At 42.2% G+C, this 63,557-nt stretch overlaps 3 protein-coding genes and 1 pseudogene across 5 annotated transcripts; 2 read left to right on the forward strand and 2 right to left on the reverse strand.

Moving 5' to 3' along the window:
- Window positions 1-2,545: 2,545 nt before the first annotated feature.
- Window positions 2,546-6,401, reverse strand: LOC140617952 (probable cystatin-15). Its single transcript, XM_072799790.1, has 3 exons — window positions 6,117-6,401; window positions 3,442-3,552; window positions 2,546-2,742 (listed from the first exon to the last, which is right to left on the reverse strand). Exons 1-3 carry the CDS (start codon window positions 6,345-6,347, stop codon window positions 2,662-2,664), a joined length of 423 nt encoding a protein of 140 aa, XP_072655891.1. The 5' UTR covers window positions 6,348-6,401; the 3' UTR covers window positions 2,546-2,661.
- A 29,884-nt stretch (window positions 6,402-36,285) lies between these two features.
- LOC140618857 (nuclear transport factor 2 pseudogene) lies at window positions 36,286-39,051 on the forward strand (annotated as a pseudogene).
- Window positions 39,052-39,782: 731 nt separating this feature from the next.
- Window positions 39,783-42,445, forward strand: CST11 (cystatin 11). 2 transcript variants are annotated; one of them, XM_072799744.1, is made up of 3 exons: window positions 39,783-40,048; window positions 40,633-40,737; window positions 42,362-42,445. In XM_072799744.1, exons 1-3 carry the CDS (start codon window positions 39,824-39,826, stop codon window positions 42,443-42,445), a joined length of 414 nt encoding a protein of 137 aa, XP_072655845.1. In that variant the 5' UTR covers window positions 39,783-39,823. The 2 variants fall into 2 exon arrangements, with proteins under 2 accessions (XP_072655845.1, XP_072655846.1); XM_072799745.1 differs by lacking the exon at window positions 40,633-40,737.
- Window positions 42,446-55,675: 13,230 nt separating this feature from the next.
- CSTL1 (cystatin like 1) lies at window positions 55,676-60,544 on the reverse strand. 2 transcript variants are annotated; one of them, XM_072799748.1, is made up of 4 exons: window positions 60,394-60,544; window positions 59,679-59,922; window positions 56,572-56,685; window positions 55,676-55,793 (listed from the first exon to the last, which is right to left on the reverse strand). In XM_072799748.1, exons 2-4 carry the CDS (start codon window positions 59,895-59,897, stop codon window positions 55,710-55,712), a joined length of 417 nt encoding a protein of 138 aa, XP_072655849.1. In that variant the 5' UTR covers window positions 59,898-59,922; window positions 60,394-60,544; the 3' UTR covers window positions 55,676-55,709. The 2 variants fall into 2 exon arrangements, with proteins under 2 accessions (XP_072655849.1, XP_072655848.1); XM_072799747.1 differs by having other exon boundaries at window positions 59,679-59,928.
- Between the last annotated feature and the right edge of the window lie 3,013 nt (window positions 60,545-63,557).

A 63,557-nucleotide genomic window follows, 5' to 3' on the forward strand; every position in this document is an offset into this window, starting at 1 on the left:
ACAGTTCCCCCCTTTCTCTTTTACCTCCTCCCTTTCCCCTTTGATGCTTCCCTGAAGACCCCAGTGTTGAGATTCTGGTTAAGTCCCTATTTCAGGAGGGGTCTCATAAATATATTCCAGGGAGCTCTATTCCTCAAAGCCAGAAGTCCTATAAAACATTCTGGGTTTTGTAGAAATCAAGAATTTCTGAAATGTGTGTCAATGTTTCTATGTGTGTACTTGATTTGCAACTTCCAAGTATATTTTTGCTCCCTTCTAATTTGGGACAATGAGTACTGGGCTGGATCTGGAGATGTCTCTCCAGGACATGATGACATAGGACGGGTTGCCCCTGTGGCTGACTCACCTTGATGATGCTGTTTCATTCAAGAGCTATTAATGTGGGCTCATCAACAGCAATAGTGGCAGGCACAACATTTACCCACCCTATCAAAGACTCCTGCATAAACCATGACCCGTGAACATCAATTCCATGAATGGGGCCATGTTTTTAATTCCCTATTCTATCAGAGCAGGAATCAGAGAAAAGACATAGGTCACATACAAAATACCCTAACTGCAATTCACACATTTCTAAATATTGCAGTTCCTTAGAGAACTATTTCCCAACTGTGTCCACAGTGCTAATTACCTGGGGACCTTATGTCTTTTGATGTCAGGTCACAGAGATTCTTCTATAATAGAAAGGGGGGTATGGCTTGGTTTTTAGATTTGTAGAATGAAACCAAGGTGGTTTTCATGTCGATTGAGATAAGACATGACAGAGAGAGTGAGAAAGAACAGAACACCAGGCCTCCTAAGATGAAGCCACACAGCCCAAACATAATGACTCAACCCCTTAGTACATGAGTGCTCTAAAGCCAGGGTGGGTAATAGGTCAGCTCTACTGACCACATAGACTTACCCTTGAAAGATTGTATATGCCCCTATCAAAGTGTGGGAGATCTTAAAAACTACACAGACTGTTCAAAAAGCCAAAGCTGAACCAGGCCACTATTTTTGTGTTATGCCCCAGTCATCTTGGGAAATCATATTACATCATTGCTTATGAACACTTCATGAAAAAAGGATTGTCCAGGAAACAGATAGACTTTCCACTAGGAACAACTAAATCAGAATTCTTAGAAACCAAGAGGAAGGAAGAAAGATGCCTCAGCCCCTCCATGCTGAAAGATTCCTTCAAGTGGCATTGCCACAGTGTGTCTATCCCAGTCACACTTCCAGGTGCCCCCACACCCTCCTTCACTCTGCTCCTCCAGGGCTGCTGCCCATGAGTATCCTAGAAGACAGGGCTGCTTATCAGGCTGGGTGTCTGTCACCACAGTGCCCATCCCAGGATTAGTGATTGGTGTTGACAGACATGAAGGCCACACTGGGCTGAGAAAGAGGGTACAGGCATCATCAAGGAGCAGGTGGGACAAGGTGACTGGAGCTACCATTTTCTGAGCTATCCTCAGAGGCCCTGGGATTACCCTCCATGTGTCAAGAGGCTCATGTGCAGATGCCCTGGTGGGTGTCCACAGAGGGCAGAGCCCTTAGTCAACTTTACTTACCCACCTTCAATCCCTGTGACTATATATGACCCCTCTTTAGAAGGACCACCCCATTGTGAACCTGGCTCCAGAGTTGGAAGAAAGAAGCCTGGGCAGCCACAGTGGCTTAGTGGTTTGGCACCACCTTCGACCCAGGGCATGATCCTGGGGACCCAGGATCGAGTCCCATGTTGGGCTTCCTGCATGGACCCTGCTTCTCCCTCTGCCTGTGTCTCTGCTTCTCTCTCTCTCTCTCTCTCTCTCTCTCTGTGTGTGTGTGTGTGTGTGTGTCTTTCATGAATAAATAAATAAAATATTTTAAAAAAACAGGAAAGAAGCAGCAGGTGGCTATTCCCCAGCAAAATTGTCTGCATTCCTTTTGAGTGGAATAGATGAGAGGCATGGAGACATTGGAGGATGGATGAATAAAGGAATGCATACATGGAAGAATGGAGGGATGGAATGCTGAGTGAAATAAGTCAATCGGAGAAGGACAAACATTTTTGGTCTCATTCATTTGGGGAATATAAATAATAGTGAAAGGGAATAGAAGGGAAGGGAGAAGAAATGGGTAGGAAATATCATAAAGGGAGACAGAACATGAAGACTCCTAACTCCTAACTCTGGGAAACGAACTAGGGGTGGTGGAAGGGGAGGAGGGCGGGGGGTGGGGCTGAATGTCTAACGGGCACTAAGACGGGATGAGCACTGGGTGTTATTCTGTATGTTGGCAAACTGAACACCAATAAAAAATAAATTTATTATTAACAAAAAAAAGAATGGAGGGATGGATGAATAAATACATCAACCAACCAGTGGGGACCCTGCAAGAACCACTAGGGCAGCCTCCCTTGAGATGGGGATTCTGACTGACCCAACACTCTGCACCTATAGCCAAGGTAAGAGCAATAATGATGGTCAATTCTCCACCCCTTGTCATGGGGGGAAGCAGCATTTATAAAATATAATATAAAAGATGTGGGATAGTGCAAAACAGACAGAGACCCAGAAAGTGCTCTGAGATACCTTTAATTCCCCTGATACTGAACAGACCGGGGACTATAGACTGACTGTTGCTCTCTAGAGGGAAAGGAACTCCTGCCTGAGGAGCCAGGGGCTGCTACTCTGCCTATTTCTGCACACAGGTACTGTTCAGGAGGGAGAACTGGGAAAACCATGGTCTGACATCCACAATAAAGGTGCAGTCCACCTGAAAAGGAAAAAAGCAATCATGAGATTAGAACAGTTTAACACATGGAGAGCACTTAGCACGAAGGACTGAGAAGGAGTTCAAGGTGCATGAAAAACTACAAATGATGTAAAGCAAAAAGAAACAGTGGCCTAGGGCAGGATTTGAGGAGCTCAAGCCTCCACCAGAATGACAGGCAGGAGTTGCTGAACGTACATATGTGGTACAGAGGCTCCTGAGAGGGTGTCTGGTGGGACCATAGCTTGCCCTCCAGGGGTCCTGCCAGTACCCATAACACTGCCTGGATGCCCCTGCCCCCATGAGCTCTGAGGGAGCTTGCAGACTGCCCACTGAGGGTCCAGCTGCTGCAAACCCATCTGGAAGGGAGGCTGCCCCTCAGGCTAGAATTCCCCACTGAGGGCATCGTCCTGACTCAGGTTCATGCCCAGGGTCCAATTCCCCTAGATAAGATCATCTTATAGATAATGACACAAGAAGGTCCTTACACAGGCCAGCTGTGAGCACAGCACTCAGCTGGCTGCTCTCCTGGGAGCAGCTCTGTTGGCCTAGAATAACGACATTCTCCCTCAGTGGGGAACCCTGGGACCTGGAAGGAGAGAAGCCAGGACTGTCTCTCTGTCCCATTATCATCCCTGACAACTTCCCTAAGCCTCTTCCCATCAACCCTCCTTTATATGAATGCTCATCAGATTCTCAAACCTTTTTCTCTCGTGGGCCTTCTTGCAAGGGGCAGTTGTCCAGATCTTCATCCTGTTTTGCACAAATGGTTTGTCCCAACTCCAATTCCATTAAATATATCATGGTAAACTTCTGTTAAGAAAAATTGTAGGAACTTCAGTAAAATACTTTGCATTAATAAGAAAAACAGAGAACCAAAAGGAAAACAGGCAACAACTGTGAATGTATGTATGTAAATGAATAAGGACATTTGTACGATGTCTCTTATTTTTCTTATTTTTAAATTGATTTATAATAAATAGAGACTTAAGAGTCTCTATTTTTTTTTTCAAAAAAAGATATTCCTAAATGCACCTGAAGCATGTAGTAGGGTCTTCCCTGTGGCGCTGCTCCTGATGACCTGTACCTGCTAGTCACATCCACACATGAATACACAGGAGATAAGGAGGTAAGAGGCTCATAGGACCAAAGGAGTCTTCTCAGGCTACAGCAACACTGATGGCACCACTGATTTCTCAGTCATAGCCTGGGCAGCATTGGCCAGACACAAGGTGAACACGCCAGTGAGTCTTCCTCTGGAGGGCAGGGTAACACGGGTGTGGTAATCTACTGATTAGCCATTGGAGCTGGCCATTCCTTCCAGGGCAACATCTAGATAGGAGTGTAGGGGGGTTTGGGGGCTGGGAATGCTTGCCTCTTCATGTGGGAGCTGACTACCCAAAAGGGCTCTTCTTGCTAAAGCTCATTTGGATATTTATAGGGCAGTTGCTGTTCCACATCTTTGTTAAGCTTCTATCAGAGGTTATTAAAAGTTACTATTTCATCTCGTTAAATAGAAGTGCCTGAAAACTCAAGAACTCAAACATAGAAATGTTACCAGAAATCACCATAGGGAGGAACCTGTCTCTCACTGGACTGACCTGGAATTATCTAGAAGGTTGACTTCATTTGGGGCTCAATTCCTGAAACAGACACATGATACCCACTCATGCCCCAATGCACACCAACAACACACTCTCAAACACACATGTGCACATGGAGTCATGCACCCCCCAGCCTCACTTGCATGGTCACTGGACCAGGACACGGTGGCTGGGAGCACAGGCATACTACCCATGCCCAAGGAGCTCCTGTGGCCTCCAGGTGTCCAGGTCTGGCTGCCATTCAAGGAAGAGGCAGAGAGTCAGAAAATGGGAGAAACTGAGGGAAGCCCGGGGGTGCTGTGCAAGGAAGGGCCCACACCCAGTGTCCTCAAGAGTGTGGTGCAGATGTGAGACCCTCCCTACCAGGGCCCACCAGGCATGCTGCCTGGCTCAGGGTTGTTCATGCAGGGACCAGAATCTTGGCATGGACAGAATGAGGTCTGGATAGCAGTTTGTATTCTGTTCAAAGAAAGTACAATGTGATAAGAATAAACAACAGTGGGAAAGATTTGCCCAACAGAGGCTAAGGACTCCCACATTTTCATCAGGCCCAACTTCTTCCCTACTCTTAAGGCTCTATACCCCACAGTCTTCTTCTGCATAGGCTGTTTCTGGAATCCTAAATGCAATGTGTCTTGCCCAGATCTGTTCATGTCTCCTCCAACCTTGCTATGTTGTCTTTTCAATTGATAGAGTCACTGCACACCCATGTGTTCTGGGAAAACACTAGGGGTCCATCCCATGTCTGTACACCCTCACACCAGTACACCCCCATCAACCTTCAGCAGATGCAGAAGCCAGCCAGCCACTTCTTCCCAGTGACCAGGATACTATCCCCCTGCATCCTAGTCTCAGCCTGACATGGGCTTTTGAGCCCTGAATGACTTCCTTCCATGGATCTTCATATCTCTAAGGATAACATCTCAGATTTTCACCTGGGGCCCTAAAGGTGTCTCCAGCCCCACCTCCCCCTGCACTCCTTCCTCTCTGCATCTCCTTTTCTGTAACTCCCATCCACAGAACTTCAGGTTGTCTGCACAGATACACTTTGCTTGTCCCCATCCAGGGTTCTCTCTGGAGCTGCCTGCCCTTCTCATCCCCAACCTCCATGTGACTGGGTTTTTCCAGGAGTACCCACCATTGAGATGCCTTCTCTGACCAACCCCAGGCTCTCGGCCTCCCCTTGTCCCTGGGCCCCCACACCTACCTCTTTTCCCCAGCCTTCCACTATTCCACTCATGAACTCCAGGGCTGTCGACCTGTCCTCACCAGCATCACAGCCCAACAAGAACATGTCCCAATCTGTCTTCTCTACTGCCTCCTGCTCAGCCCTGGATCCACAGTGCTTCATGAAGCTTAACTGAGCATCACAGATCAGCCTTTGTGATGCCTTTCCTTCTTGGGCTTGTGTTTACCAGCTACCCCTTCTCTTAGTCCTTCTCATTTCTCATCTGTCCCTGCTGCTCTGGCTTGTCCCAGCTACCTCACTGGTGGCTGTTCTTCCCTCCCTCACTATGCAGCTGGATCTCTGCCTTCCATGCTTGCTTTCTGCTCAACTTCTTTCCATCTCTCCTCTGTTATTCAGGAGCCTTGCTCATGAAGGAAACAAATCAGAAACTTGAAGCATTTCTAATGAAATCTTATAACTTTTTAAATAATATTTACAAAATTAAAACATCCATTGATCTTTCTTGCACATCATGGACCCACCCACCCCCAAGTGTGGTCTCAGGGCAAACATGGAGCCACATGGAGTGAGGACACACTACTCACCTTGTGCTGGCTTCGCCGCACCCACAGCAGCTTATATGCATACTCATCTGGGTAGACTTGGTTGAAATGAAATACTGCAAACTCAACACACAGGGTGAAGTAATTTGATCTCCTACTAATGTCCACAAAGCTGGGACTGCAAACATGAGGCATCAGCACAATGAGCCCCAGAAGCAGGGATGCCTTCAGGAGCATGCTGTCTGGTGTCAGCCCTGGAGGCCAGCAACACATGGGTGGCAGGGTGACAGCTGGTGCGGGGACACCCTCCAAAGCTCTGCATCCCACACAGCCCTATCTCAAGGAGTCCCTGGGATGTTGGCCAATGCTCTGTCTAGCTCCTCCCTTTCACTGCCTGCCTTGTCCCTCCTATCATCCCTAACAGAAGGCAGAGCAAAGATTTACAATTTCCACCCCTTTGTTCCACATGCCTTGGACCCAGGGACATGCAATGCAATATGTTCTGTTTCCAGGGCTGCTTCCCCCTACCCCAGCACAGCCCTAATAGGCTCCAAAAAGAGGTCCTGAACCCATCTCCCTTGTTCTCACAGCCATGTATCCTACAGCTGCCAAGTCACAGGAACTCTTAGGAACACCAGTGGGCCCTGAGTCCTGGGGAGTTGAGGTAAAAACCAGGTCTACCTATGACGATGGCTGCAGCCCACAAACTCTGGGAGCATCAGGAAGGCACAGGAAAGAGCCATCATTGGAACTGCATTATCATCCTTTGTACCACCACTGGCACCTGTTGACCTACCTGTCATGAGGACTCGCTGTGCTTGGCAGTGGGGAGAGAAGTTTCTAATGTCCTAGGGTGGGTGGAGAAAATGCCCAGGACAAAGTGGGTATCAGCCCAGGGCAGGGCTCTGACAGAATGGGCATGGATGACAGCCATGTGCATGAGAGGGGTCAGGGACTGGGAAAGAAAGGTGTTTCCCAGCCCTAACCAACATGCATTTCCATGCACCACTACCACTTTGTCTTTTTAAAGATTCTTTGTTTGTTTGTTTATTCCTAAGAGACAGACAGAGAGAGAGAAAGAGAGACAGAGACATAGGCAGAGGGAGAAGAAGTATCCACACAGGAAGCTTGATGCAGGACTCGATCCTGGGACCCCAAGATCACACCCTGAGCCAAAGACAGACACTCAACCGCTGAGACACCCAGGCATCCCAGATCTACCACTTTGAAATCCCATGGCTTTTGCCATCTCATTGCGTTAGGCTTTTTTGGAAGGAACTACAGTACCTGTGAGTGTCCCCACCTAGCCTCTGTATGAGGCAACGGAAGTGAGTGGACCAAGAATGTATGATGCTGCCCAGGTACATGAGGGGACACTCTGAAAAGGAAGGATTTTCCTTATTCCTTCCTGGAATAAACAGACACCTGCACATTGATGAAAAGGTGTAGGGCCAGGGCCACAGCTGTTCAGACAGGCCATAAGTACAGGCCGGGGCTACCCCAGAAAGAGATGGGAGTATGGCCAGATGTCAGATACCCTAGTGACCATCTTCACTGTTACATATCAGTAAATAGCTGGTGACATGGGTTTCTAAGAACAATCATGATGAGGACTACACAAATTGTCTACAAGTGCATCTGATCCTGAGTGTTTCCTCTCCCGAGGAGCTCAGGTCCCCACATGGCTGATTATTCCTCCCCCCTCCCAGCAGCAAGATGACAAGAGTGGTCACTGTCATCTTTCAGGACCTGTAGGATCTATAACAAGGCCTCTTTTTTACTACTGACATGGGTTGTGACTGCCTCACTTCTAGATTGTGTTGTCAGGGGTCACCGATTTTGGGATGCCTGCCAATGAACCAGCTGTTGGATTTCTTGACTCTCTCTATGAATCTGTTTCTTCTTTCCTTTGTTTATGCTTTTTTTAAACATAATTTCCTTCCATTTTTGACAGAGACTGTGATTATCGGTTATCCTCATGACCACTCTCTACTGGTGCCTGTATGGACTGTCACTTCCTTAAAGCTGAAACTCATTCAAATTGGCAAAGAAGAAGTCAGACTCTCACTCTTTGCAGATGACATGATACTCTATTGGAAAACCCAAAAAACTTCACCCTAAAATTGATAGAACTCATACAGGAATTTGGCAACGTGGCAGGATAGAACAATCAATGCACACAAATCAATTGCATTTTGATACACTAACAATGAGACAGAAGAAAGAGAAATTAAGGAATTGATCCCATTTACAACTCCATCAAAAAACCAGAAGAAGATACCTAGGAATAAACTCAACCAAAGAGGTAAAGGATCTGTACACTAAAAACTACAGAACACTTAGGAAAGAAATTGAGAGGGAATCCCTGAGTGGCTCAGCGGTTTGGTACTGGCCTTTGGCCTAGGGTGTGATCCTGGAGTCCCGGGATCGAGTCCCACATTGGGCTTTCTGCATGGAGTCTGCTTCTCCCTCTGCCTCTCTCTCTCTCTCTGTCTCTCTCTGTCTCTCATGAATAAATAAATAAAATCTGTTTTTAAGAAAAGGAAAGAAATTTAGAAGGACACAAGATAGAAAAACATTCCATACTCATGGATTGGGAGAATAAATATCGTGACAGTGTCTATGCTACCCAGAGCAATCTACACACTCAATGAAATCCCTGTCAAAAAACCGTCAACATTTTTCACTGAGCTGGAACAAATAATCCTAAAATTTGTATGCAACCAGAAAAGACCTTGAATAGCCAGAGGAATATTCAAAAAGAAAACCAAATCTGGAGACATCACAATGTCGGATTTCAAGCTGTACTACAAAGCTGTGGTCATCGAGACAGTATGGTACTGGCACAAAAACAGACACATAGATTAAATGGAACAGAAGAGAGAACCCAAAAATAGATCCTCAACTCTATGGTCAACTAATCTTCAATAAAGCAGGAAAGAATATCCAATGGAAAAAAGACAGTCTCTTCAACAAATGGTGATGGACAGCCACATGCAGAAGCCACATGCAGAAGAATGAGACTAGACCATTCTCTTACACCAGACACAAAGATAAACTCAAAATGGATGAAAGAACTAAATGTGAAACAGGAATCCATCAAAATCCTAGAGGAGAACACAGGCAGCAACATTTTTGACCTGAGCCTCAGCAACTTCTTGCAAGACATGCCTCTAAAGGCAAAAGAAACAAAAGCAAAAATGAACTATTGGGACTTCATCAAGATAAAGAGCTTCTGCACAGCAAAGAAAACAGTCCACAAAACTAAAAGGAAACCTATGGAATGGGAGAAGATATTTACAAGTGACATGCCAGATAAAGGGCTAGTATCCAATACCTGTAAAGAACTTATTAAACTCAATACCCCAAAAAACAAACAATCCAGTCAAGAAATGGTCAGAAGACATGAACAGACATTTCTCCAAAGAAAACCTATGCATGGCCAACAAGCACATGAGGAAATATTCCATGTCACTTGCCATCAAGGAAATACAAATCAAAACCACAATGAGATACCACCTCGCACCAGTGAGAATGGTGAAAATTAACAAGACAGGAAACAAAAGGTGTTGGAGAGGATGTGGAGAAGGGGGAACACTCTTGCACTGCTGGTGGGAATTTGAAATGGTGCAGCCATTCTGGAAAACTGTATGGAGGTTCCTCAAAGAGTTAAAAATAGAACTACCCTATGACCCAGCAATTGCACTACTGGGAATTTACCACAAAGATACAGATGTAGTGAAATGAAGGGGCACCCGCACCCCAATGTCCATAGCAGCAATGTCCACAGTAGCCAAACTGTAGAAGGAGCCATGATGTCCTTCAATAGATGAATGGATAAAGAAGATATGGTGTATATATACAATGGAATATTATTCAGCCATCAGAGAGGATGAATACTTACCACTTACATCAACGTGGATGGAACTGGAGAGTGTTATGCTGAGTGAAATAAGTCAATTGGAGAAGGAAAATCATCATATGGCTTCACTCATATGTAAATATAAGAAATAGTGCAGAGGGCCATAAGGGAATGGAGGGAAAACTGAATGGGAAAAAATCACAGAGGAAGACAAACCATGAGAGACTCTTAACTCTGGAAAACAAACTGAGGGTTGGTGGAGGGGAGGTGGGTGTGTGGGGGATGGGGTAACTGAATGATGGGTATTAAGGAGGGCACGTGATGTGATGAGCACTAGGTGTTATACTCAACTGATGAATAATTGAACACTACATCTGAAACTAATGTACTATATGTTGACTAATTTAATTTTAAATTTAAAAAGAATTTAAAAACATCTTTGCAAAAAAAAAAAAGCTGAAACTCAGCAGCACGATGTATACTTTCACATTGTAAGTTTTAATCACTTCCTTTGGTCATAAACCCTAACCTGAATTGAGATTACTTGTGTTATATTAAGGTGTGTTTCTGACTCAAAAACCATTTTTCTCCTTAATTTCAATCTAAACATCACGGCCAGAGATCTTGTTCCATATGATATCAGTTCTTTCAAATTCATTGAGATTCTTTATGGATCAGAATATGTTCAGTTTGGATCAATATTCTATATGTTCCATAGTTGATGGTGAATATTCTTTTTTTTAAGTTCAATTTGTCAACATATAGTATAATACCTACCGCTCATCACATCACGAATATTCTATATAATTGTTATTAATTTATTAAAATAACACTTAAGTGGAGCACAGGGTGATGCATGATAAATCTCAGTTCAACAAAGGACTGTGGGGGAAACTGAAATAGAGAAGCTATCACTCATAGGTCCTGAGGGAAGTACTCAGCAACTAAAGGGGCCACAGGATCTGCTTGCTGGGTGAAGTGCTTTGGGGTTCTTGAGATAGAGCCAGATTGGCCAACTCAACCCCAAAGAGCAGGATTCTGGTAAACCTCACGAGGGTCTTATCTAAGGGCACATAAGAGGAAGGTCCTGGAAAGAAGAGGAGATTGTTGCTCACCAGGGTTGCAGGGTAAGTCACATTGGGTGCTTCTGTTTGTGACTCTAAAAGATGCTACACATGCTTGTGCTTATATGAGAGGCTAGTGTCAATTTTAGGACCCTGGAGGCCTCCTGACCATACAAAGTAGATACCAAGGCAGCTACTATGGAGTAGCTTAGCTAAAATCCCAACAATAATCAAATATTGAGAGTGGAGGCAAGATGGCAGAAGAGTAGGGGTCCTCAACTCATCTGGTCCCACAAACTTACCTAGATAACTTTAAAAACATCCTGAACACCTACAAATTCAACCTGAGATGAATGATGAGAACAGCTGGAACACTACAGAGAGAAAAGTTTCCGCTTCTGACAAGGTAGGAAGGTAAAAAAAAAAAAAAAAAAAAAAATCAAGTGGGGGAGGGGAACCAGGATGAGCCATGAGAAAGCGGAGCTTCAAAAGCCCAGCCCTGGACTAACGGGAACTTTAAAAATCTGCACCTGAGTTTTTCCTGATGGAAAAGTGCTTAGCAGGGAAATAGTGCAGAATTGCCGGAGGGGCAGTGAAGCCTCAAGATTCCTGCAGACACTATAAGAGGAGGGGCTCCAAGGGGAAAGCTCACTTGAAACCATGGTCTTGATCTCAGTAAAGGGCTGGAGTGCCACACTCCTCCGGGGCATTCGGGAGAGGCGAGCTGGTTACGTGCACTGGCTCCCGAGCTCCCTTTACCCTAGAGCCCGGCAACAGACGGAGGTGGCTGTACACCATTCCCTTCAGGAAAGGCAGTCCCTGGGAGTGAGGGTCCAGTGGCACAGGGCCCTGCATCCGAGAGCAACAAAGGAGACAAAGCCAACTATCCTCCATTCCCCCTGGGACAGGTGGAAGCAGGGAGGGCACAAGACAGTGAGAACTCTCCTGTTACTGGGCGCCCCCAACCTGTGCAGATCAGCGCACCCATGCCTGCCCCCAGGAGCATCTAGGCCAGTGCGTACAGGGAGACTATGTTTAGTTACAGACAGGGAGCTAGATTCCAGAGCTGGAAATCTGGCCGCTGCTATTTTTTTCTCTCTTCTTTTCACCTTGCACCGGGGAGAGGTGGGGCCTCTAGGAAACAAAGGCTTCACAGGATAAACAGCTCACACTGAGCCCAGCACCTGGCAGAGGGCGGGGCATCTGCCCCAAGCACAGACACCCTCAGGTCAGCAGACCCCTCCCCCAGAGGAACTGCTGGAAGAACAAGGAGAAAGCAAGTTTACTCAACAAGCAACACTGGAAAGCTCCAGGAAAAGGGAAAATAGTATATAGAACCAGATAGAGTATTTTCTTTCTTTTTTGTTTTTAATACAACTTGTTTTTATATCAGGTTAAAACTTTCCAATATTTCTTCTCTTTCCCCACCTTCACTATGATATTTTATCAACTCTTCATTTTTAAGCTTTTTCTTTTTTGATTTTCATATTTCTACAATTACATGTCTTAGATATATTTTTCACTTCTGGATTCCTTTCAACAAATTCAATTTAATTTTGGTAGATAGACAATATATGAGTTTTTGTTTTTTGTTTTTTTTTTCTGTCTTATTTTGTTTTACAGTGGTAGAAATTACTGCCTTCTAACAAACGACCGAAAAATATACCCAGAACCATGTGGAACACCGTGTTGGTTAATTCGAAGAGACTATACTCTCCCTTCCTTCCCATTTTGTCCCCTTCTTTTATCTTGTTTATATTTTTGTGGTTGATGTTGAGACTTATATAAGTATTGCTGGTTTATATAAATTTGGGATTAAGCATCTTTCAACATGCAGAACAAAATACACTCAACCAAGAGGATTACCCTCTAGGTTCCCTCAGGGAAACTATATTCTCCCTCCACCACCACTTCCTCACCACCACCATCACTCTTTTCTTTTCTTTTCTTTTCTTTTCTTTTCTTTTCTTTTCTTTTCTTTTTTCTTTTCTTTTCTTTTCTTTTCTTTCTCTTCTTTCCTTTCCTTTCCTTTCCTTTCCTTTCCTTTCCTTTCCTTTCCTTTCTTTTCTTTTTCTTCTTCTTTGTTTTTGGTTTTTTATTTTTACTATTTTGCTTTAAATTTTGTTTTTCATTTTAGTGGTCCTTTTGTTTTATTTTGTTCTGTTCTTATTTTTCTTTTATTTTCTGGTCTCTGACCTCTTCAGAATCATCTAGGGTGTATCTCAACTAAGTCCTGGTTTATTTTTTAAAAGATTATGTTTATTTATTCATGAGAGACACAGAGAGGGAGGCAGAGACACAGGCAGAGGAAGAAGTAAGCTCCGTGCAGAAAGCCCAACTGGGACTCGATCCCAGATCCCAGGATCACGCTCTGAGCAGAAGGCAGACACCTAATCACTGAGCCACCCAGGTGTCCCCATGGTTGATATTTTTGACATAGCTCATTCATACAGCCACTCTGCATGGGACAAAATGACTAGAAGGAAGAATTCACCACAAAATAAAGAACTAGAAGCAATACTCTCGGCCACAAAGTTACTGAATGGGGATTTAAATACAATGTCAGAAATTCAATTCAATAGTACAATTATAAAATTACTGGTGGCTCTGGGAAAAAAGCATAAAGGACTATAGAGATTCTCTTACTGAAAAATTGAGATCTAATCAGCTGAAATTAAATTTTTTTTAACTGAGATGCAATCCAGTAAAGTCCTTGTGGGCTCTTGTTTTCCTCTTTTTTCCTTGGTTTCCTTCCTTTCCATCAACTTGTCTTCTATGTCACCCACTCTCTTTTCCACCTGATTAACCCTAACAGTTTCTAACTGTTATCCAGTTTGGATCACATCTCAGTAAAAATATTTTTTGTTTCTTTTTTTTATAATAAATTTATTTTTTATTTTATAATAAATGTATTTTTTATTGGTGTTCAATTTGCCAACATACAGAATAACACCCAGTGCTCATCCCGTCAAGTGCCCCTCTCAGTGCCCATTACCCATTCACCCCCACCCCCCACCCTCCTCCCCTTCCACCACCCCTAGTTCGTTTCCCAGAGTTAGGAGTCTTTATGTTCTGTCTCCCTTTCTGATATTTCCCACACATTTCTTCTCCCTTCCCTTATATTCCCTTTCACTATTATTTATATTCCCCAAATGAATGAGAACACAAAATGTTTGTCTCTTCTCTGATTGACTTATTTCACTCAGCCTAATACCCTCCAGTTCCATCATTTTTTAATTTTAGCCTGGACCACATGGATTTCACTGATATATACAAAACCTTCCCTCAGAACGCAACTGAATACACATTCCTCTCAAGCGCACTTGGAACTTTCTCCAGAATAGACCACATACTGGGTCACAAATCAGGTCTCAACCAATACCAAAAGATTGGGCTTGTCCCCTGCATATTTTCAGACTACAATGCTTTGAAACCAGAACTCAATCACAACAAGAAAATTGGAAGAAACTCAAACACGTGGAGGTTAATGAGCATCCTGCTAAAAGATGAGTGGGTCAACCAGGAAATTAGAGAAGAATTAAAAAGATTCATGAAAACTCATGAAAATGAAAAGAGAACTGTTCAAAATCTTTAGGATACAGCAAAAGCAGTCCTAAGAGGGAAATACATCGCAATACAAGCATCCCTCAAAAAATTGGGAAAAACTCAAATACATAAGCTAACCTCTCACCTATTCAAGATTTTTTTTATTATTCCATTTCTTCCTCTCAATGGCTTTATTTTTAAAAAGATTTATTTATTCATGAGAGACACAGACTGAGAGAAAGAGGCAGAGACACAGGCAGAGAGAGAAGCAGGTTTTTTGCAGGGAGCCCAATGCAGAACTTGATCCCAGATCTTAGGATCACGACCTGAGCCGAAGGCAGGCGCCCAACTGCTGAGTCACCCAGGCATCCTTCAATGGCTTTATTTACTCCTAGTTTACTCTTCTTTTAGTGGTACCTTTAGCAATTGTGACAAGCATCATTGAGTTATTTGTATCTATTGTAAATTAGTACTTTTACCATTTCAGGGATGGTGGAAAGACCTTAAAACATTATTACTCTTAACTCCCTGCCTGCCTTGTGTGTTATTGTTGTCATGTGTTTAAATTCTATAAATAAAAGCCCATCAAAAAATATAATTGTCTTAAATAAATTGGATTTTTAAACAACATATTTACCTTCTGCTCTGCATCAATATTTCAACATTCTTTTCACTAGGATTGCTTCCAATCCCCTGAAGAACTCTTAAGGATTTGTTTTTGGTTGGGTCTTGATAACACATCTTTTAGTTAATTTGTTCTTTTTTTTCTTCAAAAAGTGTCTTCTCACTAAACAAATATACTTCCATGGGAGCCTGTGTCCTAGAGGTTCAGCCAATTTCCAACCCCCCCTTCCCTCTCTATGTCCTTCAAGCATGGCTAATATATGAATTTTAAGACTATAAATTATCCTCTGTGCCCAGATTTAGCTGCATCTCAGAAGTCTTACTATGCCATATGCTCATTATCTTTCAATTCAAACTATTTTCTAATCTCCTATATGGTTTCATCTCTAATTCTTGGCTTATTTAGAAATATACTACGAAATTTACTGGCATCTAGAGTTTTTCGAATTAAGTTTTTATTGCAATTGTCTACTGTGAACAGAAAACATAACCTTCTTGATCTTTAAAATTTTTTGAGATTCCTTTCTTTTTTTGATGGTATGAGAATGTTTCTATTTTACCTTAATTTTTGAAGAAACATTTTGCTAGCTATAGAATTCTAGGTAGTTCTTTCATTTCAGTTCTTTAAAGATTTGAAGTGGCACTTCTTAAAGTTGGTATATTTTCATTTGACTTTTACAGGCAGGATGCGGCCATTCATGGTCTCAGCTGAAATCCTGGGATATTTGCTACAGCTCTTTTTCTCGGTAGGTGCTGAACTCCACATTTTGTCTCCCATTTGAGGCAAAGAAACACCTCTTCTCCAGGGCACTGAAAATCACATTGGGGTGCAGGTGTCTCAGTTTTTCACTGCATCTGTATCGTTGGAGTAAATACCCAGTAGTGCAAGTGCTAGGTCATAGGGTTGCTCTATGTTTAACACCCCATTGTTTATAGCAGCAATGTCCACAATAGCTAAACTGTGCAAGGAGCCCTGGTGTCCATAGAAAGATGAATGGATAAAGCCCAATCTTTTGGTATCGGTTGAGACTTGATTTGTGACCCAGTATGTGGTCTATTCTGGAGAAAGTTCCATGTGTGCTTGAGAAGAATGTGTATTTAGTTGTGTTCAGAGGGAAAGTTTTGTATATATCTGTGAAATCCATCTGGTCCAGTGTACCATTTAAAGCCTTTGTTTCTTTGGTGATGTTGTGTTTAGAAGACCTGTCATTTGCACAAAATGCCATGTTGAAGTCTCCTACTATTATTGCATTATCTTTACTTTGGTTATTAATTTATTGATATACTTGGCAGTTTACGCATTAGGGGCATAAATATTCATGATTGTTAGATCTTCTTGTTGGATAGACCCTTTAAGTATGATATAGTGTCCCTCTTCATCTCTTATTACAGTCTTTGGTATTAAGTCAAATTTATCTGATATGAGGATCGCTACCCCTGTTTTCTTTTGAGAACCACTTGAATTGTAAATGGTTCTCCAACCTTTTATTTTCAGGCTGGAGGTATCCTTAGGTCTAAAATGAGTCTCTTGTTGACAGCAAATAAATGGGTCTTGCTTTTTTATCCAGTCTGAAACCCTGCGTCTTTTGATAGGATCATTTAGCCCATTCACATTCAGAGTTATTATTGAAAGATATGAATTTAGTATCATCAAAATACCCATTAAGTCCCTGTTTTTGTGAGTTATTTCTTTAGGTGTCCTTTTTCTTTTACAGAGTCCCCCCTTAATATTTCTTGCAGAGCTGGTTTGGTGGTCACATAATCTTTCACTTTCTGCCTATCCTTGAAGCTCTTTATCTCTCCTTCTATTCTGAATGAGAGCCTTGCTGGATAAAGTATTCTTGGCTGCATGCTCTTCTCATTTAGGACCCTGAATATATCCTGCCAGCCCTTTCTGGCCTGCCAGGTCTCTGTGGAGTGGTGTGCTGTTAATCTGATATTTCTCCCCATATAAGTTAAGAATCTCTTGTCTCTTGTTACTTTAAGGATTTTATCTTTATCTTTGGAATTTGTAAGTTTCACTATTAAATGTCCTAGTGTTGAAAGGTTTTTATTGATTCTGTGAGTGGACCTCTCTATCTTCTGGATCTGAATGCCCATTTCCCTTCCTAAATTAGGGAAGTTCTCACCTATGATTTGTTCAAATGGTCCCTCTTGGCTTTTTCTGGAACCCCAATTATATGTAGACTCTTCCTTCTGAGGCTGTCATTTATTTCCCTTAACCTGTCCTCATGATCTTTTAATTGTTTTTCTCTTTTTTTCCTCAGGTTCCTTCCTTGCCATCAACTTGTATTCTATGTCACTCACTCTTTTTTTCCACCTCATTATCCCTCGTCGTTAGGAGCTCCAGTTTGGATTGCATCTCATTTAATTGATTTTTAATTTTGGCCTGATTAGATCTAAATTCTGCAGTCCTGAAGTCTCTTGAATCCTTTATGCTTTTTTCCAGAGACACTAGGAGCTTTATAATTGTGTTTCTGAATTGGCTTTCTGACATCAAATTGCAATCCATTTTTTGTAACTCTGTGGCAGAGAGTATTGTTTCTGATTCTTTCTTTTGTGGTTAGTTCTTCCTTCTAGTCATTTTGCTCAATGCAGAGTGGCTGTTTGAGCAGACTGAGTCAAGAATATCAACCACGACCTAAGTAAATTTCAACCTAGATGATTCTTCCTAGAAGTGAAAACCCTTCTCTCTGTAGTGTTCTGGCTGTTCTCTCTTTAAATCTCAAGACGAATTCATAGGTGTTCAGGTTGATTTGGAATTTATCTAAGTAATTCGTGGGACCAGGTGAGTTGAGGACCCTTCCTCTTCTTCCATCTTGCCCTGCCCCTGTGTCATCAACTTCCTCTCAAACATTTCAGGAGTAAAGTTCTTTGCACTGTAATTACAGCAATTCTGTAAGATTCTTTTAAAATAAAACTTCTTTCCAAAAACTCAGCAGGAGTGGGAAAAATCAGAAATGGTGACAGAACATGAGAGATTCCTGACTCTGGGAAATGAACAAGGGGTAATGGAAAGGGTGTTGGGTGGGGGGATGGGGTGACTGGGTAACGGGCACTGAGGAGGCACTTGATGGGATGAGCACTGGGTGTTATACTATATGTCAGCAAATCGAACTCCAATAAAAAAATATACAAAAAAAACCCAGCAGGACTAGAATGGCCATCCCCTCAGCATACAGAGATAGGTGAGAGAGGGAGGAAGATGAGCCAGTAGGACAGGGCACTGTCCCAGCACTGGAGTACATAACTGCAGTGGTGGATGTGTTCCTGTGCAGTACTATGACCCATCTCTCCTGACCCAGGAATAGGAAAACACTTTTCTTTTTTCCTCTGTTGCTTCTAACAGACGATCACACATTATTGCATCCATAAGTGTCTTAAATACAGACCAAGGCCACTCTATGGAAATGAGAAAGCGGAGAGGCTGAGCAGCTGAGCTGGGGCTCCTATTTATTGGCAATTGCTCCATTGGCTATTTCTGCCTTAACTGAAGTCCCTCAAGGTCATCAGAATGGAGAACTAATCAGGCTTCAGGCTGTTCTTTCTCAGCAGATGAAGTCTCCACAGTCTACCAAGCCTGCCTATGGGGCAGCTGCATGGCAGGTTTTATTTATTCCAGGGATCACAGTGAAAGAGGCATGGAAGAAAACCAGTTCCAGGGTTGTTAGTGAGTAGGTGACTGCTATGGGCAGCTGGGGCTCTGTTTCATGGGGCTATCTGAGAGACAATATGAAGTATATGCCCTAGAAATGGCCTACCTGATGGGTAAACAAGCTAGACTACTGACTCCCCAGCTCCTGCCTCATCATGTATAGCAGCTGCTCCAACATGCACACGTATGCCACTCTGGGCCTATTCTATGATGGACAAATGAGCCCTATAGCCAGAGAAACTTTGAGGCAAAGCCATGGGGCATGCACTAAGTCCTCCTCTAAATGAGAAGTGTGAATGAGAGGGGATTGAGTCTGGTCTGTTCCCCTGGAAAACATGCCCAGAATCCTCTCTGTCCTGTTCCAGTGAATTAGCCCTGTCTTAGGGCTGGCCATGTCCTGGAGCAGGCTGGCTCCACCAACCCAAGCCCATATCCCTCCTCCATCCAGTGTGGAGGGAGACTGAGGGCTTTCTGGAAGCTCCTGTGAAAAAGGGAAAAGAATCCATGTTCTGGGTGGGCCAGCACACAACTGATGTTCCACCATTGGCTGGGTTTGGGGAAGGTGTGCCTGTCTCTGCCTCTGTGTAGGTAGGGCTGTGGTCTTCACTGATCAGCCTGGTTCTATAGGAGGCTATCCCTGATGGGGTGGGCTTAGTTCTTCCTATAAACATGGCTAGAGACAAGGAAAGGGTTGAGTCCCCAAGGAAAGTCAGAATTCTGTGGGTTTTTTTCCCGAAGGGGAGGGAGAAGGGTCCTCAACACTCTCTTCAAGGTAGTAAATTACCAGAGGAAGGAAGACAAGCCTGAAGCCCCAGGACAGAGGTTCCTCGGATATAGAGTGTTTAGTGGAAGAGAGACTTTTAAAATATTGAGAGGAGAAAGTTCTGGTTCCAGGTAAGACACGGCCAACATGTGACACCCTGACTCTACCATAGAATCAACTCTAAAGCCTGGACAGAATGCATGGAACAACCATCCAGAGGCTCTGATACATACATAATAGCAGACAAACAAAAGATTAGAATTTGAAATACCAAAGAACCAGGAAGGTTTATCATTGCTTTTCGTCTGGTGCCCCCAGTCTGGATCTCAGGAAGCCAGGAACCCAGAAGAGGACACCTGGCTGTGGGGAGAGAGCTCTAGAAAAAGCCTTCTAGTCCTGCTCCAGAAGCAGGCAAGGAACACAAGAGACTGACATTGGGAGTGGTCTCCATGTTGTCTTTTCTCTGCTCTCTGATGCCCTGGCCCCTGGGACAATCCTGTGGTGGCAGCAGAGAGTACAACAGCAATGTCCGGGAAGCCTACAGACACAAAATATTGCAGAAGGGGAGCGTCCTCTGATCAGAGCAGCTGTAGATCCAAGAGAGTTGGATAAATGCCTGTTGCTTTTTTCTTATTTTTGTCCTGCTCTGTGATCCCAGAACTGGGTGTAGTTATGGGCTGGCAATGCAGAGCAGGAGAGGGAAAGTCCAGAGAATTAGATAGTACTGGAAAGATACTGGAGAGTGAACATGTCAGAAGCATGAACTCTGACTCGCATAAGTGTGAGTCTAATCCTAAACAGCACACCAAAGCCTTGTAGAACTGAATAAAGGGATAGAGTACTACCCAGTAGAAGGGCCACTGGAAGATCCACACTCAACACAGATCCAAACAGCACTGCAGAGGCTTACTCTGACACAGAACTGACACTGAGACAACAACCCACAGAAACCTGGTCAGAATTTGCAGCCTAAACCCAATTGGTTAATTGCCTGCTGATAAAAGAAAAATAAACATTCCTCATAGGATTTAAACAAGATACAGAGTCTCATAACATAACATTTAGAATGTCCAAGGTACAATCCAAGACTCCTCAGCATATGAAGAACCAAAGAAATTCAGCTCTCATGGGAAAAGAAAAAACAGTTAACAGGCACCAAAATTAGAATTAAAAAGACAAGAAATAACAAGTATTGGCAAGGATGTGGAGAAAAAAGAAACCCTGCACACTGCTGTGAGGAATGTAAATGGTGCAGCCACACTGGATACAGTATGGAGGTTCTTCAAAAAACTAACAATAGGAATACTATATGATCCAGTAATTCCATTACTGGGTATTTATCCAAAGAAAAGTAAAACACCAATTTGAAAAAATATGTGCACCCTTCTGTTTATTATACCATTTGTGACAATAGTCAACATAGGGAAACAACCCCAATGTCCAACAAAAGATGAATGGATAAAGAAGGTGCAAGATATTTATAATATATATAATGTATATAATATATAATGGGGACACCTAGGTGACTCAGTCAGTTGGATGTCTGCCTTTGGCTTTGGTCATGATCCTGGGGTCCTGGGATCTAGCCCTTTGTCGGGCTCTCTGCCATGCAGGGACCCTGCTTCTCCCTCTTCCTCTGCTTGTGTTCTCTCTCACTCTCTCAAATAAATAAATAATATCATTATATATATATATAATATTATATATAAATATATTTTATATATATACATTATATATAAATATATTTCTTTATATATATATAAAGAAATATATTTATATAATATATATGTAATGAAATATTGCTCAGCCATAAAGAAGAATGAGATCTTTCCATTTATAAAAACACAGATAGACCTAGGGGGTATTATGCTAAGTGAAATAAGTCAGACAGACACAGATAAATATCATATGATTTCACATATATGAAGAATCTGGGAAACAAAACAAACAAAAAGCAGAAACAGAACAATAAATACAGAGAACAAACTGGTGGTTGCAATGATAGGGAGGATGGGGGATGGGTGAAATGGGTAAAGGGAGTGGGAGGTACAGGCTTCCAGTTATGGATGTGTAAATCATGGGGATGAAAGGCACAGTGTAGGGAATATAATCAATGGTACTGTAATAGCAGTGTATGGTGACTGATGGTAGCTCCACCTGTGTTGAGTACATTATGACATAGACTTGTTCAATCACTCTTTGTCCACCTGAAACTAATGTAACATTGTATGTCAGCTAAACTTCAATTTAAAAATAAAAACATATATTTAAAAAATAAAGTTGTTAAAAGCATAAATAAAAATAAGTTACTTATTCAGTGGTTGAGCATCTTCTTTTGGCTAGGGCATGACCCTGGGGTCCCGGGATCATGTCCCATATTAGGCTCCCTGAATGGAGCCTGTTTCAACACCCTTTGCCTATGTCTCTACCTCTCTCTGTGTCTCTCATGAATAAATAAATAAAATCTTAAAGAAAAAAGACACCAATGCTGAAATAACTTGGACACTGGAAATATCTGAGAAAGAGTTTAAAGTAAGTATTATAGAACATTCCAAGAAGTAAGGGTAAGCACTTTTGAAATGAATGGAAAGGTAGGAAATTTTAGCAAAATCAAAAAAATTAAAAACGAAGTAACAAAGAAAAACAAATACCAAAATAGTAGGCCAAATCCAAACACATCAATAACTATAATAAATGTAAAGAAACTAATGAAAATGAAGATACAACCATTCAGCAAAAGCAATCCTAAGAGGGAAATATATTGCAATACAAGCATCCTCATAAAATTGGAAAAAATTCATACACAAGCTAACCTTGCATCTAAAGGAACTGGAGAAAGAACAGCAAATAAAACCTACACCAAGCAGAAGAAGAGAGTTAATAAAGATTCGAGCAGAACTCAAAGAAATAGAGAACAGAAGAACGGTAGAACAGAACAACAAAACCAGGAGGTGGCTCTTTGAAAGAAAGAAATAATAAGATAGAGGGAGGCGGGGCAAGAAGGCTGAAGAGTAGGGTCCCCAGTCACCTGTCCCCACCAAATTACCTAGATAACCTTCAAATCATCCTGAGAATCTATGAATTCGGCCTGAGAATTAAAGAGAGACCAGCTGGAATGCTACAGTGAGAAGAGTTCGTGCTTCTATCAAGGTAGGAAGATGGGGGGGAAAGAAATAAAGAAACAAAAGGCATCCAAGGGGGAGGGGCCCGGCGAGGAGCTGGGCTGAGGCTGGGGCGAGTGTCCCCAGGACAGGAGAGCTCCGTCCCAGAGACGCAGGAGCTGCACCAATCTTCCCGGGCGGAAAGGCCTCCCAGGGAGTTAAAGCAGGACCCAGGAGGGCGGGGATGCCCTCAGGCTCCCTAGGACACTAACAGACACCTGGGCGCCCAGGAGAGTGCGCCGAGCTCCCTAAGGGCTGCAGCACTCACGGCGGACCCGGAGCAGCTCGGAGGGGCTCGGGTGGCTCCGGGGAGGGGGCTGCGGGGTGGGAGCACGAATCCAACAGCGCAGGCTCCGGAGCACAGGGCGCCGGGACACAGCCCAGGATCCGGCCTTCCCCGGGGACAGGCAGAGGCCAGGAGAGCCCAGGACCGAAAGGACGCTCCTGCCCCGAGCTGAGCAGATCAGCAGCCCCGCCCCAGAGCCTGCAGGCCCCTGCAGACGGAGAACTCTGGAGTTACTGCGGGAGCTGACTCTAGGGCTCCAGAGCTGGCCGCCGCCACTGGGGCTGTTCCTCCTGGGGCCTCACGGGGTAAACAACCCCCACTGAGCCTCACAGTGGCCTCACCAGATAAGCAGCTTAAACATTATTCACTGAGCCCTGCACCAGGCAGGGGCTGAGCAGCTCCCCCAAGTGCTAACACCTGAAAATCAGCACAACAGGCCCCTCCCCCAGAAGACCAGCTAGACAGGGGAAAAACAAATTATTGACCAAGCAGCACTGGAAAGTTCCAGGGGAAGTCAAGGGACTTACAGTACACAGAATCAGAGGATACTCCCCTTGATTTGTTTTGTTTTTTCTGTTTGCTTCCCCCCTTTTTTCTTTTTTTTCTTTTTTTCTTTCTTTTTTCTTTCTCTTTCCTTCTTTCTCTTCTCTCTTTTTCCCCTTTTCCCAATACAACTTGTTTTTGGCCACTCTGCACTGAGCAAAATGACTACAAGGAAAACCTCACCGCAAAAGAAAGAATCAGAAACAGTCCTCTCTCCCACAGAGTGACAAAATTTGGATTACAGTACAATGTCAGAAAGCCAATTCAGAAGCACTATTATACAGCTACTGGTCGCTCTAGAAAAAAGCATAAAGGACTCAAGAGACTTCATGACTGCAGAATTTAGATCCAATCAGGCAGAAATTAAAAATCAATGGAATGAGATGCAATCCAAACTGGAAGTCCTAACGACGAGGGTTAACAAGGTGGAAGAACGAGTGAGTGACATAGAAGACAAGTTGATGGCAAAGAGGGAAACTGAGGAAAAAAGAGACAAACAATTAAAAGATCATGAGGATATATTAAGGGAAATAAGTGACAGCCTGAGGAAGAAAAACCTACGTTTAATTGGGGTTCCCAAGGGTGCCGAAAGGGACAGAGGTCCAGAATATGCACTTGAACAAATCATAGCTGAAAACTTTCCTAATCTGGGAAGGGAAACAGGCATTCAGATCCAGGAAATAGAGAGATCCCCCCTAAAATCAATAAAACCATTCAACACCTCGACATTTAATAGTTAGTTAAGCTTGCAAATTCCAAAGATAAAGAGAAGATCCTTAAAGCAGCAAGAGACAAGAAATCCCTAACTTTTCTGGGGAGGAGCATTAGGGTAACAGCAGACCTCTCCACAGACCCCGGCAGGCCAGAAAGGGCTGGCAGGATATATTCAGGGTCCTAAATGAGAAAAACATGTAACCAAGAATACTTTATTCAGCAAGGCTCTCATTCAGAATGGAAGGAGAGATAAAGAGCTTCCAAGACAGGCAGGAACTGAAAGAATATGTGACCTCCAAAGCAGCTCTGCAAGAAATTTTAAGGGGGACTCTCAAAATTCCCCTTTGAGAAGAAGTCCAATGGAACAATCCACAAAAACAGGGACTGAATAGATATCATGATGACACTAAACTCATATCTTTCAATAGTAACTCTGAACGTGAATGGGCTTAATGACCCCATCAAAAGCTGCAGGGTTTCAGACTGGTTAAAAAAGCAGGATCCATCTCTTTGCTGTCTACAAGAGACTCATTTTATTTATTTATTTATTTTTTAATAAAATAATTTTTATTGGTGTTCAATTTACCAACATACAGAATAACACCCAGTGCTCATCCCATCAAGTGTCACCCTCAGTGCCCGTCACCCACTCACTCCCACCCCGCACCCTCCTCCCCTTCCACCACCCCTAGTTCGTTTCCCAGAGTTAGGAGTCTTTATGTTCTGCAAGAGACTCATTTTAGACAGAAAGACACCTACAGCCTGAAAATAAAAGGTTGGAGAACCATTTACCATTCAAATGGTCCTCAAAAGAAAGCAGGGGTAGCCATCCTTATATCAGATAAACTAAAATTTACGCCGAAGACTGTAGTGAGTGATGAAGAGGGACACTATATCATACTTAAAGGATCTATCCAAGAAGAGGACTTAACAGTCATCAATATATATGCCACAAATGTGGGAGCTGCCAAATATATCAATTAATAACCAAAGTTAAGACATATTTAGATAATAATATATTTATACTTGGTGACTTCAAGCTAGTGCTTTCTACACCCGATATGTCTTCTGAGCACAAGATCTCCAAAGAAACGAGAGCTTTAAAAAATACCCTAGACCAAATGGATTTCACAGATATCTACAAAACTTTACATCCAAACTCAACTGAATACACATTCTTCTAAAGTGCACATGGAACTTTCTCCAGAATAGACCACATACTGGGTCACAAATCAGGTCTAAACTGATACCAAAAAATTGGAATCGTCCGCTGCGTATTCTCAGACCATAATGCCTTGAAATTAGAACTAAATCACAAAAGGAAGTTTGGAAAGATTTCAAACGTGGAGGTTAAGGACCATCTTGCTAAAAGATGAAAGGGTCAACCAGGAAATTAAGGAAGAATTAAAAAGATTCATGGAAACTAATGAGAATGAAGATACAACCGTTCAAAATCTTTGGGATACAGCAAAGGCAGTCCTGAGGGGAAAATACATCGCGTTACAAGCATCCATCCAAAAACTAGAAAGAACTCAAATACAAAAGCTAACCTTACACCTAAAGGAGCTAGATAAAAAACAGCAAATAGATCCCACACCCAGCAGAAGAAGAGAGTTAATAAAGATTCGAGCGGAACTCCACAAAATCGAGACCAGAAGAACTGTGGAACAGATCAACAGAACCAGGAGTTGGTTCTTTGAAAGAATTAATAAGATAGATAAACCATTAGCCAGCCTTTTTAAAAGGAAGAGAGAGAAGACTCAAATTAATAAAATCATGAATGAGAAAGGAGAGATCACTACCAACACCAAGGAAATACAAACGATTTTAAAAACATATTATGAACAGCTATACGCCAATAAATTAAGCAATCTAGAAGAAATGGATGCATTCCTGGAAAGCCACAAACTACCAAAACTGGAACAGGAAGAAATAGAAAACCTGAACAGGCCAATAACCAGGGAGGAAATTGAAGCAGTCATCAAAAACCTCCCAAGACATAAGAGTCCAGGGTCGGATGGCTTCCCAGGGGAATTCTATCAAACATTTAAAGAAGAAATCATACCTATTCTACTAAAGCTGCTTGGAAAGATAGAAAGAGATGGAGTACTTCCAAATTTGTTCGATGAGGCCAGCATCACCTTAATTCCAAAACCAGACAAAGACCCCAACAAAAAGGAGAATTACAGACCAATATCCCTGATGAACATGGATGCAAAAATTCTCAACAAGATACCAGCCAATAGGATCCAATAGTACATTAGGAAAAGTATTCACCATGACCAAGTAGGATTTATCCCTGGGACACAAGGCTGGTTCAACACTCGTAAAACAATCAATGTGATTCATCATATCAGCAAGAGAAAAACCAAGAACCATATGATCCTCTCATTAGATGCAGAGAAAGCATTTGACAAAATACAGCATCCATTCCTGATCAAAACTCTTCAGAGTGTAGGGATACAGGGAAATTTCCTCAACATCTTAAAAGCCATCTACGAAAAGCCCACAGCAAATATCATTCTCAATGGGGAAGCACTGGGAGCCTTTCCCCTAAGATCAGGAACAAGACAGGGATGTCCACTCTCACCACTGCTATTCAACATAGTACTGGAAGTCCTAGCCTCAGCAATCAGACAACAAAAAGACATTAAAGGCATTCAAATTGGCAAAGAAGTCAAACTCTCCCTCTTCGCCGATGACATGATACTCTACATAGAAAACCCAAAAGCCTCCACCCCAAGATTGCTAGAACTCATACAGCAATTCGGTGGCATGGCAGGATACAAAATCAATGCCCAGAAATCAATGGCATTTCTATACACTAACAATGAGACTGAAGAAAGAGAAATTAAGGAGTCAATCCCATTTACAATTGCACCCAAAAGCATAAGATACCTAGGAATAAACCTCACCAAAGAGGTAAAGGATCTATACCCTAAAAACTATAGAACATTTCTGAAAGAAATTGAGGAAGACACAAAGAGATGGAAAAATATTCCATGCTCATGGATTGGCAGAATTAATATTGTGAAAATGTCAATGTTACCCAGGGCAATTTACACCTTTAATGCAATCCCTATCAAAATACCATGGACTTTCTTCAGAGAGTTAAAACAAATTATTTTAAGATTTGTGTGGAAGCAGAAAAGACCCCGAAGAGCCAGGGGAATTTTAAAAAAGAAAACCATATCTGGGGGCATCACAATGCCAGATTTCAGGTTGTACTACAAAGCTGTGGTCACCAAGACAGCGTGATCCTGGCACAAAAACAGACACATAGATCAATGGAACAGAATAGAGAATCCAGAAGTGGACCCTCAACTTTATGGTCAACTAATATTCGACAAAGGAGGAAAGACTATCCACTGGAAGAAAGACCGTCTCTTCAGTAAATGGTGCTGGGAAAATTGGACATCCACATGCAGAAGAATGAAACTAGACCACTCTCTTTCACCATACACTAAGATAAACACAAAATGGATGAAAGATCTAAATGTGAGACAAGATTCCATCAAAATCCTGGAGGAGAACACAGGCAACACCCTTTTTGAACTTGGCCACAGTAACTTCTTGCAAGATACATCCACGAAGGCAAAAGAAAGAAAAGCAAAAATGAACTATTGGGACTTCATCAAGATAAGAGCTTTTGCACAGCAAACTATACAGTCAACAAAACTAAAAGACAACCTACAGAATGGGAGAAGATATTTGCAAATGACATATCAGATAAAGGGCTAGTTTCCAAGATCTATAAAGAGCTTCTTAAAATCAACACCAAAGAAACAAACAATCCAATCATGAAATGGGCAAAAGACATGAAGAGAAATCTCACAGAAGAAGACATAGACATGGCCAACATGCACATGAGAAAATGCTCTGCATCACTTGAAATCAGGGAAATACAAATCAAAACCACAATGAGATAGCACCTGACATCAGTGAGAATGGGGAAGATTAACAAGGCAGTAAACCACAAATGTCGGAGAGGATGCAGAGAAAAGGGAACCCTCTTACACTGTTGGTGGGAATGTGAACTGGTGCAGCCACTCTGGAAAACTGTGTGGAGGTTCCTCAAAGAGTTAAAAATAGATCTGCCCTACGACCCAGCAATTGCACTGTTGGGGATTTACCCCAAAGATTCAGATGCGAAGAAACGCCGGGGACCTGCACCCCGATGTATCTAGCAGGAATGTCCACAATAGCCTAACTGTGGAAGGCACCTCAGTGTCCATCAAAAGATGAATGGATAAAGAAGATGTGGTCTATGTGTACAATGGAATATTACTCAGCCATTAGAAATGAGCAATTTCCATCATTTGCTTCAAAGTGGATGGAACTGGAGGGTATTATGCTGAGTGAAGTAAGTCAACGGAGAAGGACAAACATATGGTCTCATTCATTTGGGGAATATATAAAATAGTGAAAGAGGTCATAGGGGAAACGAGAGAAAATGAGTGGGAAAATATCAGTGAGGGTGACAGAACATGAGAGACACCTATCTCTGGGAAACGAACAAGGGGGGTGGGGTTTGGGGTGACTTGGTGATTGACAGTGAGGGGGACACTTGATGGGATGAGCCCTGAGTGTTATGCTATATGTCGGCAATTGAACTGCAATTTAAAAAAAATAAATAAATAAATAAAATAAAATAAAATAAAATAAAATAAAATAAAATAAAATAAAATAAAAATGAATGAAAAAGGAGAGACCAGAATCAATACCAAGGAAATACAAATGGTTTTAAAATTAAACTCAACTATAAAGAAACAAACAGTGCAATCGAGAAATAGGCAAAAGAGATGAACACAAATTTCACCAAAGACGACATACACATGGCCAACAAGCACAAGAAAATGCTCCATGTCGCTTACCATCAAGAAAATTCATATCGAAACCTCAATAAGAAACCACCTCACACCAGTGAGGAAGGTGAAAATTAACAAAATAGGAAACAACAGATATTGGAGATGATGGGGAGAAGGGGAAACCCTCTTGCACTGTTGGTGGGAATGTGAACTGGTACAGCCACTCTGGAAAACTGTGTGAAGGTTCCACAAGAAGTTGAAAAAAAAAAAAAAAGAGCTACCCTACTACCCAGCAATTGCACGACTAGGTATTTACTCCAGAGATCAGATGCAGTGAAATGCTGGGACACCTGCAGCCCAATGTTTAGCACCAGTGTCCACAATAGCCAAACTGTGGAAGGAGCCTCAGTGTCCCTCAAAAGATGAATGGATAAAGAAGATGTGGTCTATATATTCAATGGAATTTTACTCAGCCATTAAAAATTATGAATACCCACCATTTGCTTTGATGTGGATGGAACTGGAGGGCATTATGCTGAGTGAAGTAATTCAATCGGAGAAGGACAAGCATTATATGGTTTCACTCATGTGGGGAATATAAAAAATTGTGAAAGAGATCATAGGGGAAAGGAGAGAAAATGGGAAAAAACAGAGATTGTGACTAAACATGAGAGACTCCTAACTCTGTGAAACGAACAGGGGTAGTGGAAGGGGAAGTTGGGGGGGATGGGTGACTGGTGGATGGGCATTGAGCGGGGCACTTGAATGGATGAGCACTGGGTGTTACTATATGTAGGCAAATCGAACTCCAATAAAAAAAAATACAAAAAAAAATAGGAAAAAAAAGAAATACTGAAAAGTATAAGGAAAAGGAGGGGAACTGAGTGGGACAAATTAGAGAGGGTGACAAATTTGAGACACTCCTGACTCTGGATGTCGGGTACTGAGGGGGACACTTGACGGGATGAGCACTGGGTGTTATACTACATGTTGGCAAATCAAAATGCAATAAAAAAATACATTAAATAAATAAATAAATAAATACAAAAAAAGAACCAAGTGGACCCAGCTGAGGTCCCCCAACACCTGAAAGAATGCAGCCAAGATCAGCAAAGCAAAGATTATGTCAAAAAGGTTGGAAGAAGAGCTGAGAATACAAGATAAATTGAAGAGAAAATGTCAGAACACTTAGAGTAATACACATAAATTAACTCTGCAGACTGTGCATTGAAGCTGAAAGAATGTAGACAAAGCAGCAGATACTCCTCTGGAAGGTGAGAAGCCATAAAAAATAGTAAAAGGTAATAAAGGGGAAAGGAGAAAAAATAAGTGGGAAATATCAGAAAGGGAGACAGAACATGAAAGACTCCTAACTCTGGGAAACGAACTAGGGGTGGTGGAAGGGGAGGAGGGCAGGGGATGAGGGTGAATGGGTGACGGACACTGAGGGGGGCACTTGACGGGATGAGCACTGGGTGTTATTCTGTATGTTGGCAAATTGAACACCAACAAAAAATAAATTTATTTAAAAAAAAGAACTTTCATGACTGCCTTCTCCAGCTATAGAAGAATTTACTGTGACTTTTTGTTTTTCAGACTATCACCACAGGTTATTGTTGAGTTATGATTAACATTTATTTAAAAATAATAAAAAATAAATTTATAACAAAAAATAAAAATAAAATACACAGGGACACCTGGGTGGCTCAGCAGTTGAGCATCTGCCTTTGGCTCAGGGCATGATCATCGGATCCTCGGATGGAGTTCCGCATTGGACTCCCTGCGAGGAGCCTGCTTCTCCCTCTGCCTGTGTTTCTGCCTGTCTCTGTGTACCTCATAAAAAATAAATAAATAAATAAATTCTTTTAAAAAAATAAAAATAAGAAATAAACTATTATATCTATATAGATAAATGTATAATATACCTTTAGTTTTATCTATAACTTATAGATGATATATTATAGACTTATTTATTATCTATATAAGCTTAAAAATAATTTCATAAAGTACAAAATAGAATGCATGAATGGCATATCCTGACGACAGAAAATACAGGTCCGTTCATTAAACTTTTATTTCAGTTACTTATATGGTTTTACATATGTAGGTATGTGCTGGACCATAATATTAACTATATTTCTTCCTGTGGAATGATCCAACATGTTTGAAATCCACTGCTCTTATGCCCCAGTACACTGACTGACAAAATAGCCCATGTAGCCAGCTGAAGAGACCAGTACAAGAACAACCACCCTTTCTATTCTACACACACCATCTTATCTCTTCAAGGTCAGACTTCAATCACTCTCTAATAGGCTCATACTTTGTTGCCTTGTCTTTTCAGATTTGCAGTCAGGCAGTGATCCTTATTTAAAGGAACTTCCTCCATTTGCTTACAAGGCTGGGAATTCTGATGGCAGTGTCCCAGATGTTTATAGCTCTGCCAAAAGTTTAGAAGTTGTTTACACCTTTGTGAGGTTTTTAGATGAGATTTCTCTAGAAGGGATGACTTCTTATAGATATTATCCCAAACTCCCCAACCCATAGCTTGAAAGGGCCAATTGACAAATTCCAGTTAATGAATCTATCAATAACCAAACTTAAGCTGGAGTCTTTTGTGCCTAGATTGGTTTCATTTTTACTTGCAGTAGACAGCATTTCCCATGGGTATGCGAATGTTTAGATAGCTAGTGAACCAGGGGTCAATGCTTATAGGGACATTTAACTGTCCATGTCAGCATCTATAACAAATCAGAAGTTTCCCATTGGTCCTGCCATTGAACCTTCAATGCCACCTTCAAAAAAAATTCGGGTAGCCCTGGTGGCGCAGCGGTTTAGCGCCGCCTGCAGCCCGGGGTGTGATCCTGGAAACCAGGGATCGAGTCCCACGTCGGGCTTCCTGCATGGAGCCTGCTTCTCCCTCTGCCTGTGTCTCTGCCTCTCTCTCGCTCTCTCTGAATGAATAAATAAATAAATCTTTAAAAAAATTCAAGGAGGCATACGTGATTCCAGATTTGCCTCCAAAGGGAGAACCCTTCTCACATGCCAATCAACACATGACCAGAAGTCTCTCCCTAATATTAGGAAATCTAGCCAGTCCCACAGCCAAAGCAGTACCAGCCCATTGATGATCACTTCACTCTTTGGCTAAAATATTATAGACAATCACATGGCCCTTGATTATCTACTTACTGCACAAGGAGGCATTTGTGCCATAGTGAATTCCATCCTTTGTACATGGATAAATTCTCTAGAGAGTAGAAATTCAATTATACAAGATCAGAGAACAAGAACACAGCTATGACAAATTTATCCTGACACTCCATGGTCTTTTGATCTATTTAGCTGGCTATCTTCAGGTTTGAGCTCCTGATTTAGAACCATCATACAAACTTGGATTTATCCTATTATTACTTGCTACCTTTCAAAAGTCTGCAGAAGTGACACACCAAAGAGGGTGATGCTGTTTCAACTCTTGGAGATGATCTCCAATATTTACCACCTTGGTAAGATAGAGACTATAGGGTGGAAGAGGCCTGAGAGTTCTCCCTCCTACCCTTCTTTGTTGCTCACATGTGGCCTCAGTGGTTTCCAATTAGTGCCCTTTCCCTCCAAAATTGGATATGGCAGCCATGATAGGGCCCTCCTGGCAACAAGAGACAAAATCACTAAATGGGGAAAATCCTGATTTATGATCAGTGATGCTCTCCAGGGAAGATCTTGATCAAAAGGAGGAAATGTGAAAATGCATGAAGAACATCTCATTTAAAATGGAGCCAAAAAAATAAAATAAAATAAAATAAAATAAAATAAAATAAAATAAAATAATAAAATAAAATAAATAAAATAAAATAAAATAAAATAAAATAAAATGGAGTCAAGAAGCTCTGAAGGGGGGACTCTCTTCCACATAGCATTCAAGGTGCCCAGCAGCACCAGCAGGAAGTGAAAAGATAAAATTATCTTGACAAGGGAGGGTATTTTTTAAAAAAAATTTTTTAAATTGACTTATTCATGTGAGACACAGAGAGAGTAGCAGAGACACAGGCACAGGCAGAGGGAGAAGCAGGCTCCACGCAGGGACCCCAACGTGGGACTCGATCCCAGGTCTCCAGGATCACACCCTGGGCCAAAGACGGCGCTAAATCTCTGGAACACCCGGGCTGCCCCAAGGGACGGTATTTTGCACATAGGAATTTCATCTGCTTTTAAGAAAAAGAAGGAAATCCCTCCCTGTCTCAGCAACAGCTCACTAAACACTGCTTGCAGCCAATGAGAAACCACCACAATCTGAAACACTTGTCCTTTTCAGTGAACTTTTGTTCAAAATAGCTCTTCCTTATTTCCCCCTAAAACCTAATAAAAGCTGACCGTTTTGTCTTTTCGGATTTTCCTATGGTTCACCATAGGGTGCACGTCCCGAATTGTGATTCCTCTGCTGTCACCCAAATAAACTCACTTTGCCAGTAAAATAACTAGCAATTTTATTTTTAAGGTTGACACAGCCAGAGAACTTACAAAATCACTAGAATTGGAGAGTGTGTGAGTTTTAGAAACAAACCAGGCAGACTTCCTTAGCATGTCCGTCGATTTGAGGTGACAGTTTGGTGATCAGATAACATCTTCCAATGGAACACATCCAAGCTTGTAGCAAGAGGCATATTAGGCAAATCCATGTAAATCTGAGACTAAGTGTTCAAGGTTGAGCAGGAAGACCTGAGAGTGGGCAGTTACCTTCCCTTCCGCTTTATTATTATTATTATTATTATTATTATTATTATTATTATTTATTTATTTTAGAAACTTTATTTTAAAGATTTTTTTATTCATGAGAAACACAGAGAGGAGAGAGAGAGAGAGTGAGAGAGAGAGAGAGAGGCAGAGGGAGAAGCAGGCTCCATGCAGGGAGCCTGACATGGGACTAGATCACGGGTCTCTAGGATCACGTACTGGGCTGAAGGTGGTGCTAAACTGCTGAGCCACCCGGGCTGCCCCTCCTTTCCGCTTTTAATTTCAGCCTCCAAACCAGCTGTCAGTGGGATGTGGAAAGCCTGCTGCGAGGAAGAACAACATTTTTTAATAAGATAAATGTACTAGAGAAGTATACCCATAGAATCATTGTCTCATGGCAATAAACCCATTGGTCCATGTTACCCATAAATGATCCATGACAGGAGGTAGACTGGAAATGATGAATGAGGATTGGGTAGGCCTTGATGGCTGCCAAAGGACAATATGTGGTACACCCACAAGGGCAGTGTGAGGGGAGTAAAAACAATGGTCTTGTCCTGGGTTTGAGGAGTTTCAGTACATAGTAGGGATTTCAAAGAAATTTGCAGCAACCAGGTAGAAATATAGGATCTGACCTCAAAATAAGGACCTTGCATGAAGGCAGATGTATAGGGTTCCCCTCTATGGAAGCACTGAATGTGCCCAAATTCTTAGTAGCAGTGAGTGTGAAAAAGAGATTCCTCATTCTATCCTATGCCAGTGGGTGTTATTTTGGGATCTATAACCCCCCTAAATTAATAGGCAACATTTTAGGTAGATGTCACTGAATGCTCACTTTTTGATTGAGACAGATTTCAAAATGAGGTGCCAGAGAATGTGATATTTCTCACAGTAGGCAAAGACCCATGGATAGCTCACTGATATTGAAATAAAGCAGTTAGGAGTTGGAGAACAGAAGGAAAGTTTCAAGCAAGGTGGGCTCCCCTCTGAACCCTATCAAAGCCGTAAGCTGAGACTGACTCAATGCTTTCCATCTGGGCACCCAAAAGGGGCTGGGCTGCAACTGTTCTGAGCAGAGAGAGCTAAGGGTGGGGGGAGGTCGACATATCTTAGCTGAGAGAAACCAAGGAATTCCCACAGGGTGAGCAACCAACTGGAAGACAAAGCATCATGCTGCTGTGACAGGCAGAATAATATTCCCCCAAGATATTCTTGTTCAACCCCTGGAATCTGTGAGTAGGCTGCCTCCAAAAGCAAAGGAGATTTGCAGGTGTGATTAAGTCAAGGCTCTTGAGGAGGGCAGACCAGCCTCAATTATCTAGGTGGGCTGAACATAATCACAAGGATGCTGTGAGAAGGAGGTAGACAGTCAGAGAAGGACAGGTGACAGAAGAATCAAAGATCAGATGAAAGATTTGAAGATGCTGCATTGCTGGCTTTGAAAATGCGGAAGAGGCTAAGACATACAGGGGACCTCTGCAGCCGGAAAGGAGGGAAATGGGCCTTCAGAAGGAATGCAGCCCAGTCAACACCTTGATTCTAGGATTCCCAGGACTATGAGATAATAAATGTGTGTCATTTTAAGCCAGTGTTGATGGTAACTTGTTATAGCAGCTCTAAGAAACTAACACAACTTCCAAGAAAGCTGTGAAGAAGAGGTTACTAGTAATGGATGCTGGGGAAGAGCCAGAAAGGGACCCCTGCTACACAATTCTGACCAAGTCCAGGAACACTGCAACTGGAGCCAAGTAAGGACTTCTCAGTCCCCCTACCCCTTCTTCTTCTCCTGAAGGGTTCTGAGCCCATGGCTAGTAAGATAGGGCAGATAGAATAGATAGGTAAAACAAAAAAGGAGCTATCTCTCTTCTCCAACAGCAGACTTCCAGGAGGGAGAAGTACAGCTTCACAACACATTCCAAGCTCTTACCATCTGGTTCTTGATTACTGGATTGAGGCTGTATGTACTAAGAGTGCTTTGATAGGTTACAGGGAACAAACTGCACAGCCAAATCTATTTAATGAGACACTGGGAAGTGAAAGTCGTGTCATGACTTCACCCATACATGGAGTCTGCTCCCCATACGGCGCACATCCTGTTTTCTGGGAAGCATTGGCTTCTCCAAGGGGGTCATGTACTTTCCAAATTTAAGAATTATTAACACAGGGGGACTCCTGGGTGGCTCATTTGGTTAAGCATATGACTTCAGCTCAGGTCATGATCTCAGGGTCCTGGGATCTAGCCCCATGTTGGGCATCCTGCTCAGCAGGAGCCTGCTTGTCCCTCTGCCTGTCCCCCAACTCATGTTATTTCTTTCTATATATGTCTCTCAAAAATAAATAAATAAATAAATACAATCTTTTTTAAAAAGAAAAGTATTATTAACACAGGCTGTCCACTACTGCCGCCATAGTGCCAGCCCTTTGGGTCTCAACAAGGCCAGATGATGCTTCAGAATGGCAGACAAGCCAATTTGGGAGCAACTTGAATCCAGCTTCATTCAACATGACAGAAACAAGGGTGCCTGGGTCGCTTGGTTGATTAAGAATCTGCCTTGGCAATCTAGAATAAATGGATGCATTTCTGGAAAGCCACAAACTACCAAAACTGGAACAGGAAGAAATAGAAAAACTGAACAGGCCACCAACCAGGGAGGAAATTGAAGCAGTCATCAAAAACCTCCCAAGACACAAAAGCCCAGGGCCAGATGGCTTCCCCGGGGGAATTCTATCAAACGTTTAAAGAAGAAACCATACCTATTCTACGAAAGCTGTTTGGAAAGAAGAAGAAATTCGTTCTATAAGGCCAGCATCACCTTAATTCCAAAACCAGACAAAGAACCCAACAAAAAGGAGAATTATAGACCAATATCCCTGATGAACATGGATGCAAAAATTCTCGACAAGATACTAGCCAATAGGATCCAACAATACATTAAGAAAATTATTCACCATGACCAAGTAGGATTTATTCGTGGGACACAAGGCTGGTTCAACACTCATAAAACAATCAGTGTGATTCATCATAGCAGCAAGAGAAAAAACAAGAACCATATGACCCTCTCAATAGATGCAGAAAAAGCATTTGACAAAATACAGCATCCATTCCTGATCAAAACTCTTCAGAGTGTAGGGATAGAGGGAACATTCCTCAACATCTTAAAAGCCATCTACGAAAAGCCCACAGCAAATATCATTCTCAATGGGGAAGCACTGGGAGCCTTTCCCCTAAGATCAGGAACAAGACAGGGATGTCCACTCTCACCACTGCTATTCAACATAGTACTGGAAGTCCTAGCCTCAGCAGTCAGACAACAAAAAGACATTAAAGGCATTCAAATTGGCAAAGAAGAAGTCAAACTCTCCCTCTTCGCAGATGACATGATACTCTACGTAGAAAACCCAAGAGACTCCACCCCAAGATTGCTAGAACTCATACAGCAATTTGGCAGTGTGGCAGGATACAAAATCAATGCCCAGAAATCAATGGCATTTCTATACACTAACAATGAGACTGAAGAAAGAGAAATTAAGGAATTAAATTAAGAAATTAAATCAATCCCATTTACAATTGCACCCAAAAGCATAAGATACCTAGGAATAAACCTCACCAAAGAGGTAAAGGATCTATACCCTAAAAACTATAGAACATTTCTGAAAGAAATTGAGGAAGACCCAAAGAGATGGAAAAATAGTCCATGCTCATGGATTGGCAGAATTAATATTGTGAAAATGTCAGTGTTACCCAGGGCAATTTACACCTTTAATGCAATCCCTATCAAAATACCATGGACTTTCTTCAGAGAGTTAGAACAAATTATTTTAAGATTTGTGTGGAATCAGTAAAGACCCCGAATAGCCAGGGGAATTTTAAAAAAGAAAACCATATCTGGGGCATCACAATGCCAGATTTCAGGTTGTGCTACAAAGCTGTGGTCATCAAGACAGTGTGGTACTGGCACAAAAACAGACACATAGATCAATGGAACAGAATAGAGAACCCAGAAGTGGACCCTGAACTTTATGGTCAACTAATATTCGATAAAGGAGGAAAGACTATCCATTGGAAGAAAGACAGTCTCTTCAATAAATGGTGCTGGGAAAATTGGACATCCACATGCAGAAGAATGAAACTAGACCACTCTCTTTCACCATACACTAAGATAAACTCAAAATGGATGAAAGATCTAAATGTGAGACAAGACTCCATCAAAATCCTAGAGGAGAACACAGGCAACACCCTTTTTGAACTTGGCCACAGTAACTTCTTGCAAGATACATCCACGAAGGCAAAAGAAACAAAAGCAAAAATGAACTATTGGGACTTCGTCAAGATAAGAAGCTTTTGCACAGCAAAGGATACAGTCAACAAAACTAAAGACAACCTACAGAATGGGTGGCAGGCACTGAGGGGGGGAACTTGACGGGATGAGCACTGGGTGTTTGTTATTCTGTAGGTTGGCAAATTGAACACCAATAAAAAATAAATTTATTATTGAAAAAAAAAAGAATCTTCCTTGGGCCTGGGTCATGATTCTGGAGTCCTGAATCAAGCCCTGAGTCAGGCTCCCTGCTCAGCAGAGAGTCGGCTTCCTCCTCTCCCTCTGTGCCCCTGAGCCCAGCTCATGTTCTCTCTCTTTCTCACTTTATCTCTCTCAAATAAATCTTAAAATCTTTAAAAAAAACATGACAGAACCCAATTAGACACAAATTATATTGATACTTCATGCCTTATGTGGGAAGCATGACAGTTCCAGGGGAATGCTACCATTATGGAGAAGTTGTCTAATCTTCCATTCCAGAAAATCCAGTATAGCACCACAGTGCAGGATCATCAGCCCATGCCTCATAGCTAAATCATCAGCATGGCTGTGGGCCATCTCAAGGCTGATGAAGACACCCCATCATGGGGTTCCACCAGATGTTCCTATTATAAAACATTAATGATGCTTGGGTTTGCACAATAACATGTTCAGGCTTTCCCTACACAACTTCAGCTTGCCTCCTCCCAGCCAGGCACTCATGCTGTTTTCTCTTTTCTCCTCTTCTTTATACTATTCATACTCCTCCAAATATCACACACAAATGAGCAGGGCCATGGTGGGAGCGGGCACAATGCATTGCTACTATGGAGGTATTGTGTGTGATGTTTGGAAACTAGACTGGTTGCATCTCACAGAAGCTTGGATTGTACCAGCACATGTCTTGGAAAGACTTAAGTAATTCAAAAGGTTGTCCTTTTATTCGTTTATTTTTAATCTATTGATAAGTTGCTCTAGTAACTCAAAGAAGTGAAAGAGAGCATTTGCTTCACTGCTCAGGTATTGATTTGTTTAGATGTTTCAATGTCTCATGATACAATAAAACCACAAAAATTTTCTTTAGAAAAAAAAAGAAGTATTAATACGGAGGAAGAGACCAAGGTTTGGGCCTAAGGAAAAGGTGGTATCCTGGCCAGTGAGGGAAGGGGGAGAGGGTGACAAGAAGAGTCCAAGGAAAAGTCAAAGGACAGGGAGGATGTGGTGTTCACTTGACTGACCTGTTCATGCTTCATTGCCTGTGATCCAGCATCCCCCATGTCTTCATTGCTTCCTGTCATTCCAGACCACCCACAGGACTGGCTGAGGTGGGTTCAGTAGACAGGTGCGTCTGTCCTGGCTTCCACCCCAATAATGTTGGGGCAGCAGGAGGATGTGTGTTTCTAAGACAGAAACCCCCAAAAGAGAAGAGATGAGTATTTGCATGAGTGTATGTGTGTGAGGCAGGAACATATGCAAAGAGAAGAAGAGGCAGTGGAAATGAGCTTACCAATCATGGCAGAGCATTCCTGCTCATCTACCACCTCCAGCTGCAGAAGAAGAGGGAAGAGGAGGAGGGCTGTGGGTGTCCACCACTGACCATTTAAATTCATCAAGGTACAGAGGGTCAGTGGAATCCTGCTGGGCCCTGGAGGACAAGGAGGAGAATCTTCCTATTCCTCCTCAGCTGAGGAACAATGGCAAGATTCTGGCAGGCCCCACAACTCCTGTTGGCCATCTTTATGGCCCTGGTGGCCCACACCTACCAAGTAAGAAAGAAAACCTTTCTGAGTGTTGGAGAAGTGTCTGCATCAGACCCTTATGTGACAACCACCATGCAGTATTTGAGCGATGACTTCAACAAGAAGAATAACGACAAGTACAATTTCCGGATTGTGCGGCTCCTGAAGGTCCAGAAGCAGGTCAGCACAGCCCTCTTTCCTATATAGGCCTCTCCAAAGGGGACACCCATACAAGTGAAATTCAGCCTCATTTAGTTTCAAGTGGGAATTTTAAGAGAAACATAAATTCACTGGATTGGATGAAGTTATTTAAATGATTATACCCCAGAAGCCAACCACACCTGCTTCCTATTTTTGTAAATAGTTTTATTGCAGTCCAGCCATGTTATGCATGCACACATCATCCAGGGCTGCTTTTGAGGGGCAACAGCAGAGTGCTTGCAACTGAGATTGTACGGACTGCAAAGCCTAAAAGACTGACTATTAGGCCCTTTACAGGCAAAGTTTACAGAGTTTTACTCAAAATAGTTAGCATCAGTTGAGTTGTCCACCAGATATCTTTGCCCAGAGATTGGTTTCTGGAGAATTCTCCTTGAATAGCCAAAGAAGGCACAGGAGTCAGATAGGAAGGAAAGAGAGAAGCCCACCAATTTGTTCAGGAAAGAGTCCTTGACCTTGGACACCATGAGAAGGAGTTCTTGCCCCTAGAAGCTACAGAGAAAGGAAAAGAAGTCCTTTCATTTCCTTCCACTTGCTGCCCACAGATTACTGACCATATGGAGTTTCATGTGAACATGGAAATGCGGCGGACCACCTGTCAAAAGCTGGAGACTACTAATTGCTCCTTTCAGGAAGGGGAGCTTTACAAGGTACTAGGTGAATACACATTAATTCAGAAAGAACTCACAGGTGTTTTCTACAGTTTTAGGATGAGGTAGGGTAGAATTACTGGGGGTGTATTCAAACTTGCTTAAAACGAATGTATAGATAACATCAGCTCACTCAAAGAGGAAAAGCGAAAGTAAGAGTGACCAAGATCCTGCCTGGCAGGTGTTGCTCATTTGTTGTTGAAAGAATTATGGCAGGGAAAAGGAGTCCAGACAGGGGGAGCCAAGGTGGCTGAATATTTTAATATAAAATAAGTAAAATGAGAGGATCTTCTTGATGTAATTGAACTGATGGAGTTCGTATTCTGATTTCTATCTCAGGAGAAATGCATTTAAGCCTCTCCCCACCACCCTGGGCTTTCAAATGTAGAGCAAGAAAACAAAATCTCACTAAGAAATTGTGTTTATTGATTTTTCATTGTGGGATTAAGAGGGAAATTAAAAAAAAAAGCGAAATATTGAGAGAGAATTGGGACAAGGGAAGGAGAAAAAGGGCATGATGGATCAGTGGATGGACAGATAAATGAAGAAAAGTGCAGGGAAGGAAGATGGATGGTGATGGGTGAGTCCAAGTGGATGGACTGGATGGATGGATGGATGGATGGATGGATGGATGGATGGAGCCAGCAGAGGCCAAGTAAAGTGTGAATTAAAGGACACATGAGGGATCCGTGGGTGGCTCAGCGGTTTAGTGCCTGCCTTTGGCCCAGGGTGCGATCCTGGAGACCCGGGATCGAATCCCACGTCGGGCTCCTGGTGCATGGAGCCTGCCCTCTGCCTGTGTCTTTGCCTCTCTCTCCCTCTCTGTGTGTGACTATCATAAATAAATTAAAAAATAAAAAAAAATAAAGGACACATGAGTAAAAATAAAGAGGAAAAGAGAATCACTGGGTCCCATTGTAAGTGTGGTAGGATGGATCCTATTTCTTTCTTTCTTTCTTTCTTTCTTTCTTTCTTTCTTTCTTTCTTTCTTCTTTCTTTCTCTCTTTCTCTCTTTCTTTCTTTCTTTCTTTCTTCTTTTTTTCTCCTATTTCTATTCTCCAATTCTAACCATAAACAGAAGAACAGGGGATCCCTGGGTGGTTCAGCCGTTTAGCGCCTGCCTTTGGCACAGGGTGTGATCCTGGAGTCCAGGTATCGAGTCCCACATCAGGCTCCCTGAATGGAGCCTACTTCTCCCTCTGCCTGTGTCTCTGCTTCTCTCTCTCTCTCGAATAAATAAAATCTTAATAAAAAAAAAAACAGAAGCTCTGGGAAACGAACCAGGGGTGGTGGAAGGGGAGGAGGGTGGGGGGTGGGGGTGACTGGGTGGCAGGCACTGAGGGGGGCACTTGACGGGATGAACACTGGGTATTATTCTGTATGTTAGCAAATTGAACACCAATAAAAAATAAATTTATTAAAAAACAGAAAGACATTTGAGGAGATGATCTCAGCAATACTACTATCAAGTGATTGAAATCAAAATAAAGGTCAAATAATATTTGGATTGGAGGCATGGTGAGGTGGTGTCATTTTCCCCATCTACATGTGTTATATCTTCTTTCTCTTTTAAAATTTTCGCTTTGCATGTTGAACTTTTTAAAATATTGTTTTTGTTTTTTAGCAAATTGAGTGCTTCTACTCAGTGTTTGTTGTTCCCTGGTTTGAAAAGTACAAAATTCTGAACAAAAACTGCACCGATGACTAGGTATCCTGGAGCACACACCTGCAATCACTATACATGAAAGTATCCTGCAATAAGCAGTAATTCTCAATATAGGAAATAAATATTTACCAAACTATTATTTTAATGCTCTTAATGTTTATGATTCCACTCTTTTTTGCCAAATTTTTCAGTTCATAATAATATAATCTGAAGGTACTTTGGGCTAGGGCAGATTGAGAATTCTAATGAGGTGATGTGGATAATTCCTGACCTTATAGCCTCTACCTATATGATAGCAGAACTTCAACCCCAGCCTCATTTCAAGTAGAAGTCTTCAGACTTTAGAGTAAGGAGAGGATTAAAAGGAGAAGGAGGGAAGAAGTTCTAGGTTACTTACCTGATCAGACAAGAGATGTTTGTAAGTATGGCCTATGATGCCATCTCTGAGGTATTCAATGAGGAATATCCCTTTCCTTGCCCAAAGTGTTGAATAATGGGAAATAATGCAAGTAATTTTAAAAGATGAGGGCCTTTGTTACTGAGAAGGACTAGGTTGGGAGATGTGTTCTTTTTGCAGGAAAGTGAACTTTCTTTCAAATTCTAGATTTACACCCCTAGCACCAGCAAAATTGGACCAGAGCAGGTCACTTTACAGAGGACTTCACTTGGAGTTACGAGGGAAAATATGTGCCCATGTGGGAAGGAGGAGAATGGGGCTACCATTACTATTTTATTCTTCCCAGAAAGACCAATCAGAATGATTCCTCCAGGAAAGAAATGACTGATGATGGAGAAAAGCTAACACTACTATATTAAAAGGACTCTCTCTTGGAGATCCCTGGGTGGCTCAGCAGTTTGGCGCCTGCCTTCAGCCCAGAGAGTGATCCTAAAGTCCCGGGATCGAGTCCCACTTCAGGCTCCCTGCATGGAGCCTGCTTCTCCCTCTGCCTGTGTCTCTGCCTCTCTTTCTCTCTGTCTCTCATGAATAAATAAATAAAATCTTAAAAAAAAAGATTCATTCTCCATGAGTGCCATATTAGGACTGGGGAATGAACACCACCACCCCACCCCCCAGCCAACAGCTTGATTCAAGATTTTAAACAATGTCAACAATTTCATCTTCTTCATTCCATTTCCTCCACGTGGTCTCAGGAGGGCTGCCAGCAGCTCACTAGGTCACATCTATCCTCATTCACATCCAATAAGGGAGAAAAAGATCTTGTCCCCAGTAACTGAGGAAAAAGCCACTTGGCTTAATACCACTGGGGAACTCTAGGGATGTTATAGAATACACACACACACACACACACACAATCACAACTCTCTCTCTCTCACAAACACACACACACACATAACTACCTGAAAGAAGAGGAAATTGGGGGGTATTTATGCAACAATCTCAGTCAGTTACTAGTTGTAGGAAAGCTTGTATGAGGCAGTAATTCTCTGGAACCACTGGCCTGAGGTGGCTTGAGGAAGAGGGAACAGTCAGAGATTAAGGGGGCATAGGTGCATTTGGAGTTGGTGTGCACAGAAAGAGAATACGTGAGAGGATAAAGGCAGAGTGCCACCCGGGTATTCTTTCTACATGTGGGCTGTGTACAGGGATGCAAAATAGACACATCAGTCTCTACCAGATGGAGATAGCTGGGAGCTTTGAGAGAACAATATTTTTGTCTTTTAAACTTCTTACCAAAGTTCTGAAATGCTCAGGAACCTGTTTTAAGTGGGACCCAGGTAGGACTCCCCTCTACCAACTATCCAGTAAAATGTTAACCTACAGTTTCCTCATCTTTAACTGAAAATAATATCTATTTTTAGAGTAGTTATAATTATTAATGATCATAGCATATGTAAATTACTTAACAAAGCAAATATTCAAAAAAATTAATTAGTAACAACACTGTTGGTAGCAATCATGATTTAATACTAATCAGTCATTAAACTCCTTGCTGGCATTTTGGTTGCTTTGCCTAAAGGCAAGGGTTATTAACCTGAGGTAGAACAAAGGAAAGGTAGAACATTTTTGCCCATTGATCTTTCGGTTTTCTCAGCCCAGTGATTTTTTTTTTGAAATTTTTTATTTTGAAAGAATAAAAAGAAGAACATTATGATAGTACAGAGAGTTCTCTTGTACCCTTCATTTAGTTTTCTTGCATGGTCACATCTTTTGTAACCATAGAAAAATATCATAAGCAGGAAATTGACACTGGTATAGTTTGCATGTGTGTAATTTTGTTGTATACGTAGATTTATGTGACTATCCCCACAATCAAGATATAAAACTATTCCATCACCACAAGGATGCTCTGAACTACCCCTTTAGAGTCATACCTCTCTTTTCCCATCTGAAACTCCTTGCAACCACTAATTTATTCTTCATCTCTTTAGTTGTGTCAATTTGAGAAGTGGAATCAAGTATGTGACCTTTTGAGATTTCTGGTAATGCCCTTGAGATCCATCCAATGTGTTTCATGTTATCAGTACCTTATTTTCTTTTAATTGTTAAGTAATATTCCACAGTATACTATTTACCTACTTAGGATGTGTTTGTTTTCAACTTTTACAAATAAAGTTCTGTGAACAATCATGTATAAGTTTTTGTGTGGATGTAGTAAGCTTTCAATTCTCTGCGTTAAACGCCGAGGAGTACAAGTGCTGCACCATATGTTAAAGTATATTTTAGGATTTTTTTCTTTTTGAAAAAGAAACCACCAAGCTATTTTCCAAAGGATGTGTCATTATGTAATGTCCCTCTGTAACTCTAGTAATTTACTTTGTTCTCTGGTCTACTTTATCTGATATTAATATAGTTTCTCTTCTTTTAGTGTTTACATAATATAATTTTTTCATCATTTCACTTTCAACTTACCCATATCACTATATTTGAAGTAAGTTTCTTGTAGACAGCATATAGTTGGTTCATGTTTTATTTAATCCACTCTACCAATTTCTGTCTTTTAATTGACTTATTTAGACCATTTACAGATAGTTTACACATACCATTTAATATAATTACTGATATTTAGGACTTAAGTCTGCTATTTCATTTTTCTTCTCTCTGTATTTTGTTTCTGTTTTATTATTTCTTCCTGTGTTACTTGAACATTTTTAAAAAGATTTATTTATTTATTCATTCAGAGAGAGCGAGAGAGAGGCAGAGACACAGGCAGAGGGAGAAGCAGGCTCCATGCAGGAAGCCCGATGTGGGACTCGATCCCAGGTCTCCAGGATCACACCCCGGGCTGCAGGCGGCGCCAAACCGCTGCGCCACCAGGGCTGCCCTACTTGAACATTTTTTAAAGAATTCCATTTTTATGTATCTATGCTGTTTGTGAGCGTATATCTTTTTGCATAGCCTTCTAGGTGGTTGCTCTAGATATGACATAAATATATAACTTGTCAGCCTACTGGTGTTGATATTTTACCAGTTTGAGTGAAAGGTAGGAAGTTTACCTCCCTTTACAGCCCATTATTATTCCTCATTTACAAATGCCCTAAATATTTCTTTTACATACATTGGGAACCACATTTAAAAATGATATAATTTTTGCTTTAACCATCAGGCATAATTTAGAAAACTCAAGAAATCCTATTGTATTTACCCATATTTACACATTTTATGTTCTTTTCTGATACTTTAAGATTCCTTCTTTTAAATTTCCTTTATATTCAGAGAACTTCTTTTAGCTATTATTTTAATATAGGTCTTCTGGTGCAGATTCCCTAGTTTCCTTCCGTGAGAATGGCTTATTTCCCCTTTATTCCTGAGGGATATTTTTGGTGGATATATGATTCTGGATTGACAGTTTTCTTTTCTTTTAGCCTTTGTTTCTTCTAGTTCCAGTTTTGGTAGTTTGTAGTTTTCCAGAAATGCGTCCATTTCTTCTAGATTGCCTAATTATTGGCGTATAGCTGCTCATAATATGTTTTTTAAATTGTTTGTATTTCCTTGGTGTTGGTAGTGATCTCTCTTTTCTCATTTATGATTTTATTAATTTGAGTCTTCTCTCTCTCTGAATAACACTTGAGCACTTCTGCATGGTTTATTATGAGAAATATGTTGAAATTCAAATTGGGTTTTTCCCCCTAAAGCTAAGGTGAATTTTCTCTTTCACTGCTTTCAAGATCTTTTTTCTTTGTCTTTAAATTTCAGAAGTTTAACTCTGATGTGTTTTGCTGTATATTTGAATTTATCCTGTTTAGGATTTACTCACTTTCTTGAATCTACAGGTATAGGTCTTTTGCCAAATTTGAAAAGTAATCAGCGGTGATTTCTTCAAGTAGTTTCTTAGTTCACCTCTATCCTCTCTTTCTGCAATTACAGTGTGTTAGATATTGTAATAGTTTCACCATTTTCTGACATTCTATTCATTTGTATTTGGTCAATTTTCTCACCATTATTCATATTGGGTAGTTTTCATTATTCTCACTTCCAGTTCATTTATTTTTCCTCTATTCCCCCCATTCCACTGGTAAGTCCATCCATTTAATTTTGTATTTCAGTTATTGAACTTTTCAATTCTAATATTTCTACTTGTTTTTTCTTTGCACTTTCTATTTCTTTGCTGAAATTGTCTATCTTTGCTGAGACTTCCCATTTGTTCATTTGTTTGAGGTATGTTGATAATTGGTCATTGCAACACTTTTAGGATGACTGCTTTAAAATCTTTATCAGTGATTTTAAGATGTGTCATCTCTATGTTAGAATCTGTTCATTGTCGTTTCTCATTTAAGTTGACATTTTTCTCATTCTTAGTAGGACTAGTGATTTTCTATTAAAACCCAGCTGTTAAGATGGCGGAAGAGTAGGGTCCCCAAGTCACCTGTCGCCACCAAATTACCTAGATAACCTTCAAATCATCCTGAAAATCTATGAATTCGACTTGAGAATTAAAGAGAGAACACCTGGAATGCTACAGCGAGAAGAGTTCGTGCTTCTATCAAGGTAGGAAGACGGGGGAAAAAGAAATAAAGAAACAAAAGGCATCCAAGGGGGAGGGGCCCCGAGAGGAGCTGGGCTGAGGCCGGGGCGAGTGTCCCCAGGACAGAAGAGCCCCGTCCCGGAGAAGCAGGAGCTAAACCAACCGTCCCAGGCGGAAAGGGGTTTGCAGGAAGCTGGAGCAGGACCCAGGAGGGCGGGGATGCCCTCGGGCTCCCTGGGACAGTAACAGACACCTGCGCCCCGGGAGAGTGCGCCGAGCTCCCTAAGGGCTGCAGCGCGCACGGCGGACCGGAGCAGCTCGGAGGGGCTCGGGCAGCGGCTCCGCGGAGGGGGCTGTGGGGTGGGAGCACGAATCCAACAGCGCACGCCCCGGAGAACAGGGCACCGGGACACAGCCCAGGATCCGGCCTTCCCCGGGACAGGCAGAGGCCAGGAGAGCCCAGGACCGCAAGGACGCTCCTGCCCCGAGCTGAGCAGATCAGCAGCCCTGCCCCGGAGCCTGCAGGCCCTGCAGACGGAGAACTCTGGAGTTACTGCGGGAGCTGACTCCAGGGCTCCAGAGCTGGCCGCCGCCACTGGGGCTGTTCCTCCTGGGGCCTCACGGGGTAAACAACCCCCACTGAGCCTCACAGTGGCCTCACCAGATAAGCAGCTTAAACATTATTCACTGAGCCCTGCACCAGGCAGGGGCTGAGCAGCTCCCCCAAGTGCTAACACCTGAAAATCAGCACAACAGGCCCCTCCCCCAGAAGACCAGCTAGACAGGGGAAAAACAAATTATTGACCAAGCAGCACTGGAAAGTTCCAGGGGAAGTCAAGGGACTTACAGTACACAGAATCAGAGGATACTCCCCTTGTTTTTGTTTTTGTTTTTGTTTTTGTTTCCCCCCTTTTTTCTTTTTTCTTTTCTTTTTTTCTTTCTTTTTTCTTTCTCTTTTCTTCTTTCTATTCTATCTTTTTCCCCTTTTCCCAATACAACTTGTTTTTGGCCACTCTGCACTGAGCAAAATGACTACAAGGAAAACCTCACCGCAAAAGAAAGAATCAGAAACAGTCCTCTCTCCCACAGAGTGACAAAATTTGGATTACAGTACAATGTCAGAAAGCCAATTCAGAAGCACTATTATAAAGCTACTGGTTGCTCTAGAAAAAAGCATAAAGGACTCAAGAGACTTCATGACTGCAGAATTTAGATCCAATCAGGCAGAAATTAAATATCAATGGAATGAGATGCAATCCAAACTGGAAGTCCTAACGACGAGGGTTAACAAGGTGGAAGAACGAGTGAGTGACATAGAAGACAAGTTGATGGCAAAGAGGGAAACTGAGGAAAAAAGAGACAAACAATTAAAAGATCATGAGGATATATTAAGGGAAATAAGTGACAGCCTGAGGAAGAAAAACCTACGTTTAATTGGGGTTCCCAAGGGTGCCGAAAGGGACAGAGGTCCAGAATATGCACTTGAACAAATCATAGCTGAAAACTTTCTAATCTGGGAAGGGAAACAGGCATTCAGATCCAGGAAATAGAGAGATCCCCCCTAAAATCAATAAAAACCATTCAACACCTCGACATTTAATAGTTAAGCTTGCAAATTCCAAAGATAAAGAGAAGATCCTTAAAGCAGCAAGAGACAAGAAATCCCTGACTTTTCTGGGGAGGAGTATTAGGGTAACAGCAGACCTCTCCACAGACCCCGGCAGGCCAGAAAGGGCTGGCAGGATATATTCAGGGTCCTAAATGAGAAAAACATGTAACCAAGAATACTTTATTCAGCAAGGCTCTCATTCAGAATGGAAGGAGAGATAAAGAGCTTCCAAGACAGGCAGGAACTGAAAGAATATGTGACCTCCAAAGCAGCTCTGCAAGAAATTTTAAGGGGGACTCTCAAAATTCCCCTTTGAGAAGAAGTCCAATGGAACAATCCACAAAAACAGGGACTGAATAGATATCATGATGACACTAAACTCATATCTTTCAATAGTAACTCTGAACGTGAATGGGCTTAATGACCCCATCAAAAGCCGCAGGGTTTCAGACTGGATAAAAAAGCAGGACCCATCTATTTGCTGTCTACAAGAGACTCATTTTATTTATTTATTTATTTATTTTTTAATAAAATAATTTTTATTGGTGTTCAATTTACCAACATACAGAATAACATCCAGTGCTCATCCCATCAAGTGTCACCCTCAGTGCCCGTCACCCACTCACTCCCACCCCGCACCCTCCTCCCCTTCCACCACCCCTAGTTCGTTTCCCAGAGTTAGGAGTCTTTATGTTCTGCAAGAGACTCATTTTAGACAGAAAGACACCTACAGCCTGAAAATAAAAGGTTGGAGAACCATTTACCATTCAAATGGTCCTCAAAAGAAAGCAGGGGTAGCCATCCTTATATCAGATAAACTAAAATTTACGCCGAAGACTGTAGTGAGTGATGAAGAGGGACACTATATCATACTTAAAGGATCTATCCAAGAAGAGGACTTAACAGTCATCAATATATATGCCACAAATGTGGGAGCTGCCAAATATATCAATTAATAACCAAAGTTAAGACATATTTAGATAATAATATATTTATACTTGGTGACTTCAAGCTAGTGCTTTCTACACTCGATATGTCTTCTGAGCACAAGATCTCCAAAGAAACGAGAGCTTTAAAAAATACCCTAGACCAAATGGATTTCACAGATATCTACAAAACTTTACATCCAAACTCAACTGAATACACATTCTTCTAAAGTGCACATGGAACTTTCTCCAGAATAGACCACATACTGGGTCACAAATCAGGTCTAAACTGATACCAAAAAATTGGAATCGTCCCCTGCGTATTCTCAGACCATAATGCCTTGAAATTAGAACTAAATCACAAAAGGAAGTTTGGAAAGATTTCAAACGTGGAGGTTAAGGACCATCTTGCTAAAAGATGAAAGGGTCAACCAGGAAATTAAGGAAGAATTAAAAAGATTCATGGAAACTAATGAGAATGAAGATACAACCGTTCAAAATCTTTGGGATACAGCAAAGGCAGTCCTGAGGGGAAAATACATCGCGTTACAAGCATCCATCCAAAAACTAGAAAGAACTCAAATACAAAAGCTAACCTTACACCTAAAGGAGCTAGATAAAAAACAGCAAATAGATCCCACACCCAGCAGAAGAAGAGAGTTAATAAAGATTCGAGCGGAACTCCACAAAATCGAGACCAGAAGAACTGTGGAACAGATCAACAGAACCAGGAGTTGGTTCTTTGAAAGAATTAATAAGATAGATAAACCATTAGCCAGCCTTTTTAAAAGGAAGAGAGAGAAGACTCAAATTAATAAAATCATGAATGAGAAAGGAGAGATCACTACCAACACCAAGGAAATACAAACGATTTTAAAAACATATTATGAACAGCTATACGCCAATAAATTAAGCAATCTAGAAGAAATGGATGCATTCCTGGAAAGCCACAAACTACCAAAACTGGAACAGGAAGAAATAGAAAACCTGAACAGGCCAATAACCAGGGAGGAAATTAAAGCAGTCATCAAAAACCTCCCAGGACACAAGAGTCCAGGGTCGGATGGCTTCCCAGGGGAATTCTATCAAACATTTAAAGAAGAAATCATACCTATTCTACTAAAGCTGCTTGGAAAGATAGAAAGAGATGGAGTACTTCCAAATTTGTTCGATGAGGCCAGCATCACCTTAATTCCAAAACCAGACAAAGACCCCAACAAAAAGGAGAATTACAGACCAATATCCCTGATGAACATGGATGCAAAAATTCTCAACAAGATACCAGCCAATAGGATCCAATAGTACATTAGGAAAAGTATTCACCATGACCAAGTAGGATTTATCCCTGGGACACAAGGCTGGTTCAACACTCGTAAAACAATCAATGTGATTCATCATATCAGCAAGAGAAAAACCAAGAACCATATGATCCTCTCATTAGATGCAGAGAAAGCATTTGACAAAATACAGCATCCATTCCTGATCAAAACTCTTCAGAGTGTAGGGATACAGGGAAATTTCCTCAACATCTTAAAAGCCATCTATGAAAAGCCCACAGCAAATATCATTCTCAATGGGGAAGCACTGGGAGCCTTTCCCCTAAGATCAGGAACAAGACAGGGATGTCCACTCTCACCACTGCTGTTCAACATAGTCCTGGAAGTCCTAGCCTCAGCATCAGACAACAAAAAGACATTAAAGGCATTCAAATTGGCAAAGAAGAAGTCAAACTCTCCCTCTTCTCTGATGACATGATACTCTACATAGAAAACCCAAAAGCCTCCACCCCAAGATTGCTAGAACTCATACAGCAATTTGGTAGCGTGGCAGGATACAAAATCAATGCCCAGAAATTAATGGCATTTCTATACACTAACAATGAGACTGAAGAAAGAGAAATTAAGGAGTCAATCCCATTTACAATTGCACCCAAAAGCATAAGATACCTAGGAATAAACCTAACCAAAGAGGTAAAGGATCTATACCCTAAAAACTATAGAACACTTCTGAAAGAAATTGAGGAAGACACAAAGAGATGGAAAAATAGTCCATGCTCATGGATTGGCAGAATTAATATTGTGAAAATGTCAATGTTACCCAGGGCAATTTACACGTTTAATGCAATCCCTATCAAAATACCATGGACTTTCTTCAGAGAGTTAGAACAAATTATTTTAAGATTTGTGTGGAAGCAGAAAAGACCCCGAAGAGCCAGGGGAATTTTAAAAAAGAAAACCATATCTGGGGGCATCACAATGCCAGATTTCAGGTTGTGCTACAAAGCTGTGGTCATCAAGACAGTGTGGTACTGGCACAAAAACAGACACATAGATCAATGGAACAGAATAGAGAACCCAGAAGTAGACCCTCAACTTTATGGTCAACTAATATTCGACAAAGGAGGAAAGACTATCCACTGGAAGAAAGACCATCTCTTCAGTAAATGGTGGTGGGGAAATTGGACATCCACATGCAGTTTCATCCACATGAAACTAGACCACTCTCTTGCACCATACACTAAGATAAACTCAAAATGGATGAAAGATCTAAATGTGAGACAAGATTCCATCAAAATCCTGGAGGAGAACACAGGCAACACCCTTTTTGAACTTGGCCACAGTAACTTCTTGCAAGATACATCCACGAAGGCAAAAGAAACAAAAGCAAAAATGAACTATTGGGACTTCGTCAAGATAAGAAGCTTTTGCACAGCAAAGGATACAGTCAGCAAAACTAATAGACAACCTACAGAATGGGAGAAGATATTTGCAAATGACGTATCAGATAAAGGGCTAGTTTCCAAGATCTATAAAGAACTTCTTAAACTCAACACCAAAGAAACAAACAATCCAATCATGAAATGGGCAAAAGACATGAAGAGAAATCTCACAGAGGAAGACATAGACATGGCCAACATGCACATGAGAAAATGCTCTGCATCACTTGAAATCAAAACCACAATGAGATACCACCTCACACCAGTGAGAATGGGGAAGATTAACAAGGCAGGAAACCACAAATGTTGGAGAGGATGCGGAGAAAGGGGAACCCTCTTACACTGTTGGTGGGAATGTGAACTGGTGCAGCCACTCTGGAAAACTGTGTGGAGGTTCCTCAAAGAGTTAAAAATAGACCTGCCCTACGACCCAGCAATTGCACTGTTGGAGATTTACCCCAAAGATACAGATGCAATGAAACACCGGGGACCTGCACCCCGATGTTTCTAGCAGCAATGTCCACAATAGCCAAACTGTGGAAGGAGCCTCGGTGTCCATCGAAAGATGAATGGATAAAGAAGATGTGTTTTATGTATACAATGGAATATTACTCAGCCATTAGAAACGACAAATACGCACCATTTGCTTCAACGTGGATGGAACTGGAGGGTATTATGCTGAGTGAAGTAAGTCAGTCGGAGAAAGACAGTGTATGTTCTCATTCATTTGAGGAATATAAATAATAGTGAAAGGGAATATAAGGGAAGGGAGAAGAAATGTGTGGGAAATATCAGAAAGGGAGACAGAACATAAAGACTCCTAACTCTGGGAAACGAACTAGGGGTGGTGGAAGGGGAGGAGGGTGGGGGGTGGGGATGAATGGATGACGGGCACTGAGGGGGGCACTTGATGGGATGAGCACTGGGTGTTATTCTGTATGTTGGTAAATTGAACACCAATAAAAAGTTAATTTATTTAAAAAAAAAAAAGAAGAATATAAGAAATAGTGCAGAGGGCCATAAGGGAAGGAGGAGAAACTGAGTGGGGAACAATCAGAGAGGAAGACAAACCATGAGAGACTCTTAACTCTGGGAAACAAACTGAAGGCTGCTGAAGCAGTGGAGGGTGGGGGGATGGGAAAACTGAGTGATGGACATTAATGAGGGCAAGTGATGTGATGAGCACTGGGTGTTACACACAACTGATGAGTTATTGCAAACTGCATCTGAAACTAATGATATACTTTATCTTCACAAATTGAACATAAATAAAAAGAAAGGATTATGTTGCATGAAAGGAGCCAGAAATAAAATATATTATTTTATGCTGTATGATTCCATTTGTAAAAGTTCAAACAAGCCAAACTCAGCCAAGATGGTAGGATCTGGAAAGAGGCTCCTCACCTGTGACATGGAGGTGAGAGTTGCCATTTCATAGGTTGTTGTGATAACCAAATAAGAAAGTGAGGACACTCAGCCATTAGAAAGCACGAATACCTACCATTTGCTTCAACGTGGGTGGAACTGGAGGGTATTATGCTGAGTGAAGTAAGTCAATTAGAGAAGGACAAACATTATATGGTTTCACTCATACAGGGAATATAAGAAATAGTGAAAAGGATTATAAGGAAAAGGAGGGGGAATGAGTGGGAAAAATTAGAGAGGGTGACAAAACATGAGAGACTCCTTACTCTGGGAAACAATAAAGGGTAGTAGAAGGGGTGGTAGGCAAGGGGGATAGGGTAACTTGGTGATGGGCACTGAGGAGGGCACTTGATGGAATGAGCACTGGGTGTTACACTATATGTTGGCAAATCGAACTTCAATTAAAAAAAAGAAAAGAAAGTAAGGACAGCATGCCCATGAAAGACACCCACTCAACCCTCAATGACATTAGATTTGCAGAACTGGATGTTTCTGGCTTCTCTCTTGCATGAGAAATTCACCACTTTTACCACTGTACCTCCACTTTCCCTTCTCTCTTAAGCCACTCAGGTGAATTTGAGGTTCTTATTTGTGTGTTTACTCTTCCCCTTTGGAAATCATCTCTCAAGTTTCCATTATAAGTGTGCTGGTGGGTCTGATCCCTGAGGAGGTTCTCAGCCTTCATCTGCTCCCGATTTCTGGTCCAGTGTATACCTATTTTGCTCAACTATGAGTCACATGAGGGAAGACACTGTCTCATTCCTCCAGCAGTGAGCACATGGGAGGCTCGGGAACTCTCTGTGAAATAAAGAGTTCGTACAGCTAGTCCAGACTGCTGTCCTTGGAAAGGCCCACTTGTAAAGTTGGCCTTGGTTGGAGCTTGGGAACTTGGATTGCCAACAGTTCCCTACACTGATACAATCCTGTCCCTAAGTGATGAGAGGACCTCATTGTGTCTATACTGTTTATACAGTGTGATTTATGCTGAATACCTGCTTTCCTTCTGGGAGCCTAAAGTTTGGACATCTCCTAGGCAGAGGGTTGCCTAGTGCAGCTCCAGGGAAAACCTGCGGCATTGAATCTCTAAAGAGAATCTCTTCTCTGGGAAACATATTTCAACGTGTTATCACAACTCACTTTTGGGGAACTAAGTGCACCAGGAAAGCACTCTGGAAACCTACACCTAGTTCCTGAAACTTCTCCACATTAGCCTTTTTCTTTTGTTGATTTTGTCTTGTACCTTTTCACTGTAATTAAGGCACAGCTGCGAGTACAACTAACTGCGCTGAAATCCTGAGGGTCCCTCTACTGAGTTTCTGGACTGGTGAACTTGGGGACTTCAGCCACACTCACAAAAATGTGTAAGTCACAGAGAGTATGGGGAAGAAACAGAGCCCCTGGAAGCTCAGGCCAGAGCTCAGGATGTACCTGAAACTAAGCGCCTCAGAGACATGCACTGAAGTAGAAGAACTATGAGTTTCCTCCAAAGAGTTGATATCCTTCTGTTCAAATTGCATCAGCCCCCTGAGTGAGTGTGTGAGTGTATACATGAATGTATGTGAGTGCGTATGTGAGTGTGCATGTGTGCATGAGTGAGAGCAGGTGTGTGGAGACCTTGCCAAGAGGAATGAGGCCTTGCAGAAGTCTAATAGAAAGTGCACAGTTGGCATCTAAGTTTTCATCAAAGATCTTTGCACTAATGCATTCAAGCCTCCAGACAAGAATTATTCCAGAGTTGGTAATAGTTCATCCAGGGCACAGTGTACATCAAAAAGTCACAAATGAAACTCTGTGGAAAGAGAAAGAAAACAGTTCTCAGGGAAATATTTTTGAAGATGAACAAAAGGCTCCTGCCCCCCAACAAGCCTTTATCTGGGAAATCTGGACCAGTCACTGTGTCTGGATAACGACCACATGGGTGGGGAGGGGAATCTGCTCATAGTCACATGATGGGGGTGGGGTGGGGCCAACCTGAACAGGGATGTCACCTTGGGCACCCCCTACTCAGTCACTTAGGATGTGGAACAGGTGCACCTGGAGCCTATAGCCCAGCGGGACACTGGGATGAAGTCCGGGCAGGACAGCCTGGGACAGAGGCATTGCCCACTGCCTCAAGTCCTTTTGCTTCTGGTAGACTTTGTGTCTGCCAGCTTCTGGGTGGCAGCACCAGGAGGGACTGGGAAAAGCCAGAAAACATAGGCAGAGGTTGGAAGACAAAAAGGAAACTAGACAATCCCCAAGGACCTTGAGAGCATGAGCTGAGATCAGAGTGAAGCCCAAGGGAAAGTAAACTACTTCCCACTGAGGGCTGGGGTAAAACTGCCAGGGAAGGAGACTGGAGGACTGTGGCCAGAGCTATGACTGCTCAGGGTAGAGAGACTGCCTAATTAGAGAGCCTTCCCCCCCCACCCCCCACTTCTGGGTACCTCTAATGGCATCAGGCAGCTCTAAAGCCCATATCCACACAGCTAGAAAAATTGTCAATGTCCAGTTTTGGTCTACTTTTTAAAAGTTTACTTTTCCCCATTTGATCACAAGTCCCGACTCAAGTGACTGCCACCACACACCTTTTTCAGCTTGTTTTTGCTTTGAATGGGGCATGAATTTTTTGTTGTGCTATTCCTCTTGCATTTGGTCCGGCTAATCTTCACAGTTACCATATACTCCACTCCAGTCGTCAGCTACCAAGAAACAGTGGCACTGTTAGCATTGACTCCAAGTATCCAGTTGCTGACTCTCACCCGGAAAATCGAGAAGATGAAGACTAAGGAACCACAATACCTGTTCTCAGAGCTCATCCACTAAAAGCATGGCTCCCACTTTGCCTCCCAGCTGGAGAATGGACAGTGACAGTTGAGGCCACTAGTCAGTCCCCAGCATGTGCAGAGCCCTTCCCCTTGGTCTGGACTAGCTTCATTTCTGCAAGCCACAGATGGCTTCTCACCCATCTCCCTTCCATACTCAGGATGAAGGATTGGCAAATCATGGAACTTGGCTGCCCGGCAGCCCCAGGATACCCTATATCTGTACACATAATCCTCAGAATGTATAAGGGTGCATCCTGTCCCTCAACTTCATCCATGTCCTCCCTCCCTACTCTCCTTCCCAACCAACCTGATGGAAAGCAGTTTACCAACACAGCTAAAAAAACACAGGCTTAGAAACTGAATTGCTTTGGGGCATTCATTTCCCTTCTACTAACACTGAGCCCTAGAGCAAATCCCCGGCAATCTCCTTTTCTTCAACTACAGAGTTGTGGGCGCTTGACGGGATGAGCACTGGGTGTTATTCTATATGTTGGCAAATTGAACACCAATAAAAAATAAATTTATAAACAAAACAAAACAAAACAAAAACAAAAACAAAAAAAACCTACAGAGTCCAGATAACAATTGTACCTGCTCAAGGAGTTGTTCATGGGCTAAAGAGAAGCAGGCATCTCACTAAAGCAAATTTTAAAATAACTTATTATGAATTATTAAATGTTTTAGCAAAATGTGGGGAACATCACTCTGAAGCAGATATGGAGTCAGGAAAGCAACAGAGCAGAAGACAGAAGAATTGTGCTCGAGTTCTGGCTTTTTCCCCTGCCAACTCTATCTTCTTGGCTAAGCCCTGCCACCTCCCTGACTCAGTTTCCTCATCTAGAGAATGGGGAGACTAGTGCCAATTTCCTCCTGGGGTGTATGCAAACAGTGAATGCATAAACCATGGAGAACCTACACCAAAGCAATTCCAGGCTGTTGGGATCTGTCTTCTTGTGCTCATGTTCAAGTGCCAGGTTCTGAGGACTCTAAGGGCAGGAAAGCTCTTTGTAGCCGGGGGGATCCACACCTTCAAGTGAAACTCCAGCAAATGCTTTGATGATTCTGTTGGAAACAGCTGGGTCCCTCAAGTCGACATGAAGGAGGGGAGGGGAGAAGCTCCTGGAAGTCCCATACTTCCTTGTCCCAATGTCAGATACAACCAAAGGCAAAGGCTTGATACTCTCCCTAGTAGCAAAGCAGTAGAGGGAGAGAGTGCCCACATTGCCCCCTGGAGGAAAATGCCCCTGGAAAAGCTCAGGGTGGTTGCAGGGGAAGGAAGCCTGAGGGCTGTATCACCATCCTGGTCCCAGCATCCGCCACCTGAAGAACCTCAGGATGCAGGGCTCCAAGCTCTTCATCAAAGGAGAGTTACATCCAGGCATTGGCATCTTACAGGGCTTTCACACTGACCTTCAGCACACTCCATAGGTATGAAAAGTCGAAAACACTGGCATTCCAGTGTGCAAAGTGTTTGCTTATTCATTATTAGACTGGATTGCTAGATAGTAAGAGGAATCATCATAGTAACACAAGTATTTTCCCTAGTGCTGCTTCACTGTTATTCTGCCCACTTGGTGGTAAGGAAACAGGCCTGGATGGCGCTTGACATAGATCTCACAATTAAAGAGACCTGGAACCTGGGTGCAGCAGCCTGTCAGGCCCACCTCCTACACCCCTCTGTGAGTTGTTGATGGATACAACCACTTGGCAAAAGGACCCAGCCACCCAGAGTCACACACATTCTGTGCTTCTATCCATTTGAATGACAACAAAAGCTCATTCATAAACTATTCTTTTAGAGTTAACTGTGAATGATTATAGACTGATTCTACAAGACATGTCTCCTGGGATTCTCAGATTCACCTTTGTGAGCACTAACCTGGGAGAACAGAGCAACTTGGCAAGAACTTTGGTTGACAGCCGCCACCTCGTGGCCAAGTCACCTCAGTGTCCCTGGGCCTGATGGGCCCCCATCTTGGGACAAGAGTATGTGATGGAGCCGGGGACAGGCTGATGTCCACACACTGTGATGTCAGGCCTGCTTTGTGTCACACTAACATTGCCTGCCCCTCTCTACTCCCCACCCGTGCTGGTTTCTCCTGTTCCCACTGCCTCCCTCTCTCCATCAGAGATCTTTTCTCCTGTCAATTGTGGTTTGTTGTTTTTTCCAAATCAGGTTAATTGAACTAAAATGTGCTATTGCCTCTGACCTAACTTAGATATAGTTTACTAGGTAAACTTGGGGGGAAGCTGGACCCACAACAGTAGTTTTCAAACAACTTTTCTTTCCTCCGTTGTCCTCAACTGATTCATTTCAGAGAAACTTTGTATGTAAAACACATAAAAGAGATAATCTGGTTGAAGTCTGTTTCTCACTCCCTTCTCCCCTTTGCCCAAATAAACCCCTGTGCAATTCCAGATTTCTGTATAATACAGCTAGAAAGTCCAGACTTTACATCCCTGGACATTGAAAAATTATGTCAAGTGGGAATCCATAGAGAACATTTGTATTTTGCCAAAGCAAACCATTTAAGGAAACAAAATCATTCTCATTTGTTGTCACTCCGGTAGGACTAATTTCAGAACAAAAGGCAATTCTTCCCAAGAAATAACAGTTGAGAAACTCAGAGGCTATGTTTCCTTCAGACCAAGAGTAACACAGTTAGGGTTTCATTCCTGTCATTGGGCTAGCATTTCAAAAGCATAGCTAAGGCAAGTCTGGAGTCCAAACCATCCAAACCATGCTCATCCCAAGTGAAGCCTCCCCCCAGTTGTGAAACCATCACTTGGTTCTCTCTGGGAACCATACCATATTCCTGCATGTCCAAGTGGGTACTGCACACATCCAGAGAAACTGAGGCACAAACCTGCATCTGACTTTGAAGTAGCTTGTCGACTTGAAATAAGTAGGTGTCATTGCTAGCATTGTTGTATTTTTCAATGAAGAATTGGAGTGTTGAATTCATGTTTGTCTCACTCGTGGACTTCTCCTGAAAGCCTTCCCACCTTTGAAAATGACCTAGCCTGGCTGCCAGGACCAGGACAGCCAACAGCAACAGAGGGTTCCTACGGCATCCAACTCCCATCTTGCAGCCTCGAAAACCTCCTCCACTGCACCTGCCAGGACAGGATTGGGACCAGACTGCAGCTCATTCACCCTCTGCAGTGGCCCTTGCCCAATGGGTTTGCCCAGGTTAGGCAGAGATTGAGACCCCAGACTCATCCTTTCAAGGATCTGCCCACAATTTGACTGAAGAACCAACCCAGGAAATCTCAACTCAGGTTGAGCTCAACTCTTTCAGGTCCAAACATTTTCCAATTTTATGATACCCACTTGATTCTTAGATTATCCAGGCAAGCATGATTTCTAAACACCTGCCAAGATGGCAACCTCTTCCTGCCTTCATATCTATCAAGGAGAAAGTCCCCAGAACAGAGCTTTATAGTGCTATGCATAAGTATATTGGACAAAGAAGTGCCATTTGCCATTTGTGGGAATTGGGGAAAGCTTATGGAAAAGGTATTACTTGAACTGGGATATGAGAATCAGGGACATGGACAGGGCTGATACATTCTACTTACCTATTGTGGGTTCTACCTGTCTAACCCAGCCATCAACTATTCCCTGTTCCTCCTTTAAAGATAGGTTCTCTATGCACCTGCCACCTTTTGCACCACAGATTTCTGCCTGCTGGATCCCACTGTACCTGCAGGCCCTGGCAGTAGCTCTTGCTATTTTGGTGTGACCCCAGCAGACCTTTGTGAGGTAATATAAGCCTCTCTGTGAAGGGGGGGGTGTGTGAATAAACTCTGATCCTTACTCAGAAATTAATCCTGAAGACCTCTGAAGGTTAGGTGCTGCTTATCTTGGGCAGGAAAAATTCTCCCCAACCCTCTTTGGGTCTCTGGCTCAGCCTAAGAATTAAACTAAGAGGAGAAAAGTATACAGGTTTTATTGATGTTTTATATATGGATGGGATCCTTCACAAGAGAATGAAGATGTGTCTAGCACAAGAAGCTTATTAACCTTGTAGACAAAGAAACAATAAATGTGTGAAGAATTGACAAGACAACTGGGTTTTGACTATGGGTAATGGTGAAGAAGTAGTAAGGTTTGATTATACAGCCTTATCCCCCATCTCTGGGGATAAAATGTCGTCCCCCATCCTCCTGGTACATGGAAAGTACCTTTAGCATGGGAAATTTGTCTTGTGTTTTCAGGGAAGAAGGGCTCAGGTTGGGAGGGTCGGTGATCAGAGTGCCCTTCCTGCTTCACAGTTTTCTCAGACTCCTCTGGCTTAAGATCTTCAATGTGCTAAGGTGACATATTTAGGGGTAGCCTGTCTTGAATTCATCACCTGCACCCAGAAGCCTATAATAGCTCCCCATTTTAAAAACTTTTGTTAAAGTGGGATCCTAAATGGGGTCCCACAGCAGAAAAAAAGTTAGTGGGACAATTAATGAAATGTGAATCAAGTCTATAAATCAGTTCATAGCACTGCACCAATGTTAATTTCTTAATTTTTTCTATTGCTCTGTAATTACATGAGATGCTAACATTTGGGAAAGTGGGGTGAATATTTGATGCTATTTTTGTAGCCTTTTTTTGTAAGTCTTTATTTCAAAATAAAGGTTAATTTAAAAAAATTATTTAAATTCAATTTAGTTAACATTAGTGTGTTACAAGTTTCAGGGATAGAATTTAGTGATTCATCAGTTGCATACAGTACTCAATGCTCATTACATCATGTGCCCTTCTTAGTGCATCACCCAATTACCCCATCCCCCCACCTACCTCCCCTCCAGGAGCCCTCAATTTGTTTCCTAGAGTTAAGAGTCTCTTATGGTTTTCTTCCTCTCTGTTTTCATCTTATTTTATTTTTCCTTCCCTTCTTCTATGTTCATCTGTTTTGTCTCTTAAATTCCACAAAATAAAAGTTAAAATGTTCAAAAATAAATAGGAAGCAGCACACATGCAGCACCACCTTGCAATCCAACTCTCCCAGGTTCAGATCTCTTGCTTGGTGACTCAGAGAGAGACAGTTCATCTCTGAGCCTCAGTTTCTTCATCTATAATATGAGAATGGGAAAAACTACTAATCTTAGTTTGTGATGGAAACTAAATCCATGTGTGAAACAACCTGTTCCCAGGTCAGGCATCGGTCAGTGCTCAGAAACATCCTCTGGGTGATTCTTTCAAGACTCTGAACCCACATGCTGAAGCCTGTGTTCTGTCAGACCCCAGGCCTCCCTCCAGTGTGAAAATCCTATTAGGACCTGTCCCTCAGAACTTGCCTGTAGAATTTGTCCAGCTGATGGAAGTGGCTACTTTAGAACACCCTGAACTAGAGCTGCAGGAGCATCATTGTCAAATAGATACATAAGGATTTGGAGTAAGGTGTTCGGATTGCCCTGGAAACCTGGGAGATACCCATTGGACTGGGAACCTAAGGAAGGAAAAGTAACATTCAGTGGACCATGTTAGAAAAATCTATGAACATAGGCCTAAATACATTTTTAAAATTGATCTACCTAAAGAAATATGCACCTTGGCTATGTCCATAAAGTAAGGGAAGAATGAGTCCCCAGTAATTTCCATGGAATAAGGAAAAAGTGCAGAACATTAAACTTCTTCTCTTTGTCCTTCTTTTCTGTCATTTTGTCTCCAATCTCTCTCTCCTTCCTCTAAGAATACCAGTCATTGAATTTGGAACCTACCCTAGATCCAATGTGATCTCATCTCAGGACCCTTTATTAGGTTTGCAAAGACTCTGTATCCAAATAAGTTCACATTCATGGGTACTAGGGGCTAGAACTTGTGCATATATTTTGGGGAAACACAATTCAACCCACTAAATTGTCTACAGAATAGGAAGAAAATTGGGACCATAGATATGTCCATGTGCACCAGTTTCCAATGGTTTTGTAATAAATTAACATGAACTTAGTGGCTTAAAACAACAGAAATGTATTGTCTAGCAGTTCTGGAGGCCAGGAATCTGAAGTCATTTTCACAAGACCCAAATCAAGGTGTTGGCAGGGCTGTACTCCCTCCAGAGGCTCCGGGGAGAAATCCACTGGCTGCCAGCATTCCTTGGCTTGTGGCCACACCACTCTAATCTCTGCTTTTGTGGGCATATGCCCTTCTTCTCTTCTGTCTGCCTCCCTCCTGTAAGGATATATGGATGGCATTTGAAACCCATCTGAGGGATCCCTGGGTGGCGCAGCGGTTTGGCGCCTGCCTTTGGCCCAGGGCGCGATCCTGGAGACCCGGGATCGAATCCCACATCGGGCTCCTGGTGCATGGAGCCTGCTTCTCTCTCTGCCTGTGTCTCTGCCTCTCTCTCTCTCTGTCTGTGACTTAAATAAATAAATAATAAATAAAATATTAAAAAAAAAAAAAAAGAAACCCATCTGAAAAATCCAGAATGATATGCACATCTCAAGATCTTGAACTTAATCACATCTATAAATTCCTTCTTTACCACAAGACAATGCTCAAAAGTTCTGGGGTGGAAGGGTGGCATTATTTAGCCTACCACCCTGTGAATTAAAGGAAAAGAGGAAGTATTGATTATGTTCATAGAAGGAGGGGGGACAGGGGCCCTGGTCATGTCCCTGGAGAAGGAAAGAAGGAAAATAAACCCATCCATGGAAATGGGGGGAAAGAGGAGGCCTCGTCAATTCCATGCTTAAGGGGAAAACACGTGTCCCAGTTATGTCTGTGTAATAAGTGAGAAATAAGA

Source organism: Canis lupus, chromosome 26 (assembly GCF_048164855.1).
Source record: "Canis lupus baileyi chromosome 26, mCanLup2.hap1, whole genome shotgun sequence".
In the NCBI taxonomy this organism is placed as follows: Eukaryota; Metazoa; Chordata; class Mammalia; order Carnivora; family Canidae; genus Canis; species Canis lupus.

Coding starts and splice junctions, on each gene's coding strand:
- CST11 (XM_072799744.1), top strand. CDS start 39,824: ATGGCAAGATTCTGGCAGGCCCCACAACTCCTGTTGGCCATCTTTATG. Junction 40,049..40,632: donor TCCTGAAGGTCCAGAAGCAG/GTCAGCACAGCC, acceptor TGCTGCCCACAG/ATTACTGACCATATGGAGTT. Junction 40,738..42,361: donor AGGAAGGGGAGCTTTACAAG/GTACTAGGTGAA, acceptor TTTGTTTTTTAG/CAAATTGAGTGCTTCTACTC.
- LOC140617952 (XM_072799790.1), bottom strand. CDS start 6,347: ATGTGTTGCTGGCCTCCAGGGCTGACACCAGACAGCATGCTCCTGAAG. Junction 3,553..6,116: donor TGCGGCGAAGCCAGCACAAG/GTGAGTAGTGTG, acceptor TTTTCTTAACAG/AAGTTTACCATGATATATTT. Junction 2,743..3,441: donor AAGGCCCACGAGAGAAAAAG/GTTTGAGAATCT, acceptor TTTCCTTTTCAG/GTGGACTGCACCTTTATTGT.
- CSTL1 (XM_072799748.1), bottom strand. CDS start 59,897: ATGGGAGTTGGATGCCGTAGGAACCCTCTGTTGCTGTTGGCTGTCCTG. Junction 56,686..59,678: donor TACTTCAAAGTCAGATGCAG/GTTTGTGCCTCA, acceptor GTTTCTTGGTAG/CTGACGACTGGAGTGGAGTA. Junction 55,794..56,571: donor GCAAAAACAAGCTGAAAAAG/GTGTGTGGTGGC, acceptor CTCTTTCCACAG/AGTTTCATTTGTGACTTTTT.